Raw genomic sequence first — 72,089 nt, forward strand, 5'->3', positions numbered from 1 at the left:
TGTGGAAGTGAGCGAGGTCCTCAATGAATACTTCTCTTCGGTATTCACCAATGAGAGGGAACTTGATGAAGGTGAGGACAATATGAGTGAGGTTGATGTTCTGGAGCATGTTGATATTAAGGGAGAGGAGGTGCTGGAGTTGTTAAAATACATTAGGACGGATAAGTCCCCGGGGCCTGATGGAATATTCCCCAGGCTGCTCCACGAGGCGAGGGAAGAGATTGTTGAGCCTCTGGCTAGGATCTTTATGTTCTCGTTGTCCACGGGAATGGTACCGGAGGATTGGAGGGAGACGAATGTTGTCCCCTTGTTCAAAAAAGTTAGTAGGGATAGTCCAGGTAATTGTAGACCACTGAGCCTTACGTCTGTGGTGGGAAAACTGTCGGAAAAGATTCTTAGAAATAGGATCTATGGGCATTTAGAGAATCATAGCCTGATCAGGGACAGTCAGCATGACTTTGTGAAGGGCAGATCGTGTCTAACAAGCCTGATAGAGTTCTTTGAGGAGGTGACCAGGCATATAGATGAGAGTAGTGCAGTGGATGTGATCTAGATGGATTCTAGTAAGGCATTTGACAAGGTTCCACATGGTAGGCTTATTCAGAAGAAAAGTGCAGTAATGATGGGGCATTCCATAGTTAGAGGAGCAGACAGAAGCTTCTGTGGACATGAAATACACACTCGGATGGTGTGTTGCCTCCCAGGTGCCAGGGTCAGGGATGTCTCAGATCAGGTCCATGGCATTCTAAAGGGGGAGGGTGAACGGCCAGAAGCTTGGTACATGTTGGCGCCAATGACGTAGGCAGGAAAAGGGAGGAGGCCCTGGAGAGAGGTTTTAGGGAGCTAGGTGGAAATCTGAAAAGCAGGACCTCCAGGGTAGTGATATCTGAATTGCTGCCTCTGTCACATGCGAGTGAGGGTAAGAATAGGATGGTTTGGCAGATGAATGTATGGCTGAGGAACTGGTGTGGGGGAAGGGTTTCAGATTTCTGGACCATTGAGACCGCTTCTGGGGCAGAAGGTATGAACTGTACAAAAAATGATGGATTACACTGAACCCAAGGGAGACAACTATCCTTGCGGGCAGGTTTGCTAGAGCTGTTAGGGAGGGTTTAAATTAATTTGGCAGGGGGCTGGGAACTGCAGTGATTGGGCTGAGAATGGGGCAGTTGGCATACAACTAGATATAATGTGTAGTGAGAACGTGAGGAAGGACAGGCAGATGATAAGGCAAAATTGCAGTCAGTGGAATGAAACGCAATGTAACATGCAGACAAAATTGAAAAGGGTGAAGCATACAGGACCGAAGGTGTTATATTTAAATGCACTCAGTATACGGAATAAGGGAGATGATTTTGAGGTGCAGACAGAGATTAGCAGGTATGATGGTCTCATATGGATTAGCTAAAGATTTCATTCCCTGCTTAAGATTATCGTCATTTCTTGGGCCACACATGGTGTGCTGGTATGTTATGCATAATAGCTGAGTCATAATAAACAACTCAAAGTTTAGGCTGGTCACAGGATTTATATAAACTGTTGATTCAGATTCAAATTGATAACACACTTACCAGATTTACTTGTTCATTCAGTAAACCAGTCCTTCTACAGCATTGCACAATGACAATAAAAACCTTATTAATGTAAGACAAGACCACAACAGAGAAGCAGAATTAGGCCATTCAGCCCATTGAGTCTGTTGCACCTTTCCATTATGGCTGATTTATTATCCCTCTCAACCCCATTCTCCCGCCTTCTCTCCGTATCCTTTGATGCCCTGGTGAATCAAGAACCTATCATATTTAAACCTCTGTTTTAAATTGTTACGTACCCCGTAACTGGGTTGCCAAACCAGCAGAAATGGATCACTCAGTTGGAGTCTGGATTACTAGAGCTAAGAAAGTTTTATTAAAGAAACAAGCAACACAGTACTCTAATCAAAAGGATAATGAATGCAACAGTTCAGCAAGGATAAACATACATGTACACAGAATTAAGATAACAGGATCAATTAAGCTCTATCGTTACCTAGGGATAAATGACCAGTTTCAAAGTGACGCAAAGTTCAGTTCAATTTAGTTCAGTTCAGTTCGCAGTAATCGCTGCCGTGGCGATGGACAGTGGTGGGGAGAAGGAGAGAGAGAGCAAAAACGAATAAATATTCAAGGATTCCACACACAGACCTTCGCAGTCAGCTGTCGGGTGAGTCCTTTGTGCTGTCATCTGAGGTCACCGACCGTGACCCCTCCGTTTCCAGATACGATCGTTTCCCTGCGGTGAACCTGGCACCCAGGCAAGGGTGGACACACACCAGGTTCCCGCCGATCGTGCCTTTCCACCCTGTGCATTTATGGCCTGGTACTTCCCACCGACTTGTGAGAGACGCTCCGCTTCCAGGGTCTTGTTACCTCGGGTGTCGTATGTCGCCCTAGCGAACCTGTCTCTTTTCATCCCTCTGCTGGGGTATCGCCTGTCCATCACTTCAAACAGTTCAGGGTTCAAAGGGGGAGCCGCTCTTGACAGTTCTCCTTCCTTCACTAACATCTCCCAATGCTGCTCCATTGTTTTCCTTATCTCTCTCTCTCCTGAAGACAGGTGGCAGACCAACTGCTGATCCCACTGGACAGCTACATCGTAATCTATGTGTATTCTTGTCACAAAATATACTCACAGGCTTGACCTCCACAGCTATCTGTGGCAATGAATTCCACAGATTGACCACCTTTGGCTAATGCTGAAGCTTTATAAAGCATTGATCAGACCGCACTTGGAGTATTGTGAGTGGCTTTGGGCTCCTTAAGTAAAAAAGATATGCTGGTGTAGGGGAAAGTCCAGAGCAAGTTCACGAGAATGATTCCAGGAATGAAAGGGTTAACATATGAGGTGCTTTTCTACTCACTGGAGTTTAGAAGAGTTGGGGGGGGTGTGGTGATATCATTGAAACCTATTGAATATCGAAAAACCTGCAAAGAGTGGATGTGGAGAGAACGTGGGGGAGTCCAGGACCAGAGGGCACAGTCTCAGAATAGAGGGATGTCCGTTTAGAACAGAGATGAGAAGGAATTTCTTTAACCAGAGAGTGATGAATCTGTGGAATTCATTGCACAGATAGCTTGGGGGCTGAGTCATTGTGGATATTTAAAGCAGAGATTGATAGGTTCTCGATTCATAAAGGCGTCAAAAGTCATGGGGAGAAGGTAGGCAAATAGGGTTGAGAGGGATAATAAATCAGCCATGATGGAATGCTGGAGCAGATTCGATGGGCTGAATGGCCTATTTCTGCTCCTATGTTTTATAGTGTTTATGGTCTTTATTATCACCTTCTTCCTTTCCTTTATGTAAAACATTGAGTCTAATTCATTGATAGTTAAGTGCTTTCAAATCTTGAAAGATTGATTGTTATCATGATGGTGTCTTGCAATACCTTGCCAAGATTTCTCAGATCCAAACCTGTGAAGTTCACCACCAGGAAAGACAAGGTCGGGATAGGAATGAGATCACTGTTCCGTCCAAGATCCCTCATTCCTCACACCAACATGTTCTTCTATCCCACCTGTCTCAAAGTTCTGCTGAGGATCTTGACAACAATGTGGTATGGGTTCATGGTGAGGCCTCCCCAGCAGTTAGGAATGGGCAGGAAATGTAAGCCAGGCTGCCGAGGGTCTTGTTGCTTGGATGAATGTTAAGAAATGCAATGGATCTCAGAGGGTAGTAAGAAGAAAGTTATTTCATGGCAAATTGCTAAGGACTGGCTTCTCAAAACTAGCTGGGAGCCACAGGAATGCATTTTGCTGCTCTGAAGATAACCAAAAAACTTCAGCAATGTGCCTTGTTTCCAACTATGCAACAGTTGGGAAGATTATTGGTATTTATCTTGAGACTTAGTGCAATCAAGCACTTCACATACTGTTTACTGAGTAACTATGGCCCATGGCTCACATCTAAATGAGCCTGCCTAGTTCCTTTGCATTTCTCTCTGCGAGGAAGTCTTTCCCCAGAGAATGGTGGTTGGTCGCACTACGCTTAGGTGGGATTTATTTCAATGAGGCACAAAGGCGAATTGGAAGGTTGATGATTATTGGGACAACTCTCTTCCCATGCACCCAGAATGACGCACTTACTTTGCACATGTTATGTCCTTTTGTTATTTATATAATAAATGCCAAAACCACATATTTCTTCTAAAACATAGCAGCATTAACAAGGATTATCAACAACATCATGCCATTTCAGATGCAGTCGCTTTGCCAATATACATTCTGTGGCCACTTTATTAGGCACACCTGCACATGTTAATGTAAATGTCTAGTCAGCCAATCATGTGGCAGCCACTCAATGCATAAAAGCATGCAGACGTGGTCAAGAGGTTCAGTTGCTGTTCAGACCAAACATCAGAATGGAGAAGAAATGTGACCTACGTGACCTTGACCGTGGAATGATTGTCAGTGCCAGACAGGGTGGTTTGAGTGTCTCAGGAGCTAATGATTTCCTGGGATTTTCACCCACGACAGTCTCTAGAGTTTACAGAAAATGATGTGAAAATCAAAAAAAAAATCCAGTGGGCGTCAGTTCTGTCGCTTAGTTCAAGCTGATAAGAAGGTGACTCAAATAACTACGAGTTATAACAATGGTGTGCAGAAGAGCACTACACACTGAATGCACAACACGTTGACCCTTGTGCATTCAGTGGCCACTTTATTAAGTATGGGAGGTACCTCACAAAATAGACTCAGTGCACGTTGCACATATATTTTTGTTATTTATGTATTAAATGGCAGAACCTCATTTCTTCTAAAACAGAGTAGATTAGTCAAGGAATACTGACAGCACCATGCCATCTCAAACACATTTACTTTACTAATAAAGACCTGTCATAGAAGACACTCTTGTAGTGCAGTGTTTAGAGAAATTGTACACCTGCAGTATATGTCAGGGTCCTGACCATTAATTCCCTACTTGCTCCTAATTCTCTTTGATGATGGCGCACATGGTTTCCATCAAGACCTGCAGCATAAGAACCCCGGCTTCACTACCACTAGTTGCCAGATCGTTGGTTTTGCCTGTGTGGTAATTAACGTTTCCCGGCCACTTAGGACTGTGTGTTCTAAGTTTTGCTCCCGTACCAAGAATTGCCTGTGAAACCCAGCCTCTCCACGTCAAGTTAAGTCTTCTAAAGTTTTACTTCAGCACCGAGGTTTGCCTGCGTAACTCCGCCTCTCTGTGCTAAGGAGAGTTTTGTCTGCCGTTTCCTTTTCTACGCTCCATGTCAAGATAATTCCGCCTGTCTCCTACCTTCCTGCTCTCCCCCCGTTTGCCATTCACGTCTGAATCCTAAATAAATCTCCATGCCTGTGTCCTGCACTTGGGTTCACCTAATTTGTTGCAACAGTATAGCTTACTATCCAAGTTCAAAGATAAAACTAAATTTTTATCAAGGTACATATATCGTAAAGTACTAACCTGAGATTCATATTTTGCAGGCATTCACAATAGGACTCTTCACAATTGGTTCCAAGGTTGTCAAGCCGAGGGGTGATGGTGGGGACAATCTCCCACTACCAAAAGTGCTCCTCACGGCATGCGCCTCAAATAACCTCTGACAACCAAGTCCAGCTCCTGACCTTCTCATGTGGCTTAGCCTCTAAGCCTGGCGGAACTGTTTCTACTGACAGGAGAAGGGGCGAAGGCAGGTCCTGGCGCCTTAAAACCAGTGTTTCGGGTAGATGGAGCTCGTCAGCCTAGGAAGGCAGTCCACCTAAGAGAGAGAAAACTCTGATTTCAAACCTCTGCTGCCTTGCGGCCATACCCACTGATGGGAAAGGCTTCAGGAGTAAACCCTGAGGACAAATCCGGAGCTGGGGTCCCTAAGGCAATCTGACACTGCCTTCAACCTCGTTCTGGCAACTCCTGCGATGACAGTGGTGCCAAGTTGTATTGGCCCTTGGCCTTCCCTTGGACATCGGTGTCGTGGAGAGGGGAGACTTGCTGCATGGGCAACTGCCGTTCTTCCATACAACCTTGCTCAGGCCTGCACCCTGGAAAACTCTTCCAGGTGCAGATCCATGGTCTAGCGAGACTAATGAATGCCATCACCACCATCACATTAGGACAAAGAAATGCAATAGAATTAATAAAACAAACTACACACAAAGACGGACAAACAATCAATGTACTTCAGAACAGAAAGGACTATAAAAAGTAATGAATACAGCCCAGTCCATCACAGGTAAAGCCCTCCCTCCCCACCATTGAGCACATCTACATATCTCAGGGAAGCTGCATCCAACAATTGGGACCTCCACCACTCAGGTCATGCTCTCTTCTCACTGCTGCCATCAGGAAGAAGGTACAAGAACCTCAGGACTCACACCACCAGGTTCAGGAACAGTTATTACCCCTCAGCTATAAAGGTCTTGAACCAAAAGGCAAAATTTCATTCAACTTCACTTGCCCCATCACTGAACTGTTCTCTCAACCTATGGACTCACTCTCAAGGACTTTTCATCTCATTCTCAATAATTGTTGCTTATTTATTTTTGTTATTATTTCATTTTTCATTTTTTAAAATTTGCAGTTTGTTGTCTTTTGCACGGTTGTTGTCGGCCCTGTTGCGTGCGACCTTTCACTGATTCTATTGTGTTTCTTCTACTTACTGTGATTGCCCACAAGAAAATGACACTCAGCTGTACATGGTAATATATATGTACTTTGATAACAAATTTACTTCTAACTTTGAACTTTGAATGTGCAAAAAGCAACCTTTGTGAAAAAGATTGATAAGGAAGTGTACAGGAGTGATATAGATCAGCTGGTTGAATGGTGTCACAACAACAACCTGGCACTTAATGTTTGTAAGACCAAGGAATTGATGTGGACTTCAAGAAGAGGAATTCAGGAGTACATATCTAGTCCTCATTGAGGGGTGAGACGCTTCAAGTTCTAAGACATCAACATCTCTGAAGATCTGTTACGAACCCAACACTTTGATGTAATCATGAAGAAGGCACACTAGCAGCTATACTTCATTAGAGTTTGAGATGGTTTGGTACGTCACCCAGGACTACAGTAAATTTCTACAGTGAAGAGCATTCTGACTGGCTGCCTCAGCTTCTGGTGATGCACAGGATCAGAAAAAGCCACAGAGCCTTGTGAACACTGGCAGCTCCATCATGGGCACCCCGCTCCCCAGAGGATTCCTTCACAAGACAATTCCTCAGAAAGGTGGCACCCATCATGAAGGACTGTCACCATCCAGGACGTAGCCTCTTCAGATTGTTACCATCAGGGAGGAGGTACAGGAGCCTGAAGACACTCACTCACAGTTTTAGGAACAGCCTCTTCCTCTCTGTCATCAGATTTCTATACGGTCCGCGAACCTATGAATGCTCCCTCAGTATTTTGCTCTCTTTTGCACAATTTATTTATTCTTTGTATTTTTCTTAATGAAATGTATAGTTATTTTTAATATCATGCACTGTCTTGCTGCTACAAAATGACAAATTTCATGGTGTACAGTACAGTGCAAAAGTCTTAGTCATATATATATATATATATATATAGTGTTAGGGTACTTAAGACCTTTGCACAGTACTGTATTTTTCTATGTAGAGCGGAGAGCAAGTTTGTAAATCTGGCAGGAGCCAATGATGTTGGGAATGATGAGGAGGGGGAGCACTGTGGCAAGGGTGTGGGACTGGTGGCAGAGAAAGAGTGTCAGGGGTTGTGGGTGACACAGGAGCAGACACACCCAGCTGTGAGACATTGGGCAAGGTCATTTGTTTCCAAACAGTTAGTTTATTGATCTTTACAGAAAAGTTCTATTTTAACTTCATCAGTCCACAGGACTTGTTTCCAAAATGCATCAGGCTTGCTTAGATGTTCCTTTGAACCTTTTGAATAGAACTTCTTGGCCTCAATGAGCAAAGGTATGTTTGGAGAAAAAAGGGTGCAGAATTTCATTAAAAGAACACCTCTCCAACTGTTAAGCATGGGGGGGGGTGAATTGATCATGCTTTGGGCTTGTGTTGCAGTCAGTGGCACAGAGAACATTTACTGGTAGAGGGAAGAATGATTTCAATTAAATACCGACAAATTCTGGAAGCAAACATCACACCGTCTGTAAAACAGCCGAAGATGAAAAGAGGATGGCTTCTACAACAGGGTAATGAACCTAAACACAATGGGCTACTTCAAGAGGCACAAGCTGAAGGTTTTGCCATGGCCTTCACCGTCCCCCGACCTAAACATCATCGAGAATCTGTGGACAGACCTCAAAAGAGCAGTGCATGCAAGACGGCCCAAGAATCTCACAGAACTAGAAGCCTTTTTCAGGAAGAATGGGTGAAAATCCCCCAAACAAGAATTGAAAGACTCTTAGCTGGCTACAGAAAGTGTTCACAAGCTGCGATATTTGCCAAAGGGGGTGTTACTAAGTACTGTCATGCAGGTTACCCGAACTTTTGCTTCGGGGCCTTTTCCTTTTTTGTTATTTTGGGACTGTAAAAGATGGAAATAAAAAAGTTTTCTTGCTTAAAATATCAAAGAAATGTGTCATCTTTAACTTTATGCCTTTTGGAAATCAGTTCATTTTTTACTCGCTTAACTATTCACAATAACAGAAATTTTGACCAGAGGTGCCCGGACTTTTGCATACCACTGTATATGTGCCTAAGACTTTTGCACAGTACTGTATGTCAGGGATTCTGATTTGGATTCTGAATCAGGAATTGGAAAGAATAAAGATAAATGGCGGTGGGAGGAGAAGATGGCAGTGCGACGCAGCGCGCGTAGCCTCTCCGGTGAAATGATATCGTATTTGTTAAATAGGGGCCGTGCACAATTCTGATTTGATGGAGACAGCCGTGAGAAACCTCTGGAGAAACTTCTGAAATGGCCGGTTCACTGCCGCTGCTACTGTGCGATCGAGAATCTCTGGAGGGAAGGCCCCAAATCCTCAGCTTTGCCTGCTTGCTGGCAGCAGGGGCTGGAGTCGAAGTGCTCGGCAGAGATGGTGCTCGGTGCTCGGTGCTCGGTTCTTGGTGTCGGAGGGCTGGTCAGAGGCTCGAAGTTTTTGGACAACTCAGAGTCCGACTGTGGTCGGGCATGGCAGGGAGAGTTTTCTTCCTTCTCCCGTCTGCGTGAGATGTGGGACTTTCGAAAGACTTTGAATTTTTTTTACCGTGCCCATGGCCTGTTCCTCATCAAGTTATGGTATTGCTTGTACTGTTGTAACTATATGTTATAATTATGTGGTTTTTGTCAGTTTTTCAGGCTTGGTCTGTCTTGTGTTTCTGTGATATCGCACCGGAGGAACATTGTATCATTTCTTAATGCATGCATTTCTAAATGACAATAAAAGAGGATTGTGTTTTCTCATAATCTAATCTAAATGGATTATTGTGGGACTAATGTATACGAGTGGTTGAGACTTAGCGATCAAAAGGCATGTTTCTCTGTTGTATCTCTCAGTGACTCAGAATCAGGTTCATTATCACTGACATATGTCATGAAATTTGTTGTTTTGTGCCAACAGTACATTGCAATACATAGTACTAAAAACTATAAATTACAACAAGAAGTTTTATATATATATATATAATTAGATTAGATTAAAAGTGCAAAAAGAGGGAGAAATATTGAGATAATGTACAAGGGTTCATTGTCAAAGTTCAAAGTACATATATATCTCCATATACAACCCTGAGATTCAGTTTCTTGTGAACATGCTCAATAAATCTACACAATCATAACCATAACAGAATCAATGAACCTTTAGGAAATCTGATGGCAGAGGGGAAGAAGCTGTTCCAAAATGTTGAGTGTGTGTCTTCCGACCCCCTGTACCTCCTCCTTGATCGTAGCAGTAAGAAGGGGGCACTTCCTGGGAGATGGTGGTCCTCCATCATAGATGCCACTTTTTTGAGGCTTTGTCTTTTGAAGGTGTCCTGGATGCTGGAGACCGTCTGGTGCCCGTGATGGAGCTGGCTGAGTTTACAGATTTGTGCAGTTTTTTTTCTGATCCTGTGCAGTGACCCCTCCGTATCAGATGGTGATGCAACTGTAAAAATTTGCGAGTGTTTTTGGTTAACATATCAATTCTCCTCTATACCGTACAGGCTTGGTCTCCCAAAATAAGGGAAGATATACTTGTAATAGAAGAAATGTAGTAACTGTGCACCAGATCATAGACCCATGGAACTTAGAACAGTCTAAAGATATAGCAGTTGGTAGGTTAATTAGTCACTATAAATTAGTCATTGTAAATTGTCCCGTGATTTGGCCGGGGTTAAATCGGAGGTTACTGGGCAGTGTGGTTTCAAAGGCCGGAAGGGCCTATTCTGCACTATATCTCAATAAATAAACAGAGGAAAATGAAAATAAACAAAGAATATCTCTGAATGCACAACACATTGAAACTTGGAGTGAACAGCCTACAGCAGCAGAAGACCACCAACATACACTTTATTAGGTACAGGAGGGAGATAATGAAGTGGTCTCTGAATGTATATATGTGTAATTATTTAATGATTTTTTAATAATTGTAATATAACTGGTTCTGTATGTTTGTGGAAGTTTCTCTGCAGCAGTTGTCACAGCAATAAATCTGTCTTTTAGTAAGTTATATTTATCATTGTAATGTCTTGTCCAACTAATTTTTAGTATAAGACAAATACAATTTCTTTGTTTTGTCCTTTTCTTTGTATTTTCTTCCTTCTTATAACTCTTAATAAACAACTTTAATGAACAGTTCTTATGCCTCAATTCTTGACTTCTGAAGAACCTTTGGATCACAAGATTACCAGATCCAACATGAATGAATCTGCCTCCACCAAGGTTCAAATTCAGGTGAGGCTAGGGTAGAAATGCCATGAAAATAAACTTCTTGCAGCAGTAACACGGAAACATTCAAAGCTCAAAGTACATTTATTTTCAAACTGCGTATGCAGTATTCACCCCCGACAAGTATAAATGGCATAAACATGAACGTAAATGAAAATAAATGTTGCTTATTGATTTTATTTAGAGATACAATGTGGAATAGGCCCTTCTGGCCCTTTAAGCTGAGCTCGAGCAACACCTGACAACCCGATTTAATCCTAACCTAACGTGGGAGAATTTGCAATGACCAATTAACCTACATGTTATATCTTTGGACATCAGAGTATCGAGTGGAAACTTACATGGGGAAGATGTACAGAGACTCCCTACAGAGGACATCAGAATTGAACTCCAAACTCTGATGCCCCAACCTGTAATAGCATTCTGTGAACTGTTACCCCACTGTGTGAATATATAAATCCATGGAAAAGTAAACAAAAATCAAATTAACGCCATCAATGCAAGTTGAGAGATGATAATCTGAGGTAGAATTTGTTCAGTTGAAGAAACTGCTGGCAGTGGGGTAAAAGTTGTTCTTAGACTTTCAAGTGTGGGTCTTCAGGCTCCTGCACCTCCTTCCTGAGTTCAGCATCGAGAACAGGGCATAACCTGGATCATGGCGGTCCTTAATGATGGATGTCATTTCCCTGAGAGATCACTTCTTCTAGATGTCCTTGATATTGTGAAGAGCGGAACCTGTGATGGATCTGGCCAAGTCTACCACTCTCTGTAGCCTCTTGCAACCCTCTGCAATAGAGTGCTTGGACCAGACCATGATGCAACCAGTCAGGATACTTTCCACTACAACACGAGTCCTCTGGGAGTGCCAAAGCCTTTTGTCTGTAGATCAGGCCAAAGACCATTGTGCTGAAGATAGAGGACTGTCCATGTGTGGGCAGGTGGGAGGGAGGGAGGGAGGAATGTGGTTTTCTTTTTGCTTTTGTTTGTTGTGTTCTGTGCTGTCCTGCTGAGCATCGTGGACGTGCTTTATGGGCACCGGAATGTGCGACGACCCTTGCGGGCTGCCTCCGATCATCCTTTGCTTGTGTTGGTTGTTAATGTAGACGGTACACTTCACTGTATGTTTTGGTGTACATATGATAAATAGATTAATCTGAATCTGAATTTTTGAAATTATTTTTAACTTAGTGATACAGTGTGGAGTAGGTCTTTAGAACATAGAACAGTACAGCACAGGAACAGGCCATTCGGCCCACAATGTTGTGCCAAACCAGCTAAAAAGTAAGTCAAAAGCCCCCAAAAACTAATCCCCCTTACCTACACAATATCCATACCCTTCCACCTTCCTCTCATTCGTGTGCCTATCTAAACGTCTCTTAAAAACCTGTACTGTATTTGCCTCCACCATCATACCAGGCAGTGCATTTCAGGCACCTACCACACTTGGTAAAAAACTTACTCCTTGCATCCCCTTTGAACCTACCCCCTCTTACCTTCAATGTATGCTCTTTGGTATTAGTCATTCTAACCCAGGGAAAAAGATATTGTCTGTCTACTCTATCTACTGTGTGCCTCTCATAATCTTATAAACATCTATCAGATCTCCCCTCAGCTTCTGCTGCTCCAATGAAAACAACACAAATTTTCCAAACTCACGTGCCCTCTAAACCAGGCAGCGTCCTGGTAAACCTCTTCTGCAGCCTGTCCACAGCTTCGACATCCTTCCTATGGAGAGGCAACCAGAACTGTATACAATACTCCAGATGTAGCTGAACCAGAGTTTTATCAAGTTGCAACATATCCTCTTGACTTTTGAACTTAATTCCTCAACTAATAAAAGCAAGCATTCCATCAGCCTTCCTAACCACCCAATCAGCCTGTGTAGCCACTTTCATGGAGCTATGAACTTGGACCTCAGGATCTTTCTGCTCACCAACCCTGTTAACAATGTATTGTCTCCCTGCATTTGACCTACTGAGGTGCAACACCTCACATTTATCTGGGTTAAACTGCATCTGTCATTTATCTGCCCATATCGACAACTGATCTATATCATGCTGTATTCTTTACCAGTCTTCTATACTATCCACAACTCCTCCAATCTTAGTATCACCCACAAACTGACTAACCTACCCACCTACATTTTCATCCGGGTCATTTATATACATCACAAACAGCAGAGGTCTCAGCACACCACTAACTACAGACCTCCAGCCTGAATGCATCCCTTCAGCTCCTGCCCTCTGATTTCTATGCACAATCCAGTCCAAGCAGCCAGTTCACTGTGGACCCCGTGCATCTTCATTGTCTGGATTAACCTCCGATGAGGAACCCTTATTCTGGAAGGGTCAAATATCGACCCATCCTGCCCTTTGAACTGCATCACCCCAGCAACCCTCGACATCCCCAACTTAACCCTGACCTAGTCACGGGACAATTTACAACGACCAATTAAACTACCCGGTACATCTTTGGACTGTGGGAGGAAACAGGAGCACCCGGAGAAAACGTACGCATTCCATGGGAGGACACGGAATGCTGGAACTAAACTCCAAGCTCTGACGCTCCAAGCTGTAATAGCATCACGCTAACCACCATGCTGCCAAGATGTAGATCTGAATCTAAATCTTAGAACCTTTCCAAAGTGTTGGGTGACATTCTGAATATCTGTACAGCTCAAGGAAAAATAAGATGCTGAGATGGGTTACTCCACAGCTGAAGTTCTGATAGGGGGAAAAATGATTCTTGTGGACAATCCGATCTATTCTCAGCAGTGAGGCAACACTATCTCAGAAGTGAACGGAACTAGATTTTACGTAAAAGAGAGGGAATTCAGAGGGAATCTGAGATGGACCTTTTCACCAAGGTTGTGAGAATCTGAAATAAGCAGCTGTGGAATAACCTGTACCTGCTTCTTATTTTCTTGGAATTTTACAGATATTCAGCATGTCTCTGAACACTTTGGAAAGGTGAATCTGTGGGAGTCGTCTCCTGTATCTGGTGCTCCCAATGCAGCCTCCTCTACAGTGCTTAGACCTGGCGTAAATTGGGGGACCACTTTGTCGAGCACCTCTGCTCCATCTGCCAAATGCTGGCCAACTTTTTTAATTCCTTTTCCCATTCCCAATTCAACATGTTGGTCCATGGCCACCTCTTTTACCATTCTCAGCATGGAGGAGCAACACCTCATATTCCAACTAGGTAGCCTCCTTCCTGATAGCATGAACATTAATTTCTTCAACTTCCAGTAATTTTTTCCCCTTTCCCCTCTATCTTCTTCATCTCCTCTCTCTGGCCCCTTACCTCTTCTCCTCAACTGCTCATCTTCTCCCCCGGTGCCCCTCCTCCTTCCCTTTCTCCCATGGTTCACTCCCCTCTCTTCTCCGATTCCTTCCTTTCTAACCTTTTACCTTTCCCAGCCACCTGACTTCACCTCTCACCTTCTAGCTATCCTCCTTCCCCTCCCCCCACCTTTTTATTCAGACATCTTCCCCTTCCCCCTTCTTCTCCTGTCTTGATGAAGTGTCTTGGCCCAAAACATAGACTGCATATTCATTTCCATAGATGCTGCCTGATGTGCTGAGTTCCTCCAGCATTCTGTGTGTGTTGCTCTGGATTTCTAGCATCTGCAGAATCTCTTGTGTTTATTCTCCTGAATCATGGCCCCCTCATAACCCCCTGCACTGCCACAGAAAGCAGTTCTGGCCTCCTGAATTATTAGAACAGCATGCATTCCACACCCACAGTGTGGAATAATGACTTAGACAGGCAAGGGTTATCACTAAATAAATCCAAGACGTGTGTGCTGGAATGAAGACATATGCCAAAAAGCAAAACAATTTTTAATAATCTGCATTGATAACAAGATTGCAGGAGAAGGCAGGGTGAGATGTGCTAGGAGAGGAATGCAAGGAAAACCACTGTTTGGCCTTGCTTAAATTAAATTTTGAAAGTAGGCGGGTGCAACTGTGGGTAGGACTTCCCCTTGTGATATAAAGCAAAGGAGAATGACTCTCACCACAGTATTACCCGGCACTGAAGGATCGCAGAGGAGAGTCGCACTACAGACCCCATCATGAACTCTACACACAGCTCCATCTGCTGCAGTTGTGCACTACAGGTGACCTTCTTTGTCCGATATTTGTGCCAATTTGTGTTTGACATCTTTGAAGTCAACCACAAGTCATGTTCATAACTCTCATAATTTAACTGGAGTTCTTTTATTTATTACTGGGGAGATTTTGTGCTGGATTTTTCCATTGGCATGGCAAAAGCTGGGGTATCAGGGTAGCGGCATGGTTGGCGCGGTCACTTTGCGGCGCTAGGCATCACCAATCGGGGTTCGAATCCTGCCGTTGTTCGCCAGGAGTTCGCATGCCTCGACACTTCAAAGACGCACGGGATAGGGTTAGTGAGTTGCCGGCATGCTGTGTTGGCGCCAGAAACGTGGCGGTACTGGCGGGCTGCTGCCCTCAGCACAATTCCCGCTGATTTGATTGGACGCAAGTGACGCATTTCACACTATGTTTCGACGTACATGTGACAAGTAAAGCTCATCTCTCAATCTGATGTGGAGCTTCAGTTGTCTTGACCAGGGCATTCGTTCTGCTCTGGTGAGGCTGGAAACAATGTAAAAAAAGTTAGAAGTGGATTAAAGCAGGGTGGGCAGAAGTGACTCTAGGGAAGGAGAGAGAGAATCAGAATCAGGTTTAATGTCACTGGCATATGTGTTGTTTTGTGCAGCAGTACCGTGCAATGCATAATAATAAACACAATAAGAGGAAGAAACTGCACCAAAAACTCTGGAACTAAAACAAGACATTAAACAAGAAAATAAAAAAAGAAAATAAATTAAATAAGTAGTGCAAAAGAGAGGGGATAAATACTGAGGTAGCTTACATGGGTTCATTGTGCATTCAGAAATCCGATGCCAGAGGTGAGGAAACTGCTCTTGAATAATTTGAGTGTGTGTCCTCTGGCTCCTGTATCTCCTCCCTGATGGTAGCAATGAGAAGAGGGCATGGCTAATGGGGGTCCTTACCACCCTTTTGAGGCATTGCCCTTTGAAGGTGCCCTTGATGCTGGGTAGGCTGGTGCCCATGATGGAGCTGGCTGAGTTTACAAGTTTCTGAGAGAGACAGAGAGAGAGATGGGGGGTGATTCAGAGAGGGAGCACAGAGGTGAAGGAGCAAAAGGGGTAAACTAAAAACAATATTGGGTGGTGGAAACGGGAGCAAGAGGATGAAAAATTACAGAATTTGGGCAGAGCGTAATGAGTGAGAAGTAAGGGCGCCACAGTATCGAAGCAGTTAGTGTGACGGGGCATTGAGATCCAGAGTTCAGTCCCGGCGTCCTCTGTAAGGAGTCCGTACATCCTCGTTGTGGAATGCGTGGGTTTTCTCAGGATGTTCCAGTTTCCTCCCACAGTCCAAAAATATACCGGTTAGTAGGTTAATTGGTCACAGTGAGTTGTCCCGTGATTAGGCTAGGGTTAAGTCGGTGGCTTGCTGGGCCGGAAGGGCCTGTTTCATGCTGTATCTCAATAAAATCAAATCAGGAGACAGTGAGAAATGACAGCAATGATATAGAGGAAGACAGAAGAAGAAGAAAGCATGGGTGCAAATAGAGAGAGGAATATAGAAGGTATTAACCATTGTCTTTGAAAACTTCTGAGCGGTGAGTTTCAGAAGTAAAGAGAGGCTGCTGGAGTGTATTTACAGGCAGAGGTGATGGCTCATGAAGGGAAAGCAGAGAACTCTCTCCATACACTGAAGAATCTCCGACTTGAAAGGAGCAGTGGCGCTTGTTGGTTCAGAGTTCGGTTGCTAACTCTGCTGGCAAGCGGAACATTCACAGCTGGGCTGACGAGGCAGGCTCTGAGCTCCAGGCAACGTATGGCAAGATTTATTAAGGGCTGATGCCAAGAAAGCTCCGAGGTGCGGATAAAGTTAAAATCATATCTTAAAAGGAAATGCTTTAAATTTTTATCTGAAAGAGTCAGTATCTGTGCATAGTCTAAGTGTATGTAAAGACTTTTCACTAATGTACATTTCTGTAGAAGTTTCCTGTACTGATGGAAGTCCATTCTCTCCATATCCTGTGCCAGTGTATACAATGTTCTTATGTTACATGTCTGAGTCTGCATGCACAGTATCTCTCCTGGGTGTTATAGCAGCTTAATCTACACCTTTACCCATTTGGTTTCACCAATCACCTTCTCGCTGTCCCCCTTCCCCACCACCTCCACCTTTTTTATCTTGGTGCCTTCCCCCTTCTGTTCCGGTCCTGATGAGGGGTCTTGGCCCAAAATGTTGACAGTTTATTCATAACCTGCCGAGCTCCTCCAGCATTTTGTGTGTGTTTGACATCGGTCAGGAGGAAGATGGCATACACGCCCGAGGGTGGATGAAGAAGCTGGCGGGTGATAGGTGGAAAAGGGAATGGCTTGAAGAAGAAAGAATCTGATCGGAGAGGAGAGTGGACCATGGGAGAAAAGGAAGGAGGGGGGACACTAGAGGGAGGTAATTGAGGAGAAGACAAGGGGTGACACAGGACCCAGAGTGGCAATAGAAGGAGAGGGTAGGGAGAAAAGTCTGAAGTTAGAGAAATCGATGTTTATGCCATCAGGTTGTCCACTCTTCCATCTTCATATTCTGGCTTTTTCCTCCAATCTTTCCTAGTCCTGATGAAGGGCCTCAGCCCAAACATCAGCTGTTTACTTCCCCTCCATAGAGGCTGCCTGACCTGCTGAGTTCCTCCAGCATTTTGTCTGTAGTGCTCAGGTTTTCCAGCAACTGCAGAATCTTTTGCATTTATAATCCAGACAAGTTAGTATGTACAATATGATACTGCAGATGTCTATACGTTCAGCCAGCTCTCATCATGGGCATTATCCTCCCTAGCATCGAGGACATCCTCAAAATGCGATGCCTAGAGAAGGTGGCATCCATCATTAAGGACCCCCGACACCCAGGACATGTCCTCTTCTCATTGCTACCATCAGGGAAGGGTGAAAGGAACCTGAAAACACACGCTAAAAATTTTCTGAACAGCTACTCCTCCAGCATAGGGTTTCTGAATGGTCCAGGGACCCAGTTGTAAAGGTTGACTGTTTATTCCTCTCCGTAGATGCTGCCTGACCTGCTGAGCAATTTGTGTGCCTTGCTCTGGATTCCCAGTGCCTGCGGAATCTCTTGTGTTTAACACTGCCTCACTATTTTTGCTCTCTTTTTGCAGTGCCTTTTTGACTTTTACATGTGTTTGCTATTGTAACAGAGTAATATTTGTGTGTACAGCACTGTTCTGCTGCAGGAAAACATCACATTTCACGGCATAGGTCAGTGATAGTAAATGATTCCGACTCACATTCACGAAATGTTCACGAACACATTCAGTAGGTGTGTATCATGCAACTACCAGAGGTAGTACAGAATACAACTCAAAAACCATATATTTGGGCAGAAGGGGCTCCTCTAGGAGAAGAAAGACTCTGATCTCAAACCCCTGCTGCTTTACAGTGATAGCTACTCGGGTCTGTCGGCATCCTGTGAGTATCTGCAGATACTGCCCCAGTCTGCGTTGCCCCCGTGGTATCTGAACTCTAACTCCATACAACGTTCTTCCCCACAACCATGGGCAAACTGCCCCAGTGTTATTAGCTGTGTGTTATAGGGGAGAGAACAGCGAGAGCCAGTGACGAGTAAATAGGGATGTGGATTGTGCTCACTATGGCTGGCTCATTAAGGCTGTCATAGCTGGGGCGGAGGTAGTGGGGATAAGCTCCCACTACTTACTGAATGCTGCTAATGGTGTGTGTCTCAAATAGCCTTTGACAACCCAGTCCAGCTCTCCTGCCCTTCATGTGTGGTTTAGCTACTAACCCATTTCTACTGTCAGGAGAAGGGGCAAAGGTGGGTTATTGGTGCCTTAAAACCAGTTGCTTTCAGCAGGTGGGGCAAATCAGCTCATTGAGGAGAGGGGAAACTCTGATTTCAAAGCTCCGCTGTCTTGTGGCTATACCCACTCGTGGGTAAGCCTTCAGGAGTAAACTCAAAGACAGACTCCGGAGCTGGAGTCCCGAAGGCAGTCCTATGTTGAGTCCAACGCTGACTGGCAACTCTTGCGACCCCTCTGGTGCCAAAAATGTTTTTGCCGTTCCTTTGAGTTCATCAGCTGTGTGGAAAAAGGGAGCCTGCTGCACGGGCAGCAACTTGCTCTCCATATCTTGCTGCTCTGGCCTGTGTAGACAGCTGGGGTGTCAGCCCCGATCGATGAAGGGCCTACTCCAGACTGTGCTAATGTGGTATCAGGGAAACGCAGACAAAGAAGCAGAGCACGTGGCATGCAGCAGTAATGGCGTCCAAGGTTCAGGAGTTTCATTAATTATGTTACAGTGTGCACCCATTGTAATAGAAAACTGGATATACTGTTAGAATGTGGACAATCGTGTTACTCTGTCATCAGGATCTAGTATGTTACTTAGCCACCATTCTGTTGTCAGAATGTAGTTTTACTCACCGAGAATGTAAAAGCTCTGCCACATTCATACTCAGGCGGGTCAGCTTTGAACGGTCTCCCTCCCGGTGAGCCCCAGTTTTTAGTAACTCACCTGTTATTCTGGTCGCCACGCTGTGCAATCTTTCAGTTTGCTCCTTCATGGGTGCGGTGTCCTGGCCACAGTGCCCCCTGCGAGCTGTGGCCGAGTATCTGAGTACAGTTTCGGGCACCATGCCTGACTCTGGCGAGTCCCTCTACAACCCTTCCTGTGCCATCATCTGCTTGTGTCTCAGCCTAACTCACACTAAAGGCACAGGGCACAGGATAGACAGGTACCGGGTAGTGTCTTGTTGTGTGATCAGTAGGGAATAGTGACAGACTGTGAACAGCATCACACACGTTTCCACACTTCCAGTGCCAACGTAGGATGCCCACAACTCACCAACCCTAATCTACACACCTTTGGAATGTAGGAGGAAACTGGAAGAAACGGGCAGAACTGACTGTCGGAGAGCTTGTTTGTCCTTCCTGGGGAATTTGTGGGTTTTCTCCGGATGGTCTGGTTTCTCCCCGCAGCCGAAAGACGATGGTAGGTTGGTAGCTTAACTGGTCATTGTAGGTTGTCCTGTGACCGGCTGGTTAAATCGGGGGTTGCTGGGCGGAGCAGCTCAAAGGGCCAGAAGGGCCTATTACATGCCGTATCTCTAAAAACAAAATGGCGTTACACTTACCACTACGGTAAGTGTACGCACTCTCATAATAATATCTCAGTGCTTGATGCCTCACTGTGGGACTACCTGTGCTGTGCTCGAGTCTGTGAGCGTATGTACAATATCTCAACCTGTTAAACAAACCACAGCTACACCTGGGTCTCATTTACCAGTGGCGGTAAACCTTACTTACTCAAGTCCCGTCAACCCTACTGGGGCACAGGCTGCCGACAGTAGCTCACCAGATTCCCCTATCCTGGGCCAGTCTTTCAAACTGTGTTCCAGGTCTCACTTATATTCTTGGTATATCCTTCCTCACCCAGGAAGCTTCTGTTGGCTTTTCTGTAGCTCTGGGTTTTTAGGGGATGGAGTTGCCCATCCCTCCTCCTTTACCTGCTGGGCTTGGTAACGTCCATGACAGGGTTGAAGGTAACCATTATTGAGTCTAATACCGCCCTTAAGTTTACATCATGTGTTTTTGAGGGTTTAGGGAATTATTTGTCCATAACTAAAGAGACTGGGTGGTGAGGAGGGATCACAGACAGGGAAAAGAGTGAAAGACAATCCCGGCTTTAGTTCAGTTGGTGGGAATATCCTGCCAGTTAAAAGGAATCTATATCTGTGCATTCCACACAAATCAATTCCAAACATGAGCACATTGAGATAGTGCAAAGGGAGAAACTGTAACACAACATTGAACAGCACAGGCCCTTCGGCCCACAATATTGTGCCTTTCCACAATCTAAACTTTCCCTTCCACGTAGCCCTCCATTTTCCTGTCATCCATATGCCTATCTGACAGTCTGTTAAATTGGGGGGTTTGATTATGTTGGCTGCTTTTTCGAGGCAGCTAGCGGTGTGGACAGAGTCCAGGAACGGGAGGCATGGTCCTGCGATGAACTGAGCTGTGTCCACAACTTGCTGCAATTTCTTGCAGCCCCTGGGCAAAGCAGTAGCCATTCTAAGCATCCAGACGGATGGCTTTCTGTGGTGTGTCTGTAGCAGTGGGTGAGGGTCAATGCTGAATTTTGTCAAGCGTCTGTTTGCCACCACTGTCCACCGGTGAGTGTGTGTTATACCACCGAGCAGAAGTCGAGGAAATATTTCAGTAGGTGTTTGAGGAGAATTGGTGAGTCGCCAAAGACACTCGCAAATGGTTCAGTGGTTCAATGTAATACTGGAGAGTGTATACCATATGCAACCTGAAATTCTTACTTTTCACAGACATCCATGAAACAGAACACAAACCCAAAGACTGAATGACAGAAAACGTTAGAACCCCAATGTCCCCCTTCTTCTTCCCATGCACAAGCAACAACCTCCCCCCACCACCCACATGCAAACAGTAGCAAAGCCCCTGAGACCATGACCTAGAGACTATCAAACACTATTGTCCATCCCAGCACTCTCTCTCACTCGTAGGGGAGTGAGAGGTATCATTCCTGCCACAGCGAGAAGGGAGACCAACAGCTCACTGTTTCCATGTTACAGTCTGCAGGGCTGCTTATTTTGACAGCAGCGTACACTGCTGTCTTGATGACTCAATCTCTCACGACACTTCAGTCAGCGACACTGGTAAGGAATCAGGCCATTCGTGGGGTCGCACTCTGAAGGCGCACGACTTCCAGGCCGCTCTTGGAAATATCGAAGCCAGGCTGCTCGGCAAGTTCCAAGAGGGAGAACCCATTGCCGTGAAGAACCACGGTTTGAGTGCAGCTGCAGATCATGGACTCTGACAGGACCCCAGCTAGCTCAGAAAGTGAGAAAAAAAACATTAAAAGAGAAGAAATTAAACTGTTTCCTGGACAAACTGGAAGAAGTCGCACAGGTTCACAAAAACCTTTGCTGCCACCTTTAGCTCCTCCCATGTTCTACAGATGTACATGGAGAGCATTCTAACTGGCTGTATCACCGTCTGGCATAGAGGGGAGGAAGGTGCTGCTGCACAGGATCGGGAAAAGCTGAAGAAAGTTGTAAACTCTGCAGGCTCCATTAAGGGCACTGGCCTCCCCTGCATCCAGGGCATCTTCAAAAGGCGTCCATCATTAAAGACTTCCATCACCCGGGACATGCCCTCTTCTCACTGCTACCATCAGGGAGGATGTACAGGAAGCTGAAGACACGCACTCAGCATCTCAGGAACAACTAATTCCCTCCACCTTTAGATTCGTGAAGGGACAATGAACCCATGCACACCTCATCAATATTTTTCTCTCTTCTTGCACTACTTGTTTAATTTCTTACTGTCAAGGACTCTTCATCTCATGTTCTTGATATACATTTATTATTATTGTTATTATCATCTTCTTTTGCATTTGCACAGTCTGTTGTCCTCTGTGAATTATTTGTCTGTCCTGTTCGGTTCCATTTTTCATTGATTTTATTGTGTTTCTTGGATTTTCTGAGTATGCCCGCAAGAAAATGAATCTCAGGTGTGTATGTAGTGACATATACCTACTTTGATGATAAATATAGATAGATAGATATAGACACACACATTTTATTGTAATAGTCTTTTTTTATTTTTATGCATTGCATTGCACTGCCGCCACAAAACAACCAATTTCACAACACTTGCCAGTGATAAGAAAGCTGATTCTGGTTCTGAGCTGAGTGAGTGTAGCCACTGGCTGGTCTGAAGTTGTTCTTTGTTTCTTCCCCGGGCAGGTCCATACACTGAATCGCTTCTGCATGCTCCTATGTTGCCTCATTATCTTGCCCCAGTGGCCAGTGGTGGCTGAGAATCTCTGTGGTTCCGAGCTCGTGGACACGCTGCAGTTTGTCTGTGGAGAACGAGGCTTTTATTTCGGTGAGTTCTCGCTTAAAACCTTTTGATTCCCATGTTTGTTTTCCAGGGCAGATCGGTCAGGGGGGGGGGGGCCTTATTTCTGATCCTCTTAAACACACAAGGTTCTGCAGATGCTGGACATCCTAAGCAACACACACAAAATGCTGGAAGAACTCAGCATCCATGGCAATCAATAAACAGTCGATGTCTTGGGCACAGAATTTTCATCAGGACTGGAAAAGAAAACATCGGAATAAAATGTTTGGTGGGATGGGAAGTTTGACAAGTTAGAAGGTGACGGGTGAAGCTGGGTGGATGGGGAAGGTGGAAGGGTGGAGAGGAAGGAATCTGATTGAAGAGGAGAGTGAAGCGTAGGGAAAGGGAAGGACAAGGGGCACCATGAGGAGGTGATAGGCAGGGAAGAAGAGTTAAGAGGCCAGAGAGAGGAATAGAAAAAGAGGGAAGGGGGTGGAAAAATAATTACTGAGAGGAAACAATAGACCTTCGTGCTATCAGGTTGGTGGCTTTGCTTTCGATTTCAACCATACTCTTGCATTAATGTAAGTTAATGTGAACATTTCCAACAAGATGCTCAAGTGAATACCTTTCCATTTTATGGATTAGCCATCTGGCCGCTAAGTTGCAGCTTGTTGAGCCATCGGGGAACCTGCCTTCTTCTCATTGCTACCGTTACTGAGGAGGTACAGGAGTCTGGAGACACACACTCAACATTTTAAGAACAGCTTCTTCCCCTCTGCCATCAAATTTCTGAATGGTCTATGAATTCATGAACTCTACCTCACTAACTTGCTCTCTTTTTGCACGACTGATCTTACTATACTTCTGATTTGACCTTATTGTTATGCATTGTACTGTACTGCTACCTTTTTACAAATGTTTATCCACAAAGCTAATTGTAATTTCAAATTACGACATGTTCACTACACCAGCCCACACACCTCCTCCCTCACTTCCATTCAGAGCCCCAAACAGATCTTCCAGGTGAGACAACACGTCACCTGCATACCTGCTGGGTTCGTCTATTGTGCCTGGTGCTCCCGAAGCAGCCTCCTCTGCATTAGTAAGACCCGTGGTAAATTGGCGGATCACCTTGCTGAGCACCTCTGCACCATCTTCCTGGTGGCCAAACATTTTAATTTCTATTCCCATTCCCGTTCTGATGTGCTGATCCATGCCTCCTCTTGTGCCAAGATGAGCCCACCCTCAGAGTGGAGAAGCAACATTTTACCTCCTGTCTGGCTGACCTCCCACCTGATGGTATGAATATGAATTTCTCCTTCTGGTGAAAGAATTCCTTCCTATTCTTCACTCTGACCTTTCATGGTTTCTCACCTGCCTATTACTTCCCCTGTGTGTCCCCTCCTCCCTCCCTTTTTCCTGTTGTCCACTCTCCTCTCCAGTCAGATTCTTTCTCCTCCAGCCCTTGACCTTTCCCACCACCTGGCTTCACCTATCGCCTTCAAGATAGCCTGATTCCCCTCCCACTTAATTCTAGCATCTTCCCTCTTCCTATCCAATCCTGAAGAAGGGTCTTGGCCCAAAACGTCTACTGTTTATTCATTTACACAGATGCTGCCTGACATGCTGAGTTCTTCCAGCATTTTGTGTGGTGTTGCTCTGGACTTCCAGCATCTGCAGATTTTCTTGTGTTCAGCATAATCAAAGACCCCACACACCCCCGACATTCTTCTTTCTTCCGTCTGCCGTTGGGCAGAAAATACAAAACCAGGCTCAAGGTCAGTTTGTATCCCACTGTGATCAGACTATTGGAGAGCTCCCTGTCACGATGGAAAGTACTACAGGGCTATTAAAACAAAAACTTCACACCATCTTAAAAGTTTCTCCCTCATCTCCCTCAGGCAGTTAATCTGATCAACCATTCTAGTTACCCACTCACCCCCTGTATCTATTACCCCTGTGACTGATCAACCATTCCAGTTACCCACCCACCCCCTGCATCTATGACCCCCGTGACTTCATTGTACTGTAAACAGTTTAAATCACATTTTATAATGCTGCTTACAATGTAAATACATTCTGTTATTTATGTAATTATGCACATTTTATTCCACATTTATAGTTGTGGTCATAGTCCAGTCCACCGTGCAAACAAGCCTCCTGTTCATTGACTCCATTTATATTTAAGCCTGCCGCAGGCAAGCAGCGAGCATAATTAAAGACCTTTCGCACCCCAATCTTTCCAGCTTCGCAATCAGAATCAGATTCAGATTTATTTATCAGGTGTACATTGTACCAGATAGTGGATTACATCAGCTATGTTAGTAGCCAACACAACCCAAGGATGCCCCAGGGCCAGCCCTTAGGTGCTGGCCCACACACACAAATGAGAGAGTTTTGTAGAGGTTGTTGGTAATAGGTGTTTCTAATAATGAAGGAGCTCTCACTGCCGATTACAAGCACGGGAAATTCATTCAACAGTTCAGCAGAAGCTTCCTTGGTGATTAAGCGATGAAATCTGGCTGGCCTAAGGCAAAAAGGTCTCGACACAGTTAAAGGCAGGATGAACCACGCCACAGCAGCGTAGCAATTAACATGATGCTCGGGGCGTCAGAGTTCAGAGGTCAATTGCAGCGACGTCTGTAAGCCAGTTTCTACGTTCCTTCCCGCATGTGTGTGGGTTTCCTTCAGCTGTTCCAGTTCCCTCCCACAGTCCAAGGATGAATCAGTTCATAGGTGAAATTGTCATTGCAAATTGTCCCGTGACTAGATTAGAGTTAAATAGGTGGGCTCCCGATGAGGACTGGCTCTTGGACCTGTCTGAGTTCCTTCATCTGAAGTCAATAATCAGCTCTTTGGTCTTGCTGACATTGAGTGAGAGGTTGTTGCTGTGGCACCACTCAGCCAGATTTTCAATCTCCCTCCTGTATGCTGATTTGTCACCAGCTTTGGTTCAGCCAGCGGCAGTGGTGTCATTAGCAAATTTAAATATGGACTTGGAGCATATGAAGATCACTATGGGCCAAAGGGCCTGTTCTGTGCTGTAATATTCTAGGTTCAAAGTTCAGCATAAATGTGTTATCAAATTACCTGCGGCACATGACACTATGTGCAACCCGGAGATCCATTTTCTTGTAGGCATTCACAGTAAATACACACAATAGAGTCAGTGAAGAACTGCTCACGATGTCAGACAGACAACCGATGTGCAGAAGACAACAGGCTGTCCAAATACTATGACATGCCCTGCGGTACAGTAGTCCTGAGCCATCCACCAGAGACTCAGTTACAGCTTATGAGATGTCTGCTCTGCTGCTCCAAGTTGTTCAGAGCTTGGATCTGATCTCCTTCCAAAACATTCCTAAGTATAGGATATGGTCTGTGGGTGAGTGAAGATGATTGGGTTGTCAGAAGAGTTAGCTGTTGTCCTCTGTGAGTGGTTGGAATGTTTAACCTTCAAGATGAAACTTTGCCAGATAATGTCAGAGAAAAAAAAATCAGATGTTAAGTTCATTTGCCTTTTATTTCTCTGAAATCAGGGGCACGCCGAAGCTACAGTTTGCTTTCAAATCTTCAAGACTTTGGCCTGCTCTACACAATAGGGCCCATATGTGGAGCTACATGGACCAAATATTCATCCCAGATGTTGGGTACGGAGCCAAGATTAAACAAAATAAGACTCCTTCTTGTGTCTAATTGAACCCAGTGTATGCACTGATTATGCGAGCAGTTGCTTGAACTCTTTGGCCCAACAAGATAAATCATAAGGCCGTAAGACATAGGAGCAGAATTAGACCAGTTGGCACAGTAGGTACACTGCACCATTCTTTTTTAACTTCATTCTCCCTTCTTCTCCTTGTAGTCCTTAATGTCCTGATCAATCAATAACCTATCAACCTCTGCCTTAAATACACCCAATGACTTGGCCTCCATAGCCGTCTGCGGCAATGAATTCCACAGATTCACCACCCTCTGGCTAAAGAAATTCCTCCTCATCTCTGTTCTAAATGGACATCCCTCTCTTCTGAGTCTGTGCCCTCTGGTCCAAGATTCCCCCACTATAGGAAACATCCTCTCCACATCCCCTCTATCTAGTCCTTCCAATATTCGGTATTTTTCAATGAGAATTCCCCCCCCCCCATTCTTCTAAACTCCAACAAATAAAAGGCTCAGAGTCATCAAACGCTCCTCATACTTTAACCCTTTCATTCCTGGGATTCTTCCCATGAACCTCCTCTGCATCCTCTCTGATGCCAGCACACCCTTCCTTAGATGAGGGGTCCAAAACGGCTCACACTACTCCAAATCTGGGCTGACCAATGGCTTATAAAGTCTCAGTGTTACATCCTTAAACACTCCTCCTTAACCAGGAAATGAACCTGGTCTGCAGCGGTGAGAGTACTGAATCCTAGCCATCAGACCGCCAGTCTTAAGTTTTAAAGACATGTCCTTTTATTCTGAGTCTATGCTTGTAGATTCTAGATTATCCTTCCAAGGGAAACTTCCTCTCCATGCCCACGCTATCCAGGCCTTTCAAAATCTGGTAGGTTTCAATGAGATCCCCCTCATCTTTCTAAACTCCAGTGAGCACAGGCCCAGAACCATCAATGCTCCTCATACATTAACCCTTTCACTCCTGGGATTTTTCTTTAGAACTTCCTCTGGACCCACTCCAATGACAGCATCAGAGCATGCTTTCCTCAGATAAAGAGCCCAAAATTATTCACAATATTCCAAATGCGCTCCGACCAACCCTGTATGAAGCCGAGCATTACATCATTGCCTTTACGTTGTCGCCGTCTCAAAGTGAATGCCAACATTTCACTTTCCTTCCTTACTACTGAATCAATCTGCAAGATAACCTTAAGACAATCCTGAACTAGGACTCCCATGTCCCTAGTGTGCAGGTGAGAATACAGGTCCTCTGAATACCTCTTTGTACCTCCCATTCGTCAAGAAACCAACCATCTTGCCTATGTGCTGGCTTTGGAGGAAGTCTAGAAAAACTTCACAAGAATTAACCAAGAAATAAAAGAGGTAACATTATGAGGAACACTTGACATCCCTCAGTCTGTACTCAGTAGAATTCAGAAGGATGAAGGAAAGAATCTCATTGAAGACCACCAGATATTAAAACTAGTATATAGGTGGAGAGGATGATTTAATTAGAGAGAGAGTTTGCGTTCCAGGAGCATGGATTCAAAATTAAGATATTGCTAAGGCAATGGTCATACCATATTTGAAATATTGTGAGCAGTTTTACGTCCCTTATCTAAGAAAGGACGTGCTGGCATTCGAATGGGTCCAATGGAGGTTCATCAGACTGATCCCGGGAATGAAAGGGTTAACACATGAGGTGTGTTTGATGGCTCAGGGCCTCTACTTGCTGGAGTTTAGAAAAATGATGGGGGATCTGATTGAAACGTACCAAATATTGAAAGGCCTAGATAGTGTGGACGTGGAAAGAATGTTTCCCAGAGTGGGGAAGTCTAGGACCAGAGAGCACAGCCTCAGAATAGAAAGGCATCCCGTTAGAACAGAGATGAGGAGTTTCTTCACCAGAGGGAGGTGATTCTGTGGAATTCATCGCCACAGATAGTTGAGGAGGCCAAGTCACTGGGTATATTTGATTGACAGGTTCTTGATTGGTAAAGGGGGTTAAGAGTTACATGGGAGAATTGGGCTGAAAAAGTTCAGCTGTGATGGAATGGCAGAGTAGACTTGATGGGCCGAGTGACCACATTTTGTCCCAAAATTTTATGGTCTTATGGTCTCATTTACGGTGGCCAGTTAACCTACCGTCCTGCACGTGTTTGGAGGATATCTCTGACATCCTCCCCATAATTTCCTCTAATCACCTTAAAATTAGCCATTTACACCCTGGAGAAAAGTCCCCGGCTGTTCACTTTATCTATGACCCTTATCATCTTGTACACCTCTATCAAGTCACCTTTCATCCTCCTTCGCTCCAGAGAGAAAAACCCAGCACCCTCAACCTATCCTCATAAGACATGCTCCTGGTAAATCTCCTCTACACCCTCTCTAAAGCCTCCATATCCTTCCTAAAATGAGGACACCTGATCTGACCACCGTTCCAAGTGTGGTCTAACTGGCATTTTATGGAGCTGAAGGTTTACTAAGGGGTTCTAGCTATCTGAAGAGACTGCAACATCTCAAGGCCTGGGATAAAGGAAATTGCTGGGAGGTGGTGGTAACTTCAAATGCAATCACCAGCATGCGATTGGCGAAGACTCTTGGAATGGACGCCACAGTGGTGCAGCTGGTGGACCAGAGAGTCAGAAAGCCAGGTTCGTTCCTGACCTTTGGTGCTGCCCAATCTGCCTGTTACCAAGTGAGTTTCGTTAAGGCGCTTCGGTCTCCTCCCGTAGCCCTATATTGTGTGGGTCGGTAGAGTCATAGACAGCTCTTGCACAGAAACAGACCCTTTGGCTCATCTAGTCCATGCTGACCTTCTCTGCTGAGTCCCATCGACCCACACCTAGAGCAAAACCCTCCATAGCCCTCCCATCCTTGTCCAAACTTCTCTTAAAAATTGCAATCAAACATGCTTGGCACTTGCTCACTCTCTCCACCATCTGACTGAAGAAGTTCTCCCTCAAGTTCCCTTAAGCATTTCACCTTTCACCCTTAACCCATGACCTCCAGTTCTTCTCTCACCCAAACTCTGTGGAAAAGCATCAGGTGAATTGTAAGTCATGTGTTGATGAACGGTAGAATCTGCTGGTGAAAATGTGTGGAGAGTAAATAACAGAATTATTGTAGCCTCCACGTAACTGGCTATTTTGTACTCAATGTAGACCCCGTTGGTCCGAAGGTCTATTTCCACACTGCCCAACACCACGAATGTACAGCAAAACATAACAGTCCTTGGACTTGGTGATACTTTCCGTGGCCACTTTATTATGTATATCTCTACACCTTATCAGACAATCACCTGGCAACACAATGCATAAAAGTATGCAGACATGGCCAAGAGGTACAGTTGCTGTACGGACCAAACATCAGAATGGGGAAGAAGTGTGACCTAAGTGACTTTGACCATGGAATGATTGTTGGTGCCAGATGGGGTGGTTTGGGTATCTCAGAAACTGCTGATTTCCTAGGGTTTTCACACACAACAGTCTCTAGAGTTTGCAGAGAATGGCGCAAAAAACAAACAAAAAAAAATCTAGTGAGTGGCAGTTCTGTGGGTGAAAACCCCTTATAATGAGAGAGGTCAGAGGAGAATAGCCTGACTGGGAAGGCGACAGTAACTCAAATGACCACGCAATGGTGTGCAGAAGAGCATCTCTGAATGCACAACACGTTGAACTTTGAAGTGGATGGGCTACAGCAGCAGAAGACTACTGACATACACTTAGTGACCAGGAGACATCTAATAAAGAGGTCACTGAGTATATGTTTTCTCCTTTCAATCAATAGATGCAGGAATATTGATCTCACCCCTTCAAACTTCCAGGGACATTAATGCCAAATTTGCCCTCTCCCTAGTAGTCTGTCACATCCCACTTCCAGTCTGATCTTTGCACTCAAAACGCTGGGGGATCTCTATGGAAATGAATAAACAGTCAATGTTTCAGGCCAAGACCCTTCAGGACTGGAACAGAAGGGGGCAGAAGCCAGAATAAGAAGGTGAGGGGAGGGGAAGGAGTACAAGCTGGCAGGTGATAGGTGAGTCCAGGTGAGGGGGAGTGGTGGGTGGGTAGGGAATGAAGTAAGAAGCTGGGAGATGATAGGTGGAAGAGGGAAAGGGCTGGAGAAGCAATCTGCTAGGAGAGGAGAGTGGACCACGGGAGAAGGAGGTGGTGAACTAGAGGGAGGTGATGAGCAGATGAAGAGAAGAGAAGGGGTGAGAGGGAATTAGAATGGGAATGGAAAAGAGAGAAGGGGGAGGGGGAGAAATTAATGGAAGTTAGATAAATCAATGTCATAAACACAAGAAATTCTGCAGACGCTGGAAACCTTAAGCAACACACATAATGCTGGAGGAACTCAGCAGGTCTGGCGGCTTCTATGGAGAAGGATAAACAGTTGACATTTTGGGCTGAGACCTTTCATCGGAACCGGAGAGGAAGTGAGAGGAAGCCAAATGAAGAAGGTGGGTGGAGGGGAAGTGCAAGCTGGCAGGTGAAGGTGAGCCCAGCTGAGGGAGAAGGCAGCTGGGTGAGATAGGGATGGTTAAGGCTGAAACCCTTCACAAGGACTCTGAGCCCCCCAAACCTTCCATGTCTGGCCCCTTGCATTTTTACAGTGAGCCTCAAGGAACCTCATTTCCCATCTGAGCTCATTTCCCCAGGGTATCACCTGGGTTAGATCTCACAACAATACAGCACAAGGAAAGGCCTTTCAGCCCACGTTGTCTTGCCAAACATGATGCCAAATCAACAAAATCTCTTCTGCCTGTCGTTCAAGTTCAAGTGCGGTTTATTGTAGGAAACCAGAGCCCCCAGTGGAAACCCAAGCGCTCACGGGAATATCGTAAGAATTCCTTACAGAGGGTGCCGGAATCTGAACTCTGGAATGCCCCAAGCTGTGATAGTGTCGCGCTAGCTGCTACGTTATGGTGGGACGCCCAATGGCAGTTTATGTTGGCGCTGGAAACCTGGCGCAACAGTGGACTTTTGGCCCAATTAAGTGGCTGCACCAATTAGCCGATGTTTCATGGAAATCGTTAAAAAACTATTAAAAAAGACAAAATGAGTAGAAAATTATGTATTTACATGAAATACAGTACAAATGAGAACACTACCAATACTATTACAGTTCCATAAAACTGTGTATTAGTTCCTAATAGTTAAAGACGGAGGAATTTATCCAGTGTACGCAATGAACAAAATCAGTGTGGCCACCCAGTGCAGATAGTGGACTGTCTTCATACTATGCTTTTGACGAATGTATCTTCCAAATCTTCTTTTCATTGCAATATTCGGGACGATTGCCGATCCCTTCAAACTCTTCATAGTTTCTAGCTTGTTGAAGTAGTCATTTTCACTCCCAGCTGTTTCTGGCATCTCTGAGCCCGAATGGTTGAAACCGCAGTGAGCAGAACAGTTCTGAATTGTTTTACTGCTTATTTCTTGCCAATTAGCCATGACAAAAATCGCTGCTTTTTGAACACAAACACACGCAACAGATACTATTTAAAATCTGTTCACTCGAACTTGGTGTAGTGTCTAATGGCCGCACAATGGCACGCAACTGACGCTAACTAGAATTTGTTCAGCCCTAACTTCGCAGCATGATGTCCCAAATAAACGAAGTGAATCCTGGCTATTTTCTTGACTAGTTTTTGTTCTTTAAGAGTTGTCCCAAATAAGCAGCTCACCAATTAACTGATGGCCCAATTAACCAGAATCCACTGCACGTGCCTGGATTGTGTTGCCGGGGGAGATGGTGGAAACAGATATAATACCAATGTTTCAGAGGCATTCAGACAGGCATCTGAACAGGTAGGGAATGGAAAGAAAGAGTCTCGGCCCAAAACACTGACTGTTCACCCCTCTCCAAAGGTGCTGCCTGACCTGTTGAGTTCCTCCAGCACTTTGTGTGTGTTGCTCTGGATTTCCAGCAGCTGCAGAATCTCCTGTGTTTATGATTGGCTCTTTCCAACAGTAGTCTGTTTTTATGTGGGGTTTCCAGCGTCATGTTTTGATCATGGTGTCTCAGACTGAGCACTGACTGAGAAGAGCTAGAATTCACTGTTGGGGAGTACTCTTCCACGCGTAATGCTGGCTCAGGGATAGAGGTCAAATTGGAATTTGGGGACAGGAATGTGTAGTTGTTAGAAGCCAGATTATGGTTTAATTTAATTGAATTTAATTTTGAGATATAACAGCATTACAGGCCTTTCTGGTTCAATTGCACGGCCCATTTGTACCCATGTGACCAATTAACCTACCAACCCGTATGTCTTTGTAATGTGGGAGGAAACCAGAGCACCTGGAGGAAAGCCTTGTCACAGGGAGGACACATAAACCCCTTACAAACAGAGGCAGGAATTGAACCCAGGTCACTGACACTGTGAAAGCATTATGCTAACCACTATACTACCATGCTACCCTGAGGACAGACCAGGCCTCCGCTCCACATTTGGAGGCCAACCATGAGGTCCAAGGGCTGGTCAGTTAGAGTGCACTGATTTCGAGCCTGGAGTTTGTCTGCAGTTCAGGGTCCTGCATTCAGATAGAGCAGGGTGGAGGTCTATACCGAAGATTCATTGGAAATCTGGAATTCAAAGGCCGACGGCTGGTGGCTGAAGCCTGAAGCCTGGAGACTGGAGATCGGAGGCCCAGAGGCCTGCTCAGGAGTTAGAGGAATGTCTGTGTATGTGTGTGTGACGGAGGAATGGGGCTTGTTTGGTTGCATGCTGTGTGCTGTGTTTTTCTGCTGATTATAGCAGGCATGCAATGTTGGTGCCAGAATGGGCTGTGACACTTGCAGGTTGCCCCCTCCACATCCTTCGGTTGTGCTGGTTGTTAACGTCAAAGAAGCATTTCACTGCATGTTTCAACGTATGCATGATTAACAAACGAATCTTAATCTGAATTTACTGGGGCTAGCTGGCCAGGGACCTTGGTTTGGTGAGAAGTATTCAGATCGATCGAGAAACAGCTGACGGGGAGTACAGTGCCAGAAAATAACTGTGACCTCTGCTCCCCAGATAAGAATTCCGTAAAGCCAAGTACAGGGATTGTGGAGAGATGCTGTTTCAAAAGCTGTGACTTGCAGCTACTGGAATCATACTGCGCGACACCGGAGACGTTGAACTCCATGCCCCTGTTTATTCCCACCCAACGCCAGGTAAGGAGACCAGCTTTCACAATGGGTTAGCGTCTCTCGGGCAAACTGACTGAGAAGTAAAACTCCAATAGTCCAATATCCTCAGAACACCAGGCAGATTCTCTAGACTAGTGGATGTAACTCTGGATTCATAGCCCAACGCAATATCATGTCACGTAGTAATGCAATAAAATATTCCAGAAAGTATTAGCCATTTCTACCCTGTGGAAAAGTCTCTGGCTTCCCACTTGATCCATGCCTCTTATCAAGTCATCTCTCATCCTCCTCCGCTCCAGAGAGAAAAGCCCTTGCACCCTCAACCGATCCTCATAAGGATCACCGAAACACAGAGGAACAGGAGTACAGAAACAGAGGCACAGGAGTACAGGAACACAGAGGCACAGGAGTACAGGAACACAGAGGCACAGGAGTAAGGAACAGAGAGGCACAGGAGCACAGGAACACAGAGGCACAGGAGTACAGGAACACAGAGGCACAGGAGCACAGGAACACAGAGGCACAGGAGTACAGGAACACAGAGGCACAGGAGCACAGGAACACAGAGGCACAGGAGTACAGGAACACAGAGGCACAGGAGCACAGGAACACAGAGGCACAGGAGTAAGGAACAGAGAGGCACAGGAGCACAGGAACACAGAGGCACAGGAGTACAGGAACACAGAGGCACAGGAGTAAGGAACACAGAGGCACAGGAGCACAGGAACACAGAGGCACAGGAGCACAGGAACACAGAGGCACAGGAGTACAGGAACACAGAGGCACAGGAGTACAGGAACAGAGAGGCACAGGAGTACAGGAACACAGAGGCACAGGAGTAAGGAATACAGAGGCACAGGAGCACAGGAACACAGAGGCACAGGAGTAAGGAACAGAGAGGCACAGGAGTACAGGAACAGAGGCACAGGAGCACAGGAACACAGAGGCACAGGAGCACAGGAACACAGAGGCACAGGAGCACAGGAACACAGAGGCACAGGAGTAAGGAACAGAGAGGCACAGGAGCACAGGAACACAGAGGCACAGGAGTAAGGAACAGAGAGGCACAGGAGCACAGGAACACAGAGGCACAGGAGCACAGGAACACAGAGGCACAGGAGCACAGGAACACAGAGGCACAGGAGCACAGGAACACAGAGGCACAGGAGTACAGGAACACAGAGGCACAGGAGCACAGGAACACAGAGGCACAGGAGTACAGGAACACAGAGGCACAGGAGCACAGGAACACAGAGGCACAGGAGCACAGGAACACAGAGGCACAGGAGTACAGGAACACAGAGGCACAGGAGTACAGGAACAGAGAGGCACAGGAGCACAGGAACACAGAGGCACAGGAGCACAGGAACACAGAGGCACAGGAGCACAGGAACACAGAGGCACAGGAGTAGAGGAACACAGAAGCACAGGAGCACAGGAACACAGAGGCACAGGAGTTCAGGAACACAGAGGCACAGGAGCACAGGAACACAGAGGCACAGGAGTAATGAACGGAGAGGCACAGGAGCACAGGAACACAGAGGCACAGGAGCACAGGAACACAGAGGCACAGGAGTACAGGAACACAGAGGCACAGGAGTTCAGGAACACAGAGGCACAGGAGCACAGGAACACAGAGGCACAGGAGCACAGGAACACAGAGGCACAGGAGTAAGGAACAGAGAGGCACAGGAGCACAGGAACACAGAGGAACAGGAGTACAGAAACAGAGGCACAGGAGCACAGGAACACAGAGGCACAGGAGTACAGGAACACAGAGGCACAGGAGCACAGGAACACAGAGGCACAGGAGCACAGGAACACAGAGGCACAGGAGTAAGGAACAGAGAGGCACAGGAGCACAGGAACACAGAGGCACAGGAGTAAGGAACAGAGAGGCACAGGAGCACAGGAACACAGAGGCACAGGAGTAAGGAACAGAGAGGCACAGGAGCACAGGAACACAGAGGCACAGGAGTACAGGAACACAGAGGCACAGGAGCACAGGAACACAGAGGCACAGGAGTACAGGAACAGAGAGGCACAGGAGCACAGGAACACAGAGGAACAGGAGTACAGAAACAGAGGCACAGGAGTACAGGAACAGAGAGGCACAGGAGCACAGGAACACAGAGGCACAGGAATACAGGAACACAGAGGCACAGGAGTACAGGAACAGAGGTACAGGAGTACAGGAACACAGAGGCACAGGAGTACAGGAGCAGAGAGGCACAGGAGTACAGGAACAGAGGTACAGGAGTACAGGAACAGAGAGGCACAGGAGCACAGGAACACAGAGGCACAGGAGCACAGGAACACAGAGGCACAGGAGTACAGGAACAGAGAGGCACAGGAGCACAGGAACACAGAGGCACAGGAGTACAGGAACAGAGAGGTACAGGAGTACAGGAACAGAGAGGCACAGGAGTACAGGAACAGAGGCACAGGAGTACAGGAACAGAGAGGCACAGGAGTACAGGAACACAGAGGCACAGGAGTACAGGAACACAGAGGCACAGGAGTACAGGAACAGAGGCACAGGAGCACAGGAACACAGAGGCACAGGAGTAAGGAACAGAGAGGTACAGGAGTACAGGAACAGAGAGGCACAGGAGTACAGGAACAGAGGCACAGGAGTACAGAAACAGAGGCACAGGAGTACAGGAACAGAGAGGCACAGGAGCACAGGAACACAGAGGTACAGGAGCACAGGAACACAGAGGCACAGGAGTTCAGGAACACAGAGGCACAGGAGCACAGGAACACAGAGGCACAGGAGTAATGAACGGAGAGGCACAGGAGCACAGGAACACAGAGGCACAGGAGCACAGGAACACAGAGGCACAGGAGTACAGGAACACAGAGGCACAGGAGTTCAGGAACACAGAGGCACAGGAGCACAGGAACACAGAGGCACAGGAGCACAGGAACACAGAGGCACAGGAGTAAGGAACAGAGAGGCACAGGAGCACAGGAACACAGAGGAACAGGAGTACAGAAACAGAGGCACAGGAGCACAGGAACACAGAGGCACAGGAGTACAGGAACACAGAGGCACAGGAGCACAGGAACACAGAGGCACAGGAGCACAGGAACACAGAGGCACAGGAGTAAGGAACAGAGAGGCACAGGAGCACAGGAACACAGAGGCACAGGAGTAAGGAACAGAGAGGCACAGGAGCACAGGAACACAGAGGCACAGGAGTAAGGAACAGAGAGGCACAGGAGCACAGGAACACAGAGGCACAGGAGTACAGGAACACAGAGGCACAGGAGCACAGGAACACAGAGGCACAGGAGTACAGGAACAGAGAGGCACAGGAGCACAGGAACACAGAGGAACAGGAGTACAGAAACAGAGGCACAGGAGTACAGGAACAGAGAGGCACAGGAGCACAGGAACACAGAGGCACAGGAATACAGGAACACAGAGGCACAGGAGTACAGGAACAGAGGTACAGGAGTACAGGAACACAGAGGCACAGGAGTACAGGAGCAGAGAGGCACAGGAGTACAGGAACAGAGGTACAGGAGTACAGGAACAGAGAGGCACAGGAGCACAGGAACACAGAGGCACAGGAGCACAGGAACACAGAGGCACAGGAGTACAGGAACAGAGAGGCACAGGAGCACAGGAACACAGAGGCACAGGAGTACAGGAACAGAGAGGTACAGGAGTACAGGAACAGAGAGGCACAGGAGTACAGGAACAGAGGCACAGGAGTACAGGAACAGAGAGGCACAGGAGTACAGGAACACAGAGGCACAGGAGTACAGGAACACAGAGGCACAGGAGTACAGGAACAGAGGCACAGGAGCACAGGAACACAGAGGCACAGGAGTAAGGAACAGAGAGGTACAGGAGTACAGGAACAGAGAGGCACAGGAGTACAGGAACAGAGGCACAGGAGTACAGAAACAGAGGCACAGGAGTACAGGAACAGAGAGGCACAGGAGCACAGGAACACAGAGGCACAGGAGTACAGGAACAGAGAGGCACAGGAGCACAGGAACACAGAGGCACAGGAGCACAGGAACACAGAGGCACAGGAGCACAGGAACACAGAGGCACAGGAGTAAGGAACAGAGAGGTACAGGAGTACAGGAACAGAGAGGCACAGGAGTACAGGAACAGAGGCACAGGAGTACAGAAACAGAGGCACAGGAGTACAGGAACAGAGAGGCACAGGAGCACAGGAACACAGAGGCACAGGAGTAAGGAACACAGAGGCACAGGAGTAAGGAACAGAGAGGCACAGGAACACAGAGGCACAGGAGTAGAGGAACACAGAAGCACAGGAGTTCAGGAACACAGAGGCACAGGAGCACAGGAACACAGAGGCACAGGAGTAATGAACGGAGAGGCACAGGAGCACAGGAACACAGAGGCACAGGAGCACAGGAACAGAGAGGCACAGGAGTACAGGAACACAGAGGCACAGGAGTACAGGAACACAGAGGCACAGGAGTAAGGAACAGAGAGGCACAGGAACACAGAGGCACAGGAGTAGAGGAACACAGAAGCACAGGAGCACAGAAACACAGAGGCACAGGAGTAAGGAACACAGAGGCACAGGAGTAAGGAACAGAGAGGCACAGAAACACAGAGGCACAGGAGTAAGGAACACAGAGGCACAGGAGTAAGGAACACAGAGGCACAGGAGTAAGGAACAGAGAGGCACAGGAACACAGAGGCACAGGAGTAGAGGAACACAGAAGCACAGGAGCACAGGAACACAGAGGCACAGGAGCACAGGAACACAGAGGCACAGGAGTAATGAACGGAGAGGCACAGGAGCACAGGAACACAGAGGCACAGGAGCACAGGAACAGAGAGGCACAGGAGTACAGGAACACAGAGGCACAGGAGTAGAGGAACACAGAAGCACAGGACCACAGAAGCACAGGAGTGCAGGAACGCAAACATTCAGATGCCTCTTCATGAAATTATACTGGGTTTCCACTCAAATACAACTGAAGGGGTGTAAAGTAAATTACCTGGGCCAGGGCAGTTCCTGTGGATTATTGCCAATGGGTGAGGGGGAGATGTACTGTCTCCTCACTGCTGCCATCAGGAAGAAGTACAAGAGCCTCAGGACTCACACCATCAGGTTCTGGAACAGTTATTACCTCTCAACCATCAGGCTCTTGAGCCAGAGGGGAAAACACTCAGTTTCACCCACTCTATCACTGAACTGTTCCCCTTGACTTACTTTGAAGGACTCTTCATCTCATGTTCTCCATATTTATTGCTTATTTATTATTATTATTATTATTATTTTTGTTTCTTTTTGTATTTGCACAGTTGTTGATTTTTTTTGCACATTGGTTGCTGTCCGTCCTATTACATGTGGTCTTTCATTAATTCTATTGTCTTTCTTGATTTACTATGAATGCCCAAAAGAAAGTGAATCTTGGGGTTGTATACGGTGATAAATATGTGCTTTAATAATAAATTTACTTTGAATTTTAGGATACTGTGCACAGCTATTGACAGTCGGTGTTTGTGTTTATTGACAATCATGGGCTGAGATCCTATACAGTCAGACACATGTGGGGTACTGTTGTGAAGTTAGTGAAGTTACCCACCCACGTAGTACAGAGACAGTCACAGGCAGGTGGTGGGTGTTTTCTTCTTGATGGATTTAACTATGGATGTGGTGGGGTGGGCTGAGTTCGAAGCAAATTCAGTGTTGGGGTGAGTGAAGTTATCCGCTCTGGTTCAAGAGCCTGATGGTTCAGGGGTAACAACTGTTCCTGAACCCTGGTGGTGTGGGGTCTGTTTCTGTCACATGTGACTCTGTGACAAGTGCCAATAATCCTGTGCTTGGGAATTATGCTCATGTGGTGAGCATTGGGCCTTAATCCAGTTTTACAGGAGCACTATTGAGAGCGTTCTGACTGTCTGGTACGGGAATTGCAAGGCACCTGACCATAGGTCCCCACAAAGGATTGTGAGGACTGCCTAGAGGATCACTGGGTCTCTCTTCCACCCATCTGAGATATTTATCAGGAATGCTGCGTGTGCATTGTCAATGATCCCTCCCATCCATAACAACCAACTCTTTGACCCCACCCTCCCCAATCAGGCAGAAGATACTGTAGCAATAGGACAAGGACTGTTAGGATGGGAAACAACTTCTTCCCCTAGGTTGTAACACAACTGAACTCCCTCCCATCACCCAGACCTCATCCCGTACGAAGCACCAGTAGTATTTTACTATTTACTTGTTCATTTATATTGTAAATGCACCTTATTATTTGTGGTAATATTATTTTATGTGTTAAATATGTGAGTTATATGTATTGTGTTGTGCACCTTGGTCTGGAGGAACGTTGTTTTGTTTGGTGATATATATGTGTATGGTTGAATGACGATAAATCTGAACTTGAATTGATACTTATTTCATCTCTTTTCAGGAGGATATTTTACACAGGTCATACAAAGGGAACAAGTTGTCCCAGTGGCTTTTAAGAAGCAAGCATGCAGTTCAGGATCCGAGCTCCCCCCGCAGTCAGCCATCTTTGATGGCTCAGCTGAGCAAGATGCCAAGGAAGGCCGCAGGACCCCAGCGAACAAGGTTATGATAGCACAGAGGAAGGAGGGAAGGCAGGACGCACTAATTCCCACAGGTCTTTCCTCTTCGACGTTACTGTGAATTCGATGCTAACGATCAAAATCAGAATGGAGAAGTGAGCTGGAGTGAACCAGTGGATTTTGTTCAGCAAAAAGTTTTGCTCATCACGCTGTTCTGAACTGTTTTGCGCTCTCTCTCCTCACTCTTGTGCCTCTGCTCACTCTCATCGTCTGGCCAAGAGGAAGAAACTCACAATTCCTGCAACAGAACTTCAAACAACTGATTCGCAATTTGCCCTGTAGCCAAGATCGACTTCCCGCGTGGGCTCTTTGTTAGAGGAAAGTGAGGATATCTGGACAGAAAGTAACTGAAAATCACACTCACTCACTAAGTTTCCTCAGGCAAAGCACATGAAGCCTACGTTTCGGACGTCAAGTTCACCCGCAAGTTTGAGTTCCAATTTATCATCGTCACTGTTACTTTCAAGTTTATTTATTAGTGATACAGCGCGGAATAGACCTTTCCAGCCCTACGAGCCACTCTACCCAGCAACCCCCAACGACCCCGACTTAACCCTTAACCCACTCACAGGACAATTTACAATGACCAATTGACCCACCCGGTACATCGTTGGACTGTGGGAGGGCACCGAAGCACCCGGAGATACACCCACACGTTCCATGGAGAGGATGTACAGAGACTCCTTACAGAGGTCACCGGGATTGAACTCTGAACTTTGCACCCTGAGCTGTTATAGCGTCACACTAACCACTATGTTACCATGGCACCCAAAATACTGTGGACATTGGGTGACAGAATTATAAATAGATCGTGCTCAGGATGGGTCAGGCAGAATCAGTGGAGAGAGAGAGGCTTTGGCAATCTATTATCTATTAATTATGAGATGATTATCTATTATATCTATTATAATAGATATAATCTATTATCTATAATATTATTACAATAGATGATCTATTACCTATTATTGTAGATCTATTATCTATTATCATTTCTCCAGAGATGCTGTCCAACCTGCTGAGCATTTCCAGTACTTTCTCTCCCTAGTAACATCTCATCAAATGTCGTAGAATTGGGTGGCAGAAAAAGCCTGAAGCAGCATGGAAGCCGGATGGGGCAGGGGCTGCGGTGGGGGAAGGGGAAGGGTGAGGAAGGTCGCATAAAATCCTCCTGTGAACTTGGCACAGTCAACCTACCCGCAAAAGACCTTTCCCTCCATGAAGTCTTAAGCAAAATGAAGCAAAATCGGATGTGGCATTGGCTGGCTTCACAATGATCAATCACCTACAGAGGAGTGTTCTGACCATTGGCACTGGTCAACTTCAGTGACAATTGTAGGTGCCCATTGTCTCCGATGTCAAATTATCTATAGCTGTACTTAATGCCTGTTGACTTACTTTGTATGTGCAGTGGATCAGTGGATTCTGGTTCATTGGGACACATCAGGACCAGTACATTTTGGGCCCAATTATAACATTCAAGATGATTGATGATTCCTTCAAATTCTTTGTAGTTCTTAACTTGAAGCAGTGAAAATGTTTAATTTTCACTCCTGGCCGTTTCTGGCATCTCCAAGGCAGTGAGCAGAGCAGATCTGAATTGTCTTTCTGCTTATTTCTCACTAACTATCAGCGACGGTGATCACTGCTTTTTGAACACGAACATGCATAACTGATGCTACATAAAAACTGTTTAATCTAAGCATGGTGCAGTGTCTAACAGCCACACGATGCTAGGTAGAAACTGCTCGGCAACCGTGTCCTGCTCCAATTAAGCAGCACAGTGTCCCAAATAAACAAAGGAAATCCGACTATTTTCTCAATTCGTTTTTGTCCTTTAAGAGCTGTCCCAAATAACTGGCTGCCCTGATTAACCAATGGCCCAATTCACTGGAATCCACTGTATCCCATCACAATTTGTCTAGGACCATGTGACATCATTACAGGTCTTTGCCAGTATTACAACACATTACAGTGTGACTCTACCATAACCCATTGCTATTATATACCAGAATATTGCAATGTCGATCCACTAATTTTCAGTATTCACAGTGGATGATGTGCTTTATAAACTTAAACTTTCTCTTAGTCTTTGTATTGTCAGTGTGCAAAGGAATAAAGAGAGATTTCCGCTTTCTGGGAAGTGCCTAGCAGTTAGCGTAATGCTACCGCAGCGCCGGTGAACGGGTTCAGATCTGCCTCTGTTTGTAACAACTTTCTACAGTTTCCTGGTGACCATGTGGATTTCCTCCGACTGGTCTGGTCTCCTCCCACATCCCAAAGGCATATTGGTTAGCAGGTTAATTGGGTGTAATTGGCCAGAAGGGCCTCTTAACTTGCTGTATCCCTAAGTAATAAAATAAATATATGAAGTTAAATGTGGAAATTTAGCACAGTCACTGCTAATTAAGTGGACTGGTTAATTTAATTCAATTGGTTAACACACACAAGCTGTTTAACACCTCTACTGCCACGATGTGGCCACTCTCGGGGTGGAGGAGCAACCCCTCATATTCCATCTGGGCAGCCTCCAGCCTGAAGGCATGAACACTAATTTCTTCAAGTTCTGATTATTTCTCCCCCTTTCTCTCTTTTTCCATTCCCCATTCTGCTTCTCCTCTCACCCCTTCTTTTCTCCACACCTACCCATCTCATCCCTCCCTTTCTCCCATGCTTCACTCTCTTCTCCAATCAAATTCCTTCTTCTTCAGCCCTTCACATCTCCCACCTATCACCTCGCAGCTTTTTACTCCCTCCCCCTCCCACCAACCCTCACCTGGTCTCACCTGCCAGCTTCTCCCCCCGCCCCCCCGCCTTCACTTCTTCTGAACTTCCAGTCCTGATGAAGGGTCTCAGCCCGTAAAGTCAACTGTTTAGTCCCCTCCAAAGATGCTGCCTGACCTGCTGAGTTCCTTCAGCTTTTTGTGTGCGTTTCTCTGGGTCTTCAGCATCTGCAGAATCCCTTGTGTAAACATTGGTTAAAATGTTTCTTTTTTATCGAGAACATTTCCAATGGTCTCATAAGCTAACACCTCTGGTACAGCACTTCTGAACTGGATGACAACTCCTTCATCACTCCTCATACCCACACCCATTCACTTTCACTCAAACCTCAACCTATGTTCTGCTGAATTTCCAGCCCGCATTTCACGGATCTACACCTTGGAGTTTGTCCTCTTCATCGCTCAAAGTTCAAAGTATATTTTTTATTAAATTATGTATGTATTCCTTGGAATTTCTTTAGAAACTCACCCAGCAGACAGCAATGGCAAACCACTGCTGTAACTTGCCTCGTACACGGTTCCCCACTACGTCAGAGAGGCTTGGAGGGAAATCATCCGCTAACCGGAGAAACTCCGGATGCGACGTATCTTTCTTTCATTCCGTGAGATTCATCTTCTGGCTGGCAGCTGCAAAACAAAGAAATACAATAGAATTCCCAGAAAATCCCACACAACAAAGACTGTCAGATGTATGAATATAAAGAACAAATTGTGCAAACAATTAAAAAAAATAAACAAGTAACACAGAGAACATGAACCTCAGAGTACGCGAAAGTCAGTTCACAGACACAGAGCCAGTTTTAGTACTGCAGCCGGTCCAGGAGCCTGAAGGCTGCCAAGTCAGTTCAGTGTTGAGACGAGTAAAGCCTCTCAGAGTGGTGAGCTGGCTTGGTGCTGAGATCTGCTAAACACTGGCTTGTTGTCCACTCTTAGGCGCAGGAACACCGCTCCAATCCGGCCTCAAGTATAAATCTGGCCTCAAGCATCAATCTAGCCCCAAGTATCAATCCGGCTCCAAGTATCAATCCGGCCCCAAGTATTAATCCGGTCTCAAGTATCAATCTGGCCCCAAGTATCAATCTGGCCTCAAGTATCAATCCGGCCTCAAGTATCAACCTGGCCTCAAGTATCAATCTAGCCCCAAGTATCAATCCGGCTTCAAGTACCAATCTGGCTCCAAGTATCAATCTGGCCTCAAGTATCAATCTGGCCCCAAGTACCAATCCGGCTCCAAGTATTATTCTGGCCCCAAGTATCAATCCGGCCTCAAGTACCAATCCGGCCTCAAGTATCAATCTGGCCCCAAGTATCAATCTGGCCCCAAGTATCAATCCCACCCAAGTACCAATCTGACTCCAAGTACCAATCCGACCCCAACCCTGCTCCAGTAATGGTCACTGCGGCACTACCTGAAATTTTGAGAGCCCAGTTCACCAAATCCTTCAGAATACTGCAAAAACTTGAGGTTGTACAGATGGTTAAAAAGCACACCACCCAAAGGGAAATTACAGGCTGCAGATTGCAGTGATCTTTACAGAATCTGCACACATCCTTTACAGAATGATCTTACGTTAACTCTATGTCTTAACCTAGCTTTCTTGTCAGGTAACCTGTAGCCTGAAGTGGTTGAACATAGAACACTACAACACAGTACAGACCCTTCAGCCCAGTGTTGTGCCGACCCCTTAACCTACTCTAAGATCAATCTAACCCTCCTCTCCATTTTCCTGTCATTCATGTGCCTATCCGAAAGTCTCTTAAGTGTTTCTAATATATATCTGCCTTCAACATGACCCCTGGCAGAGATTCCATGCATCCACCAATCTTTGTGATAAAAGCTACCTCTGATGTTCCCTCCCCCCCATACTTTCCCCCAAGCACCTTAAAATTATGCCTTCTCTTATTAGCCATTTCTGTCCTGGGGAATGTCTACTTGTACTATGTATCTTATCATCTTGTACACCTCCATCAAGTCACCTCTCGTCCTCCTTTGCTCTGAACTGAGGATCCCCAGCTCGCTCTATCTATCTTCTTAAGACACGCTCTTTAGAGAGGGCTCTGCTTTCCTCACACAACCAAAAGGCATGTGGGTTGGTCCGTCAATCGCCGCTATGAGTTGGTTCATTGCCTCACTCAACCTACCGGCTGGCATTAGTTTTTGTCAGACTGTGAACCAGTTTGGGGCATTTCTCTAAAATAGTATTCTTATATAAATATAAATCAAAGTCATAGTGAGGTAGAACATGGAAACAAACCCTTTAGCACACACAAATCCATTCTAGCCTTTGGACCAGTCCTAGATGAACCCCATTTTTTATTCTCCTGAAATTCAAATTTCAAGTTTCAAAGTTCAAACTAAAGTTATTGTCAAAGTATAAAAATATCACAATATACAACCCCGAGATTCATTTTCTTGCGGGCGTATGCAGTAAATCCAAGAAGGACAATAGATCAATGAAAGATCGTACCCAACCAGATGGACAAACAACCATTTTGCAAAAGACAACAAGCTGTGCAAATATAAAGTTTTAAATAAATAAATAAGCAATAAATATGGAGAACATGAGATGAAGAGTCCTTGAAAGTGAGGCCTTAAATTGTGGGAATGGTACAGTGAAGTTGAGTGAAGTTACCCCTTTGGTTCAAGAACCCGATGGTTGAGGGAGTAATAGCCGTTCCTGGATGTGTGAGTCTTGAGGCTGTACCTTCTTCTTGATGGCAGCAATGAGAAGAGAGCATGTCCTGGGTGATGGTGGGGGTCCCTGATTTTGGCTGCTGCTTTCCTGCCACTGTGTTTCATCTAAATCTGCTCAACATTTGGGAGGGCTTTACCTGTAATAGACTGGGCCGTATCCACTACTTTTTGTAGTAGTTTCTGTTCAAGGGCATTGGTGTTTCCATACCAGGCCGTGATGCTCCAGATTCCACCACTCACTAGGGGTAGTTTATGGAGGCCCGCTGTCCTACCAACCCTCATCAATGCGGAAACCGGAGGTGGCTAGGAGAGCATGCAAACTCCACGCAGGCAGTATCCAGGGTCAGGATCGAACCCGGGTTTTGGGCACCATTGATCAGCACCCCTACCAGCAGTTCTAACTGCGCTACCATGAACAGATCAAGGTTCAAGATTCAGGAGTGTTTAATGTCATTTCCTGTACACAAGTATGAAGAGAACAACATAATTGTTACTCTGGATCTGATGAAGCCCAAAAAAACACACACAGAATATAAAGAACTCAGTAATAACAATATAAGCACACACAATAAATATAAATATATAAGACAGCGAATAAGCATAGATTGATTGTATGTCCATGAGGAGACGCGAGGCTGTACATAAGGTGTCTGACTGGAACTGATAAAGTAGTGCTGGAGTGGCTGGAGGTGTTGATCAGACTTACTGCTTCAGTCTGGTGGTCCTGGAGTGGATGTTTTGCAGCCTCCTCCCTGAAGGGAGTGGGACAAACAGCCCGTGAGCAGGGTGGGTGGGATCCTTCACAATGTTACTGGCCCTTTACTGACACCTTTCTGTCTACATGTCTTTGATGGTGGGTAAGCTGGTGCTGGTGATGCATTGGGCAGGTTTGACTATCATCCTGTCTGTCGCAATGCAGTTTCATTGCAGTAGGAGTTGGGTGTTACCCTTTCTAAGAGGGCTTTTATTGATTCCTGTAATTGTAGGGCAGATGAGACCCAAGCTGTGGGGCTTCCATGGAGTCTAGTTCACACATATTTTACACCATCCAAGTGGATATCTTGGCCCAACAAGCACTTACACTCCAGATTAATGTAAAATCCCTTCCCCATTACCCACTCCAGACATCCATTGTTCCTACATTCCCCCGATGAAATCCCCTCTATCACATCATAAAACTGCTCCTCCAATGTTATTGAGGGAGGAGGTAGAGAATCTTCCCATCACGTCTACATCACAACGAAGCATCTCAGCCCATAACGTCAACTGCTTATTCCTCTTCATAGACGTTGCCTGGCTTGCTGAGTTCCTCCAGTGTTTTGTGTGCTTAGTAAGCACCTCACTGTCCAGAGAGGTCACTCAGTGCCAGTCTTCCCATTCGCTACAGTTCTTTTTTTTTGGAGTATTGTACTGCCGATTCCTCAGCTGAACTCCCAATGCTGGACATGCTCACCCATCTATTCTGATCCCTTTCTCTGATTACCCTCTCAACCCCTGCTCTTCTCCTCAGCTGCCCATCACATCTCCCTGATTCCCCTCCTTGCGCCCTTTCTGTCATTGTCTACTTTCCTCTCCTATCAGATTCCTTCTTCTTCAGCCCTTTACCTCTTCCACCTATCACCTCCCAGCTTTCTACTTCATGCCTCCACCCTCCCACCCATCCACCCACCTTCGTGAGGATGATTCTGGGAATGAAGAGGTTAACATATGGAGAATGTTCGGCAGCTGTGGGCCTGTACTCACTGGAATTTAGAAGAATGTGGAGGGGGGATCTCATTGAAATCTACTGAGTGTTGAAGGGACTAGATAGGGTGGATGTGGAGAGGATGTTTCCTATAGTGAGGGTATCCAGAACTAGAGGGCACAGCCTCAAAATTGAGGGGCGACCCTTTAGAATAGAGGGAAGGAGAAATTTTGTTTTAGCCAGAGAGTAGTGAATCTGTGGAATATTCTGCCACAGACTGCGGTGGAGGCCAAGTCCGTGCATATATTTAAGGCAGAACTTGATCATTTCCTGATCAGTCAGTGCATCAATGGATATGGCAAGGTGTATAGGATTGAGTAGGATCTGGGATCAGCCATGATGGAATGGTGGAGCAGATTCGATGGGCTGAATGGCCTAATTCTTCTCCTATGGCTTACGCTCTTCTCCCTCACCTGGTCTGACCAATCACCTGCCAGCTTGTACTCCTTCTACACCCCACCCCCCTGTCTTCATATTCCGGCAGATTCCCCTTCCTTTCCAGTCCTGATGATTCCAGTTGAGCCTCTCAGCCAAGGGAAACGTCTTCCTACATCCAGCCTGTCAAGGCTTCTTGATGAAGGGTCTCACCCCAAAACATCGACTGATTGTTCATTTCCATGGGTGCTGCCTGGCCTGCTGAGTTTGTCCAGCATTTTGTGTGTGTGACTCTGGATTTCCAGCATCTGCAAAACTTCTCGTGTTGATGACCAGTGCATTGGTCCTCAGTGGCAAGTCAGGGATCTGTTACGAAAGGGGACTGGATAGAAGATAAATTCCTGCAGAATTTCGGGAGGTTAGCGTAATGTTGTAACGGCACCAGCCACGCAGGTTCAATTCCCACCACTGTCTGTAAGGAGTCTGTACGTTCTCCCCGTGACCGCATGGGTTTCCTCCGGGTTCTCTGGTTTCCTCCCACAGTCCAAAGATGTGGGGCTTGGTAGTTTAAATGCTCACATGGCTGTAATTGGGCAGCAGAGGTTTGTTGGGCCGGAAGGGATGTATCTCTAAATAAGAAAAATTAACAGACAGTGAGAAGTATAAGATGCCTGGATTTTCAATTCGCGTTGCAGGTGAGAATTTTGTATAGTGCACTTTCTATAGGATTAATCATATAGAACGTAGATCATAGAACATTACAGCACAGCACAGGCTCTTCGGCCCACACTGTTGTGCCAACCTTTTAACCTTCTCTAAGATCAATCTAACCCTTCCCTCCTACATAGCCCTCCGCTTTCCTATCATCCATATGCCTATCTAAGAGTTTTTTACATGCCTCTAATGTATGTTCCTCTACCACCACCCCTGACAGGGTGTTCCACACAGCCACCACTTACCTTTGACATCTCCCTGCGCTTTCCTCCAATCACCTTAACATTATGCCCTCTCGTATTGGCCACTTGTGCCGTGGGGAAAAGACTCTGGCTGTCCACTTGAATTCTGCCTCTTTACATTACTTTGTCCAGCGTGCTGGCTGGAGTCAGAACTCAGAATTACGTCGAGTAACACAGCACAGGAATAGGCTTTTCAGCCCACAATGTTCTGCCAAACCAATTAAATTAGTAATCAAACCCCCAACTAAATTAATCTCTTCTGCCTGCACAATGTCCATATTCCTCCATTGTCCTCACATTAATGTGCCTATCTAAATGTCTCTTAAAACAACTCATGCAGCTGCCTCTACCATCACCTCAGGCAACACCTTCCAGACATTCTGCACACATTCTCTGTGTAAAGGGAACTTGCCCCTCAGATCTCCTTTGAAATTACCTCCTTACCTTTAATATATATTTATTTATTTATGGACACAGCAAGGAGTTGGGCCTCTGACCCTTTGAGCTGCATCATCCCAGCAACCGCCGGTTTAACCCTCTCCCAATCATGGGACAATTTACACTGATCAATTAACCTACCAACTGATACATCTTTGGACTGTGGCTGGAAACCACACATTCCATGGGGGAGACGTACAGACTCCTTATAGATGATGTCCAAACTCCAACACCCCAGGCTATAACAGCATCATGCTGACCACTATGCCACCATGGCGCCTTCTGGTATTTGACTTTTCAACCCTGGGAAAAAGTTACTGTCTGTCTACTCTCTCTATATGCATTTCTGAGATGGATCTTGACTGAATCTCTAGGAAGATCATCACCAGTACACCTAGTGTTTGAGAGAGAGAGAGAGAGAGAGAGAGAGAGAGAGAGAGAGAGAGAGAGAGAGACATGGAAAGTGGTCCTTCAATCTATCGAGACCATGCTGACCACTAACCATCCATTGTCATTAAACCCAGGGAGGTACCAGAAAATTGGAGGATAACCAATGTTATTCCACTGTTTAAAAGGCTTCAAACATAAACCAGGAAATTATAGGCTGGTGAGTTGTGGGAAGTTTTGGAAGGTATTCTACGGGACCGGATATATAAGAATTTGGATAGACATTGACTGATTAAGGATAGTCAGCATGGCTTAATGCATGGTAGGTCATGTCTAATCAATCTTATAGAATTTTTCAAAGAGGTTACCAGGAAAGTGGATGAATGCAAGGCAGTGGATGTTGTCTATATGGAATTTAGTAAGGCATTTGACAAGGTCCCGCATGGGAGGTTGGTCAAGAAGGTTCAGTTGCTTGACATTCAGATTGAGGTAGTAAATTGGATTAGACATTAGCTTTGTGGGAGAAGTCAGAGAGTGGTAGTAGATGGTTGCCTCTCTAACTGGAGGCCTGTGACTAGCAGAGTGCTGCAGGGATCAGTGCTAGGATGATCAGGGATCATTGTTGTTTGTCATCTATATCAGTGATCTGGATGATAATGTGATTAACTGAATCAGCAAATTTGTGCATGACACCAAGACTGGGGATGTAGTGGACAGTGTGGAAGGCTATCATAGCCTGCAGATGGAAAAATGGGTTAAAAATGGCTGATGGAATTTAATGCAGACAAGAGCAAGGTTTTGCATTTCACTAGGACCAACCAGGTAGGTCTTACACAGTGATCGGTGGGGCACTGAGGAGTGTAATAGAACAAATGGATCCATAATTCACTGGAAGTGGCATCACAGGTAGATAGGGTTGTAAAAAATTCTCTTGGGTCATTGTATTGAGTACAGGAGATAGAAAGTTATGTTGAAATTGTATAAGACATTGGTGAGGCCTAATTTGGAGTATTATGTGCAGTTTTGGTCACCTACCTACATGAATATTGTAAACAAAGTTGAAAGAGTGCAGAGAAAATTTACAAGGATGTTGCTGGGTCTGGAGGACCTGAGTTATAAGGAAAGATTGATAGTTTAGGATTGTATTCTTTGGAATGTAGATGGTTGAGAGAAGATTTGATAGAGGTATACAAAATTATTAGGGTAAAGATAGGGTAAATGCAAGCAGGCTTTTTTCATTGAGGTTAGGTTGGACTACAACCAGAGGTCATTGGTTAAGAGTAAAAGGCGAGAAGATCAAGAGGAACATGGGGGAGAACTTCTTCACTGAGAGGGTCATGAGAGTGTAGAATGAGCTGCCAGCACAAGTGGTGCATGTAAGCTCGATTTCAATGTTTAAGAGAATTTTGAATAGGTACATGTATAGTAGGGGTATGTAGGGCTATGGTCCTGGTGGAGATCGATGACAGTAGACAGTCTTAATAGTTTCAGCATGACAAAATGGGCCAAAGGGCCTGTTTCTGTGATGTACTTCTCTATGACTCTGACTCCAGTGAGAAAGACTATTCGGCCCATTGGCACCATGCTGACCGCCATCTACCCATTTACCCTAATTCTGAATTAATTCTATTTTTATTTTCCCCCACATTCTCACCAACTGTTAATTCTTGTGAACCTCCTCTGGACCCTCTCCAATGCCAGCATATCCTTTCTTACATAAAGGGCCCAAAACTGCTCACCGTTTTCCAACTGCAATCTGACCAATACCTTCTAAAGGTTCAGCATTACATCCTCGCAATTATATTCTAGTCCTCTCAAAACAAATGTTGACCTTTCATTTGCTTTCCTTACTATTGACTCAATCTATGCGATAACCTTCAGGGAATGCTGCACTAGGATTTCCAAGTTCCTTTGTACTTCCAATTTCTGAAATTTCTCCCCATTTAGAAAAGTCCTTCTACCAAAGTGCATGTTCATACACTTCCTTACCCTGTATTCCATCTTCCACTTCTTTGCTCATTCTCCTAATCTATCCGTCCTCCTGCAGACTCCCCATTTCTCAATGCTATGGAGTAGTCTTCTGAAAGTAAGGGAACAGGAAACCAGATCATAGCAGTAGAACTTACAAACGAGACAGAATGCTCCCTTACTTCATTGACGGGATGATAGACAGCTGGGAGGATGATTCAGCGCCCATGGGGAGGGTGAGGTGGGGGTTACTGTACAATTCTCTTCAGTAACTACCTCACTACCCAGTCCTGGGTGAACAGAGTTCTGACTGAGTTTTCACCTTTGAACTGTGCCACTGTTTTCTAAGTTCGTGCGTCACACAGGTGCTGGTACACAATAATGAAAGGGATTCACAAATTCACTACACATCACCAATTTATTCCTTACTTCATTGTAAATCTAGTAATAGTAACTGTACCTCCTGTACCTAATAAAGTGGTCACTGAGTGTATGTTCGTGGTCTTCTGCTGCTGTAGCCCGTCCACTTCAAGATCCGATGTGTTGTGCATTTAGAGATGCTCTTTTGCACACCACGGTTGTAACACGTGGTTACTTGAGTTCCTGTCAGCTTGAACCAGACTGGCCATTCTCCCCTGACCTCTCTCATTAACAAGGCATTCACACCCACAGAGCAGCTGCTCACTGGATGTATTGTTTTGTTTTTCACACCATTCTCTGTAAACTCTAGAGACTGCTGTGTGTGAAAATCGCAGGAAATCTGCAGCTCTGAGATACTCAAACCACCCCATCTGGCACCAACAATCATGTCATGGTCAAAGTCACTTAGATTACATTTCATCCCCATTCTGATGCTTGGTCTGAATAGCAGCTGAACCTCTTGACCATGTCTGCATGCTTTTATGTATTGAGTTGCTGCCTCATCATTGGCTGATTAGTTATTTGCATTCATGAGCAGGTGCACAGGTGTACCTGATAAAGTGGCCACTTTTCTCTCCTCTGTGATCCCAAATAGTTTGCGCCTTATTTTCAAGCTGTGACCCTTAGATCGAGACTCTTCACCCAACAGAATCACCCTCTCTGCATCCTGCCTGCTGAGCCATAAGACGATAAGACACAGTAGCAGAGTTAGGCTATTTGGCCCACCAAGTCTGCCCTGCTGTCCCATCATGGCTGATTTAATATCCTTCTCAACCCCATTCTCCTGCCTTCTTCCTGTAACCTCTGACGTCCCGTCTAATCAAGAACCTATCAACCTCTGCTTTAAATACACTCAGTGACTTGGCTTCCACAGCCATCTGTACAATGAATTCCACAGATTCACCTCCTCTGGCTAAGGAAATTCCTTCTCATCTCTGTTCTAAATGGATGTCCTTATGTCAGAACATTGACCTGAAATCTTTCCAATTCTCCCTCCCAAATATTTCCAGCATTTTTATTTCATTTCTAATGTTGGTCATCGGCAGTATTTTTCCTTTGAAAATGAATTCTTCAATTTAAAGCTCAAAATTCAAAGCAAATAGATTGCCTAAGTACGTATATGTCACCGTAAACTACCCTGAGATTCATTTTTTGCAGGCATTCACAGTAAATACCAAGAACCACAATAGAATCAACGAAACACTACACAGAAACAAAGAAGGGCAAACAACGAATGTGCAAAGGACAAATTGTGCAATTACAAAAATGTAATAATAATAAATAAATATAGTAAACAATACAAAACACAGAGAACCTGAGTTACAGAGTCCTTGAAAGTGAGTTGATTGTGGAGTTGTTCAATGCTGAGCTGAGTGAAGTTATCCCCTCTGGTTCAAGAGCCTGATGGTTTAGGGTTAATAACTGTTCCTGAGCCTGGTGGTGTACGTCCTGAGGTTCCTGTACCTCCCTCCTGATGGCAGCAGTGAAGAGAGCATGGCCTGGGTGGTGGGGGTCCCTGAGGATGGATGAAGCTTTCCTGCAACAGCGCTTCGTGTGGATGTGCTCAATGGTGAGGACGGCTTTAGCCGTGATGGACTCGGCTGTATCCATGACTTTTTGTAGAATTTCCCATTAATCGGCATTGGTTGTTTCCATTCTGTGTAACTAGATCGAATGGAAGAATGGATTATTATTCAGGCACAATGGTCAGAGCTCATCCTAATTAGAACTTGAAAATGTATCAGAATTACAGTTGTAACTCTGCTCCTCTGCTCCATCCACCAAAAGCGGAATTTTCCAGTGGCCAACCATTCTAATTTCTGTCCCCCATTCCCATTCCGACATGTCAATTCATGGCTACCTCTTCTGCCAAGATGAGGCAACTCTCAGTGTGGAGGAGCAACACCTCATATTCCATCTAGGTAGACTCCAACCTAATGGCATGAACATCAATTTCTTTGACTTATGGTATTTTTTCTCCCCAGTCCCTCTTTTATTCCCTACTCTGATCTCTTACCTTTTCTCCTCACTTGCCTATCAGCGCCCCCCCCCCCGAATCCTCCCAGTGTCCCTCCTCCTTCCTTTTCTTCCATGGACCACTCTCCTCTCTTATCAGATTCCATCCTCCTCAGCCCTTTACCTTTCCCACCTGGCTTCACCTATCACCTTCTAGCTATCCTCCTTTTCCTCCCTCCTTCTTTTATTCTAGTGTCTCCTCCATTCCTTTTCAGTCGCAAAGAAAAGTCTCAGCCCGAAACGTCGACTGTGTACTCTTCTCCATGGATGCTGCTCGACATGCTGAGCTCCTCCAGCATCTTGTCCGTGTAGCTTTGGATTTCCAGCATCTGCAGAATCTCTGGTGTTTAAGGGTTACAATTGTAACAGGTCAATTTTTGATATGGTGATGGGCAGAGGCAGAGATAATTTTTTTGCTGATTCTCTAGAAAATAACACATCTGTGGAAAGTAGGGGAGGAATTGGCATTGAGTAGAATTTGATGGATTTCATTAGAAAGCTAAATATGATGCAAACAAAGAGCAATGCACTGATGGGAAAGGGCACAGACACAAACATATAGTTATGAAAACATACTCATGCTCATACCAGCCAGATGATTCATTGCTTTATGTATGAAAGAAAGGTGATTCAGTCATTGACCAGAGTTTGAGAATGTCAGCATCGAGGGAACAATAGGAGGTGGAACTGTGTGTGTGTTCTTCTGTGTTTGTGAGTGTGCATGTTTGGAAACATTCTGGTAAACATCTTTTTTTATGGTTAGGCTGAGTGAAGTTGTCACCTCTGGTTCAAGAGCCTGATGGTTGAGGGGGATCAGAAGGTAAAATTGTTATTTTCTCATAATTTAATCTTTCCTTTGTTTGCTTGTATTTTTATATCATCATAGACTCAGTGGCCACTTTAATAGATACCTCCTGTACCTAATAAAGTGGCCACTGAGTGTATGTCCGTGGTCTTCTGCTGCTGTAGCCCGTCCACTTCAGAGTTCAACGTGTTGTATGTTCACAGATGCTCTTCTGCACACCACTGTTATAACACATGGTCATTTGAGTTCCTGTCACCTTCCTGTCAGCTTGAACCAGTCTGGCCATTCTCCTCTGACCTCTCTCATTAACAAGGCATTTCCTCCCACTGAATTGCCACTGGCTGGATTTTTTTTTTGTTTGTTTTTTGTATTTTCTCTGTAAACTGTAGTTTCTGAAATAGATGTTTGATTTGAACACCAACTGAACCTCTTGACCATGCCTGCATGCTTTCATGGACTGAGTTGTTGCCACACGGTCGGCTAATTAGCTATTTGCGTTAGCAAGCAGGTGTACATAATAAAGTGGGCACTGCGTGTATGTCAGAATTGCCTGTTTCCATGCTGTATCTCTCCCTGATTCCTTGAGCATGGAGGTGGGGGAGTGTGGAAGCTGTTTCTGACTCTTGCATGCACACTGGACAGGGAGGCTGAGCCAGTGGTCACCTGCTTTGCAAATCTGCCGTGCCTTGATCCACCTCACCCTTTACCCACACCCTCCCTAGACCCTGCCTTTCGTTAATTGAGTCTTTTCAGGCTGGAAGGACAATCCCTTTGCCTTGATTTGTGGTCATAGGCTGGTTCGTCCATTGAAAGCAGATACACAGTACAGCTGGTAGTGTTTACTGCCATAGAGAGACGCCCTGTAGGAAAAGATGTTGTGGTGGAAGTTTTGGACGTCTGTCTAATCTGACACCCTTATCTGTGGTTTATGGAGTTTAAGGACTCCAAAGACTCTCTGAAATTTCTGCAGCATTCTAAGTGGTTACATCACAATCCAGTATGGAGGGGCCACCGCGTAGGATCGGAAAAAGCTGCGGAAAGCTGCAAACTCAGCCGGCTCCATCATGAGCCCCAGCCTCCCCAGCATCGAGGACTCCTTCAAAACAAGATGTTTCAAAAAAAAAGATGCCATCATTAAGAACCCCCATCACCCAGGACGTACCCTCTTCTCATTGTTGTTGTCAAGGAGGAGGAGTAGAAGCCTGAAGTCACACACTCAATGTTTTAGCTTCCTCTCCTCTGCCATCAGATTTCTGAATGGACAATGAACCCATGTACATTACCTCAATATTTAGTTTTCCTCTCTTGTGTAATTTATTTTTTTATTATACACTTCTTACAGTAATTTATAGTTTTTATTACAAGGTATTTCAATGTACTGTTGACACAAAATAACAAATTTCACAACATATGGCAGTGAAATTTGGTTGCGTGGTAGCTTAGTGCTGAGCACAACATTTTGCAGTACCGGCAACCCGGGTTCAATTCCTGCCACAGCCTGTAAGGTGTTTGTACGTTCTCCCCGTGACCACGTGGGTTTCCTCCGGGTGCTCCGGTTTCCTCCCACAATCCAAAGACGTACCGGTTGATAGGTTAATTGGCCATTGTAAATTGTTCCGTGATTAGTCGAGGGATTAAGTTGGGGGTTGCTGGGCGCCGTGGCTCGAAGGGCCGGAAGGGCCTATTCCACACTGTATCTCAATAAATAAATAAATAAATAGTAAACCTGATTCTGACTCTCATCTTAAGAGGAGTTTGAAGTTTTATTTTGAGTAGCAATGTGAAATATCTAATGTTGACTGTTCTTTAATTTAACACAGAATAGGCCTCTTGGCTGTTTGAGCCATGTTACCCCAGCAACCCCTGATGACCCTGATTTAATCCTAACCTAATCACGGAGCAATGTACAGTGACCGTCTCACCTACCCAATATGTCTTTGTATTGTGGGAGGGAACCGGAGAACCTAGAGAGAAAAGCCATGCATTTCACAGGGACGATGCACAGAGACTCCTTACGGAGGGTTGAACTCTGAACTCAGATGACCGGTGCTAACCGCTACAGTACTGTGGCGTCCCCACTTCTCCACAGATCTCCACTTGTGTGAAGATTTCTCAGACTCTTCTAGTGCTCCTTCGCTGTTCAGGACTGAAGCATTGTTTTCACCATAAGATATAGAAGCAGAATTAGGCCATTCGGCCCATTGAGTCTGCTCCACCATTCCATCATGGGCAAAAGAAGACAAACTATGCGAACGCAATAAATACTGAGAACATGAGTTGTATAGATCTTGAAAACGGGTCTGTTGGATGTAGAATCAGTGCAGAGTTGAGGTGAGCACAGTTTATTTCCCTCTCGACCCAATTGTCCTGCCTTCTCCCCGTTACCTTTGAGGACCCTGACTAATCAAGAGCCTATCATACTCTGCTTAAATATACTCAATAACTTAGCCTCCACTTTAAATATATGCAAAACTTGGTGTCCACAGTCATCTGTGGCAATGAGTTCCTCTGATTAACTATCCTCTGGCTTAAGAAATTCCTTCTCATCTCTGTTCTAAATGTACGTCCCTCTATTCTGAGGCTGTGCCTTCTGGTTCTCCAATATAGGAAACACCCTCTCCACGTCCACGCAGTTTAGACCTTTCAATAGTGAATAGGTTTCAATCGGATCCCCCTTGTTCTTATAAACTCCGCTGAGCACAGGCCCAGGGCTATCAAAAGCTCCCCACACATTAACCCTTTCAGTCCCAGAATCAATATCTAGACCTGCTCCATGTCAGCACATCTTTTCTTGGATAAGGGGCCCAAAACTGCTCACAATACTCCAAGAGTTGCCTGAACAATGCCTTATAAAAATCCTCAGCACTATATTGTTGCTGTTATATTCCAGTTTTCTTGAAATGAACTCCACATGTTCACTACCCTCTGGCTAAAGCTGTTCCTCCCCATCTCTGTTCTAAATGACTGGCCCTCCATTCTGAGGAGTGGAGGCCAAGTCACTGTGTATAATTTGAAGTGGGGGTTGATAGGATGTCAAAGGTTATGGGGAGAGGGCAGGAGAATGGGATTGAGAGGGATAATATATCACCAGTTCCGGATTGGGCAGAAGTGATTGATGTGTCATTACTAGGGAGAAGGTTCTTGGGAAACAGAAGGATCTGAAGGAACAGATGGACTACACCCCAGGGTTCCGAAAGAGGTGGCTAAAGAGATTGTGGAGGCAGTATCAATGATCTTTCAAGAATCAATTGATTTGTTATGGTTCTGGAGGAATGGAAAATTACAAATGTCATTCAGGAAGTGAGAGAGGCAGGAGAAAGGAAGTTATAGTCCAGTGGGTCTGAACTCAGTGATTGGAAAGATGTTGGAGTCAATTGTTAAGAATTTCGAGGATAAAATAGGACGGTCAGCATGGTTTCCTCAAGGGAAAGTCTTGCCTGACAAATCTGTTGTAATGCTTTGAGGAAGTACCAAGCAGGATAGACTAAGGAGAGTCAGTGGATGTTGTGGACCTGGATTTTCAGAAGGCCTTTAACAAGGTGGCACACATGAGACTGCTTAACAAGTTAAGAGTCCATGGTATTATGGGAAAGACACTAGTGCAGATAGAGCATTGGCTGGTCAGCAAGAGGCAAAAAGTGGGAATAAGGAGAGCCTTTTCTGGCTGGCTGTCAGTAACTAGTGGTGTCCCACCGGGGTTTGTATTGAGACTGGTTCTTTTTACATTACATGTCAATGACTTGGATAATGGAATAGATAACTTTCTGGCAAAGTTTGTGGACCATATGAAGATAGGTGGAAGGAGGAAGTAGAGAAACTGAGGAGGGCAAATGTGATGTTAGCATTAATTTCAAGAGGACTAGAATATAAAAGCAAGGATGTAAGGTTGAGGCTTTATAAAACACTAGTGAGACATCACTTGGAATATTGTGGGCAATTTGGGCCCCCTATTTCAGAAAGGATGTGCTGAAGCTGGACAGGATTCAAAGGAGGTTTACGAAAAAGATTCCTGCATTGAATGGTTTGTCATTTGATAGCTCTGAGCTTGTATGCATTACAATTCAGAAGAATGAAGGGTGACCTTATTGAAACCTATCGAATGATGAAAGGCCTTGATAGAGTGGATTTGAGAAGACGTTTCCCATGGTGGGAGAGTCGAAGACCAGAGGACGCAGCCTCAGAATAAATGGGCATCCTTTTAGAATGGAGATGAGAAGGAATTGGTTGAGGTTGAGTGAACTTGGCCTTTTCTCCTTGGGGCAACGGAGGATGAGAGGTGACTTGATAGAGGTGTATAAGATGATGCGAGGCATTGATCATGTGGATAGTCAGAGGCTTTTTCCCAGGGCTGAAATGGCCAGCACGAGAGGGCACAGCTTTAAGGTGCTTGGAAGTAGGTACAGAGGAGATGTCAGAGACAAATTTTTGTGCAGAGAGTGGTGAGTGTGTGGAACGGGCTGCTGGCGACAGTGGTGGAGTCGAATATGATAGGGTCTTTTAAGAGATTCTTGGATAGGTACACGATGCTTAGAAAAATAGAGGGCTATGGGTAACACAAGGTAATTCCTAAGTTAAGGACATGTTTGGCACAGCATTGTGGGCCAAAGGGCCTGTATTGTGCTGGAAGTTTTCTATGTTTCTATGTTTTCTATGAATTTTTTTTAGCCAGAGAGTGGTGAATCTGTGGAATTCTTTGTCACAGGCAGTTGTGGAGGCCAAGTCTTTATGTATATTTAAGGCAGAGTTTGATAGATTCTTGACTAGTCAGGGCATGAGCGGATACAGGGAGAAGGCAGGAGACTGGGGCTGAGAGGGAAAGTGAAAAGGAGGAGTGGACTCATGGTCAGATTCTGCTCCTCTATCTTTTAGTCTTATGATGGAATATTGGAACAGACTCAATGGGCTGAATGGCCTAATTCTGCTCCTGTGTCATATGGTCTCAAATTACCATGCATTACAACAGTGGTTTGCAGAAGAGCATCTCTGAGCACACAACACCTTGTGCCTACAGATATAAGGCCATAAGACCATAAGATAAAGGAGCAGAAGTAGGCCATTCAGCCCATCAAGTCTGCTCCGCCATTCAATCATGGGCTAATCCAATTCTTGCAGTTATCCCCACTCGCCTGCCTTCACCCCGTGCCCTTTGATGCCTTCACCCCATGCCCTTTGATGCCTTCACCCCATGCCCTTTGATGCCTTCACCCCGTGCCCTTTGATGCCTTCACCCCGTGCCCTTTGATGCCTTCACCCCATGCCCTTTGATGCCTTCACCCCGTGCCCTTTGATGCCTTCACCCCATGCCCTTTGATGCCCTTAGTGGCTATTTTATTGGGTGCAGGAGTGTATACTGTAATTAATGGTATATTTTATGCATCACAATGTACTGCTGCCACACATCAAGACATTTCACGACATCTGTCAGTGATAATAATGCCGATTCTGGGATCAGAACCTGGGATGACAACAGAAACATTCCTCCGCCCCTCCAAGTATGGAGTTTTCCCATACAATATACAACTGTGCAGAGTATCCCACCGAAAGCAACCTTGTTTAAATTCCAGTGCAGGAGGGGCAGAGGGAGGGAAAGAAAAAATAGATGAGTGGGTAACATGAAAAGGCACCCAAAAGACTTTAATAAACATAAAAATAGTTAAAGGATTTTCCAAGGATGGGAGAGGTTGGTTAAGGACCCAAAAAGGAAATTATTTTGAGGAGGGAATGGGTGTGGATGAGATACTAAATAAGCACTTTGCATGACAGGCCTCAGAGAACTTCACTCCCAATGCAGAAATAAAAGAGGATATAGTGACATTGTGTGAAATAAAAATAGATAAAACTATGCATTTAAAGTAGAAAGGTTGGCCACTCCAGTATGAAGCATCCCAAATCACAAGAGTATGAGGGAAAAAACTGAAACTAAACTGCGGTCACAATTTTCAAATCTTCCTCAGACATTGGCGGTGCGGGAAGAAGGTTTGGGTGGTGGCGTCTGAGGGGTAGGTGCCGGCAAATACTGCAGTCCTTTTTAAATGAGGGAAGAGAGGGGGAGCAGGGGATTGAGAGGAGAGAGAGAGAGAGAGAAAGAGAGAAAGAGAGGGAGTGAGAGAGAGAGAACAAATGAGAGCGAGTGAGAGAGCATGTGAGAGAGCATGAAAAGGAGTAAGAAAGAGCAAGAGAGAGAGAGAGAGGGTGTGAGAGATAGTGAATAAGAGAGTGAGAGAGTGAGGGAGAGATAGAGGAAGAGAGAGGGGAATGTGAGAGAGAGAGAGGGAGAGATAGAAGGAGAGAGGGGAGTGAGAGAGAGAGGGAGACAGAGAGAAGAGGGAGAGATAGAGGAAGAAAGAGAGGGCTGTGTGTGTGTGTGTGTGTGTGTGTGTGTGTGTGTGTGAGGGTGGGGGGGAGATAGTGATAAACGTGGTCAAGAAGTTCAGACCAGACATCAGAGAACAAGAACCCACTACTCATGGAGAACTGTAGTCTGAGCTGCGGCTGTAGACCATGGACTCTGACAGGACCCCAGCCAGCTGGAAAGCAGAAAAAAGACATGAGAAAAGAAGAAGAAGAAACGGTTTCACTGACGAACTGGAAGAAGTCACCTAGGTCTGCAAAAACCTCTGGAGCCATCTTTTCTAGCTCTATGAGGGGTGTAAATAGGGTTGGGTGGTGGCTTGAAGATACGGCTCTACCACAGGAGGTGTAAGGCACTGCTTTCTTCCACTGCAGGTCACCCTTGGGCAAAGTGTAGCTCCTGTTTAGGCTCCCCCCCGCCGCCCCGATCAGGGTCATGTGAAACCATGGGAACCAGGTGGTGGATGGTCATATGAGCAGTTGGTTATGGTAGAAAACCTTTCCAAGAACCATCACGGAAAGACCACCATCGTCCACGTCGCACGACACGGAACATAATGATGATGATAGATAGATAGGATAAATGCAAGCTGGCTTTTTCCACAGAGGTTGGGTGAAACTAGAACTGAAGTTCGTGGGCTAAGGATGTTTAAGGGGAATCTGAGGGGGAACATCTTCACTCAGATGGTGGTGTGAGTGTGCAACGAGCTGCCAGTGCAACTGGTCGATGTGAGTTCAATTGTAACATTTAAGAGAAGCTTGGGTAGGGGGTGGTGATATGAAAGGGTATAGTCCAGGTGCAGGTCAATGGGAGTGGGCAGAATGATAGATCAGTATGAACTAGATGGGCTGAAGGGCCTAGTGGGGCTCTATGACTCTGTAACTCTTTGAACCCATTTAGATTAAAGCAAGGACACCGTTTGCTGAGTCACAGCCGATATACAGATCATTAAATCGTGATGAAGGAATCTAATTCACTCAAGGATCAAACATTTTTTTTGTGCTCAAACACGGACTGGTGCACCACAATGTGAAATTTTACCAATCTATTGGGATTTGAAAGTGGGCTGGAGTTACAGAAATCATTTAGTTACAAAGGGAGCTGTGAATTGTGGCGACCTTGTCTCTCACAGACACCATCATCTCCGTTTCTGTTGTAAACAAGCGGAGATTATCAGCACTCTTTGAAACGCATAAATTTACTTTATAGTTTCCATCTGGTGTTTTGTAAAAGGCATCTCAGCGTTGGGATCCCTGGAGGAAATAATCCAGTAACAGACTAAACAAAACAATCGCTTCACAGTCATGAAGTTTATACGCTTGAACCTTGGTGGGGGAGCTCGCTGGGCCCACAGTGCAGTTCGGGTTTGAGAAGCGCTTTTGTTTACGAGTTATATCAGTGAGCCAAGGGTACTACTTCTCCAGCTAGGAACATGATCTCAGTGGGCAAATTTCCTCTAAGTTTTGTCTTGGTCAGGTAGAACATAGAACAGTGCAGCTTAGGAACGGGCCCTTCGGCCTACAATGTTGTGCCAAACCAATTAAATTAGTAACCAAATGGCCATCTAAACCGATCCCTTCTGCAAACACAATGTCCATATCCTTCTAATGTATCTGTCCCTCACCACCCCAGGCACCTACCACTCTCTGTGTAAAAACATTCCCCCCATATCTCCTTTGAACTTACCCCCCCCACCACCACCGCCATCCCCACCGGTATTAGGCATTTCTACCCTTGGAAAAATAAACTGTTGCTCCACTCTATCTATGCCTCTTATAATCTTTTATACCCCTATCAGATCTCAACTCAACCTCTACCGCTCCAGGGGAAATAACCCAAGTTTGACCAGCCTCTGGTGATTATCCTGGTAAATCTCCTCTGCACCCTCTGCAAAGCCTCAACATCCTTCCTGTAATGGGGCAACCAGATCTGAATGCAATGCTCCAGGTGAGGCCTGACTGGACAGTTGCTTGGTCTTTTCCTTACCTGACTCTCCATTCCCCGAGGTTCCCTACAGTTCTTCCTCCGTCTTTTACTTTTCACATGTTCAGAGGGAGACCATAAGGCATAGGAGTAAAAATCAGCCATTCTGCCCATCATAGCTGATTTATTTTCCCTCTCAACCACATTCTCCTGCTTTCTCCCTTGACACCATTAATAGTCAAGAACCTATCAACATCTCTCTTGCAGGGAAGAGACAGTTTGCACCTAAACTGGAGGGGGCTAATATCCTAGCAGGAAGGTTTGCAAGTGCTGCACGGTAGAACCAGAGTGTCAAAGCAGCTAATGGAGAGGCTGTGGAGGTAGACGTTGGTAAGGCCTCAGACAGCGTTGGGAATCAAAAGGTTGGGCATGGTGCGATTAGTGTCTTGAGCTGCGTATATTTCAGTGCAAGAAGTATCGTAGGAAAGGCGGATGAGCTCAGGGCACGAATCAACACCTGGAACTATGATGGTGTAGCCATTAGTGAGGCTTGGTTGCAGGAGGGGCAGGGCTGGCGGGTGCACATTCCGGGGTTCCATATTTTTAGACGTGACAAAGTGGGAGGGATTAAAGGAGGAGGGGAGGCATTACTTGTCAGGGAAAATGTCACAGTAGTGCTCAGTCACGACAGACGACAGAAGTCATCTAATGGGGCATTATGGGTGGAATTAAGAATAGGAAAGGTATGACTGCGTTAATAGGGCTTATTACAGAGCAACCAGCAGTCCTAGGGACTTAGAGGAACAAATGTGTAGAAAGATCACAAACTGGTGAAAGAAACATAAGGTTGCTCACAGGCAATTTTAACTTTCCACATAACGACTGGGACTCCCATACTGTGAAAAGATTAGATGGTAGGGTTTGTCAAATGTGTTCAGGAAAGTTTCCTCAATCAGTACATAAAAGTTCCAACAATGGAGTGTGCGATACTTGAACTGCTATTAGGGAATGAGACAGGGCAGGTGACAGAAGTTTGTGTAGGGGAACACTTTGTATCTAGTGATCACAATGCCATTCGTTTCAAAGTAAATATGCAAAAAGATAGGTCTGGTCCCAGGGTTGAGACTGTAAATTGCAGAAAGGCCAGTTTTGATGGTATCAGAAAGGATCTGGCAAGTGTAGATTGGGACAGGCTGCTTTCTGGCAAAGATGTACTTGGTAAGTGGGAGGCCTTCAAAAGTGAAATTTTGAGAGTACAAAACTTGTATATGCCTGTCAGAATAAAAGAAAAAGATGACAAGTTTAGGGAACCTTGGTTTACAAGAGATATTGAGGCCCTGGTTAAGAAAAAAAATGACATGCATTGCAGGTACAGGCAGGTAGGAACAAATGAGGTGCTTATGGAGTCCAAGAAATGCAAGAGAACACCTAAGAAAGAAATCAAGAGGGCTAAAAGAAGGCTTGAGAAAGCCCTAGCAGACAAGGTGAAGGAGAATCTTAAGGAATTCTACTGATATGTTAAGAGCAAAACAATTTCAAGGGACAAAATTGGTCCTCTGGAAGATCAGATTGGCAATCCATGTGTTGAGTCAAAAGAGGTGGGGGAGATCTTAAAACGATTTTTTACATCTGTATTTGCTTGGGAGACAGATACAGAGTCTATAAAAGTGAGGCAAAGCAGCACCAACTTCATGGACCCTATCCAGATTACAGAGGAGGAGGTGTTTGCAGTCCTGAGACAAATTAGGGCATATAAATCCTCAGGGTCTGACAAGTGTTCCCTCAAACCCTACAGGAGGCAAGTGCAGAAATTGCCAGGTCCCTAGCAGAGATATTTAAATTATCATTAGTGATAGGTGAGGTACTGGAGAATTGGAGGATAGCAATGTTGTTCTGCAGGTTGACAAAGGCTCTAAAAATGAACCAGGAAATTATAGGCCGGTGAGTCTGACATCAGTAGTGGGAAAATTATTGGAAGGTATTCTGAGGGACTATATATATTATTATTTGTATAGACATGGTCGGATTAAGGATAGTCAGCATGGCTTTGTGCGTGGTAGGTCATGACTAATCAAACTTGAAGAGTTTTTGAGGAAGCTGCTAGGAAAGTGGATGAAGGCAAGGCAGTGGACGTTGTCTTCATGGACTTTAGCAAGGGATTTTGGTCAAGAAGGTTCAGTTGCTCGGCATTCAGGTTCAGGATGAGGTACTAAATTGGATTAGGCATTGGTGCACCGTATAGCCTACAGTATAATAAGGGACTACTTTATGTTTTAGTAACACATCATTGAATACGCTATTAGGCGCATATTGAGCCTGCGCTATTGGGTGCGTATTGATCTGTATGTGTGTGCTGAGTTCGGTTTCTGCCAGTAAAGAACTATGAACCTTAGCTCCTGTCTCCAGTGTTTTTATTAATAGCATTGTTGTGTAACCAGGCCACATACACAACAAATTGGTGACAAGGTTAATGAACCTACATCTTATCGGAACACCGTGTTTTAGTTGATAACGACACTCAGAGGGAGAGCGCAGGGAATGAACCAAGGAGCGGGAGAAGGAGGCAGAGCGAGGCCGCGACTCTGAAAGGAAGCGGGAGCATAGCCAGGGTCGGGAACGTTGGGAGACCAAGAGACACAGTCGGAGCCGCAGCACGTCCAGCCGAGACCACAGCCGGCATTGACCCCTAGGGGCTGAGGGTCTGCCTGCCCCAGAAGGGAGACAAAAAGGAGCAACACACACATCCAGATGGAGTGCACTCGTGGCGCGAGCAAAAAGGACATGTGAGTCAAAAAAAAGAAAACAAGGGGAAAATGGGGCTAAATTAACGATATCTGGCGATGGCGATGATTGGAACGATAACAGCATTTGATAGTGGTATTGAAAACTGGGCAACTTACATTGAAAGAGTGGAGTTATATTGTGAGGATAACAGTGTTAAGGATGAAAAGAAAGCCAATGTCTTACTCAGTATTATAGGAGCAAAAACATACGGCCTGCTATGGAGTTTGTTAACTCCTGAAAAGCCAGCGACAAAACGTTCCAACCAAATAGTAGACTTTCTCCAACAGCATTTAAACCCCAAACCACTGGTCATTGCTGAAAGATTTAAATTTTACAAACCGAATCAGAGCAAAAATGAAAGCATTTCTGAATAATGTGCTGAATTGTGCAAATTATCAGAACATTGTCAATTTGGAGCTGGTCTGTCAGATGCATTGAGGGACAGGTTAGTGTGTGGCATGCACTGTGAAACCGCACAGAAGGAGCTCCTGGGTGAAAAAGAGCTTACACTCGAGAAAGTGCTGAACATTGCAATATCAAAGGAAACTGTAGCATGGGTCGCTTCAGAGATACAACAAGTATCTCTGGAATATGCTACGAATAAAATTACACTGAATAGAAATGAAGGAAAGAAATGTTACCATTGTGGGAACATGTCACATGACCCTGGTGACTATTGGTTTAAAGACAAAGAACACAGAAACTGAGGCAAACAGGGCCACATTGGCAGAGTATGCAAAGCTAGTAAACAGCAAAAAAAGGACAAAATACAGAGAAACAAGAAACCCCAGAAAGGAAAACACAACAATGTACACAAAATGGAAGAAAGAGGTTCTGATGAAAATGACTCAGAAGAAAGTGAATTGTCTTGTCTGCAACTTCACAGCGTGAAAGAGACAGATGATCAAAGAGTAATATGGATCACTCCACAAGTGGCAGGCGTGAGACTGAAAATGGAGTTGGACACAGGCTCAGCTTTAACAGTGATCTCTGTACACGACTACAAATGACTGTTTTCTCGCATACCTCTGAAATGAACTAAACTACTGCTAAAGACTTACACAGGACAGAAAGTGCATCCCAAAGGTAAAATTAAAGTGACAGTGACCTACGGAGACAAAACACAGCAGCTGAACCTCTATCTACTGAAAATGGAGGACCACCATTGCTGGGACATGAATGGCTCAGGAAAATCCAGTTGGATTGGCACACCATCAAGGCACTAGATGTGTTAATGAAGGAGGGAAGCTCGGCGGGGAAGATGTCCGCAGCTCTCCTCTCACCCATTATCAACTATTACGACGAGGAGGAGGATCTAGATAGCGTCGACGATGAGGATGAATGCAGTATCTGTGGCCGCAATTTGGATGAAGATACAGAGGATGCAAGTGAGACAGATATTGCCAGTAAGCAGGATGAGGAATACTACCTGGAAGTAAAAGAGCAGATGTACCAGGAGTAATTGACATCTCTCAAAAGACAGCTACAGCAGTTACAGGAAGGCACTTTGCAGGAGTATCAGTAAAGGATGAAGAAACCAGGTCAACAATACAAGGAAAGAATACGAAATGCAGAGCTTTTCTGCAACTGGAGACAGAACAAGTGGAAAGGAATTATACTAAAGAGAAGAAAGCAGCAGTGAAGGAATTTAAAGATAAAAAGATTGAATGAGAAGAAAAGAAAAAAGATGATTGAGAATGAGAGGCTAACAATGGAATTCACAGGAGATTCCATGGAGGTAAAGCCAATGATGACTAGGAAACTAAGGAGGAGACCTAATGACCCTGTTCCAATTACAGACTAAAGACGAAAACCTGCATCTGCGCGGTTAAATTACTTGTTAACAGATGAACAGATAATGGAAGATCTGCGATCACTCAATAAGCTTAAATATCCAAAAAGACCAGCATCTCTATCTCTTCCTGAGCATCTTCCCAGAACTCCTGCTGAATCACCAGAACAAAGATACAAAGCATGAATAGAAGATGGAAAGTTGTATTATGATAAGAGATGTATCATAAAGGTCAGGCTATCTGTTTGGAATCAAAGGAGAATACGAAGGTTGGCTGTGTAATTAGCTCAGTTGGAACAAATGAGATATGGGTAAGGAAGACAAGTGATAGCACAAAGATGTGTATATACTGTATCTAGAAAGGCTGCACAGAGAAATCTTCATTATACGAAGGCAATCTGCTGCATAGAACTCTTAGCAAGTTGGAAGCGCACATCTTCTTAACTCCCAATACTCAGAGGTCAACTTTTCATGACTTTTATATGGAAATCTGTATTAAAACAGACAAGTTTATTGACAGACGTTACCCGGAGAGGCAGAAAAGACGCCCCCCCCCCCCAGAGACTTGAGTTATAAATGGGTCTTAGACCAAAAGTAAAAAAAGTAAAAAAAAAGTTTTAAAAAACCAAAAGAAAAAAAGGGGCTTGTTATAATTTGATATTATTGTGTTACTTTGTTATGATTTGATATTATTAAGTTACTAAGTAAACAAATGATAGGTGTTTGTATATTAAGGGAAACATATTTGTTTAGTATAGTGACCCAGTAAAAAAAAAACAGTTGATACACTATTAAAATAAAAGGGGAGGAGTGTACCATATAGCCTACAGTATAATAAGGGATTGCTTTATGTTTTAGTAACACGTCATTGAATGTGCTATTAGGCCATATTAGGCATGCGCTTTTGGGCACGTATTGATCTGTGCGTATGTGCCGAGTTCGGTTTCTGCCAGTAAAGAACCATGAACCTTAGATCCTGTCTTCAGTGTTGTTATTAATAGCATTGTTGTGTCACCAGGCTACATATACAACCATTGGCTTCGTGGGAGAAACCAAAGGGTGGTAGTAGATGGATGTCTCTCTGACTGGATGCTTGTGATTAGTGGAGTGCTGCAGGTGTTGGTGCTGGGGCCATTGTTGTTTGTCATCTATATCAATAACTTGGGTGATAATGCGGTTAACAGGATCAGCAGATTTGTGGATGACACCAAGACTGGACAGTGAGGAAGACTATCATTGCTTGCAGAGGGATTTGGGCCAGATGGAAAAATGGGCTGAAAAATGGCAAATGGAATTTAATGCAGACAAATGTGAGATGTTGTACTTTGTTAGGAGCAACCAGGGTAGACCTTACACAGGGAACAGTAGGGCACTGAGGAGCATAGTAGAGTGAAAGGATCTGAAAATACAGATCCATAATTCCTTGAAAATTGCATCACAGGTAGATAGAGTCATAAATAAAGCATTTGACACAATGGCCTTCATAAATCTAAGTACTAAATACAGGAGATGTGATGTTATATTGAAGTTGTATAAGACAATGGTGAGCTCTAATGTGGAGCTCACCATTGTGGTCTGTGGTGGTCAGTGCTATCATGTTTGCTGTTGTGTGCTGGGGCAGCAGGCTGAGGGTGGCAGACACCAGCAGAATCAACAAACTCATTCGTAAGGCCAGTGATGTTGTGGGGATGGAACTAGACTCTCTCACGGTGGTGTCTGAAAAGAGGATGCTGTCCAAGTTGCATGCCATCTTGGTCACTACATAATGTACTGGGTGGGTGCAGGAGTACATTCAACCAGAGACTCATTCCACCGAGATGCAGCGCTGAGCGTCATAGGAAGTAATTCCTGACTGCGGCCATCAAATTTTACAACTCCTCCCTTGGAGGGTCAGACACCCTGAGCCAATAGGCTGGTCCTGGACTTATTTCATAATTTACTGGCATAATTTACATATTACTATTTAACTATTTATGGTTCTATTACTATTTATTATTTATGGAACAAATGTAACAAAAACCAATTTCCCCCGGGATCAATAAAGTATGACTATGACTATGACTATGAGTATTGCATCCAGGTTTGGACACCTACCTACAGAAATGATGTAAACAAGGCTGAAAGAGTACAGAGAAAATTTACAAGGATGTTGCTGGGTCTGGAGGACCCGAGTTATAAGGAAAGGTTGAATAGGTTAGGAGTTTATTCCTTAGAACATAGAAGATGGAGAGGAGATTTGATAGAGGTATAGAAAATTATGAGAGATATAGACGGGGTAAATGCAAGTAGGATTTTCCACTGAGGTTGGGTGGGACTACAACGAGAGGTCATGGGTTAAGGGTGAAAAGTGAAAAGTTTAAGAGGAACATGAGGGGAAACTTCTTCACTCAGAAGGTTGTGAGAGTGTGGAATGAGCTGCCAGCACAAGTGGGGTATGGGAGCTTGATTTCAATGTTTAATCAGTTTGGATAGGTACATAGGTGGTAGGAGTTTGCAGGGCAATGGTCTTGGTATGAGTCAATGTGAGTAGGCAGTTTCAATAGTTCAGTACAGAATTTTTGGGCAATAGGTCTTGTTCCTGTACTCTACTTTTCTATGACTCTGTGACTATGATGGCGAGGGCCAATTTCGAGTACTGTGTGCAGTTCTGGTCACCTACCTACAGAAAAGTTATTAATAAGTTTGAAAGAGTGCAGAGAAAATTTAAAAGGATGTTTCTAGGACTTGAGGAGTTGAGTTAAAGGGAAAGGTTGAATAGTTTAGGACTTTATCTCCTGGAGTGTGGAGAATGAGGGGAGATATGCTAGAGGTATACAAAATTGAATGTTATAGATCAGGTAAATTCAAGCAGGCTTTTTCCACTGAGGTTGTGTGGGACTACAACCAGAGGAATGTGTTAAGGGTGAAAAGTTAAATATTTAGGGCAACCGGAAGGTGGAACTTCTTCACTCAGAGTGGGATGCAAGTGTGGAATGAGATGCCAGCGGGAGTGGTGGATGCGGGTTTGATTTCAACTTTTAAGAGACATTTGGATCGGTACGAGAATGGGAATGGTATGGAGGGATCTGTCCAGGTGCAGGGTGGAGGAGAAACACCTCATAGTCTGTCTGGATGGATCCAATCTGATGCCACAAACATCGATTTCTCTAATTTTGGGAAAGAATTCCCGATGCTACTACCCCTCACCATACCTCTCCTTTGTCTCTGACTCAAACTTTTCAATTTATCATCATCCACTTCACTTCAGAATAACGAAGGTACAAGACAAAGGTACAAGAAACACAATATTGATGTTAAAGATACTATCAAAACAAGCCATTCAAGTGCAAAAAGATTTGTTTGTTTGTTTTATTGACTACACAAAAGCATTTGATAAGGTGAAGCCCAATAAGTTATTTGAAATATTACAGAAAACTCTAGATCAAGATTCGAAAGACCTCCACCCAATCAGAAATCTGTACTGGGAACAAACTGCTGCTGTAAGAACAGATGGAGAAGTGAGTCAGTTTACGAAATCAAGAGAGGCGTTAGACAAGGGTGTGTTTTCTCCCCTGATTTATTTAATGTGTACAGTGAAACAATATTACAAAAAATAAGAGACATCTTGGGAATCAAAGTTGGCAGTGAAAACATCAATAATTTCAGATATACAGATGACACTGTGTTAATAGCAAGTACGGAGGAAGAACTACAAAACTTAATTGATATAATTGTTGAAGAAAGTGCAAAGAGGGGTCTATCTATCAACTGCAAAAAGACAACGTATGGTGATATCCAAAATGAAGGAGAATCCTATCTGCAGGCTGAGAATAAACAGGAAAGACATAAAACAAGTAAAGAACTTTTGCTACTTAGGAAGCCGGGTGACATCAGATGGCAGGTGCGACTTGGATATCAAAAGAAGAATAGGGATTGTAAAAGACACCTTTACGAGAATGAAGAGTATACTGACCAATACTAAACTAGTCATGACAACCTGCCTCAGAGTACTGAAATGTTACGTTTATCCAGTTATGTTGTATGACTCAGGATGTTGGACAATATCTAGTAACATGAGGAATCAAATTGTAGCAACAGAGATGTAGTTTTTGAGGAGGATGCAAAGAATATCATGGACAAAATGAATATCTAACGAGGATGTCATGAACAGAGCAAACACAAAAAGAGAAATAATGTATGAGATTATGAAAAGGCAACGTAACTTCATTGGACATGTGATTCGGAAAGAGGAGTTAGAATGCACGGTAATTATGGGAAAGGTTGAAGGGAAGAAAGCAAGTGGAAGGCAAAGACAAATGATCATGGAGACAGCAGCCAGAGAATTGGAAATGAGTACCAATGTATTGATCCACTTGACCTGAAACAGGAGTGTGTGGGCCATGGCAGTCAAAGTTCAAACTGGGCACGGCACCTGATGATGATGATGATGATGATGATGTGGATCACT

The 72,089-nt window shown here is 45.1% G+C and overlaps 1 protein-coding gene across 1 annotated transcript; it reads left to right on the plus strand.

Annotated features, from left to right (window-relative positions):
• The first annotated feature begins 14,878 nt into the window (after positions 1–14,878).
• Positions 14,879–42,550, plus strand: LOC140194691 (insulin-like growth factor 1). The gene is made up of 4 exons (XM_072251949.1): positions 14,879–14,959; positions 22,713–22,854; positions 33,494–33,633; positions 40,030–42,550. The coding sequence occupies exons 1-4, from the start codon at positions 14,915–14,917 to the stop codon at positions 40,195–40,197; spliced, it is 495 nt and encodes a 164-aa protein (XP_072108050.1). The 5' UTR covers positions 14,879–14,914; the 3' UTR covers positions 40,198–42,550.
• The last annotated feature ends 29,539 nt before the right edge of the window (positions 42,551–72,089 follow it).

Source organism: Mobula birostris, chromosome 3 (assembly GCF_030028105.1).
Source record: "Mobula birostris isolate sMobBir1 chromosome 3, sMobBir1.hap1, whole genome shotgun sequence".
NCBI classification, from domain to species: domain Eukaryota; kingdom Metazoa; phylum Chordata; class Chondrichthyes; order Myliobatiformes; family Myliobatidae; genus Mobula; species Mobula birostris.

Bases quoted from the DNA above. Each gene is read 5' to 3' on its own strand.
- LOC140194691 (XM_072251949.1), top strand. From the start codon at position 14,915: ATGAACTCTACACACAGCTCCATCTGCTGCAGTTGTGCACTACAG. The intron at 14,960-22,712 runs GTGACCTTCTTT...TTCCCCGGGCAG, and splicing joins GCTGCAGTTGTGCACTACAG to GTCCATACACTGAATCGCTT. The intron at 22,855-33,493 runs GTGAGTTCTCGC...TCTGCTCCCCAG, and splicing joins AGAACGAGGCTTTTATTTCG to ATAAGAATTCCGTAAAGCCA.